The sequence below is a fragment of the Lutra lutra genome, chromosome 4 (assembly GCF_902655055.1).
Source record: "Lutra lutra chromosome 4, mLutLut1.2, whole genome shotgun sequence".
Lineage (NCBI taxonomy): Eukaryota > Metazoa > Chordata > Mammalia > Carnivora > Mustelidae > Lutra > Lutra lutra.
Genome location: NC_062281.1, coordinates 183,489,423 through 183,560,197, shown reverse-complemented (window position 1 = coordinate 183,560,197; position 70,775 = coordinate 183,489,423). Strand labels below are relative to the sequence as shown.

The window sequence follows — 70,775 nt, the reverse complement described above, 5'->3', positions numbered from 1 at the left end:
CTGGAGAGTGACTTCTAATGGGTTTGGAGTTTCTTTTTGGGATGATGAAAATATTCTGGAATTAGATAATGATGATGTTGGCACAACCAGGCGAATATCCTAAAAGACAATAAATTGTGCACCTTAAAAAATTATTTATTCATTTGTCAGAGAGAGAGAGAGAGAGAGAGAACACAAGCAGGAGAAGTGGCAGGCAGAGGGAGAAGTAGGCTCCCCACTGGGCAGAGAGCCCAATGTGGGGCTCGATTCCAGGACCCTGGATTCATGACATGAGCTGAAGGCAGACATTTAACTGACTGAGCCATCCAGGTGTCCCTAAATTGTGCACTTTAAATGAGTGAATGTTACAGGATGTGAGTTACAGCTCAATAACTCGCAGGACCTAAGTTTTCACTGCTGGGGAAGGAAGATACAAATATTGAAAGGGAGAAAACTAGAATAAACTCTGAGGTTTTGAATTAGAATTAGGGGTCGGTGTGAACTCTTGGCTTTCAGTGAAAAAAGAAAAGGTTCAGAAATAAATATAGATGTGTGTGTGTGCACATGTGTATTCTTATCTCTTTGCTGAAGGGGCCTGGGAGCAGTGACACCCCCATAGTGATCCTCAGAGACAGCTAGCCTACTCAGATCTTGTTTCTAAATAACATTCTCTATCAAGGACTCTGCTAAGGAGTCCAGGGAAGCAGAGCACCTTGGAGAAATGGTTGATCCCAAGGCCTGGGGAGGAGCCCCGAACATCATATGGTTGCCAGAAAAAAAAAAAAAAAAGAGTAAATGGTCAAAGGGCAATGTTCCACTGTCCAAATCAAGGACAATTTGGCAATAAAATAATTAATGATAATAATGGATTAAAACTCATGAAATGAAATAAGAAGAGTCCATATAGATACAAATTCATAAAGGAATGAATTGAAAATGTCATGAAGAAAAGGATAGTTACAGAGTTTGAAAGTATTAACCCACACAAAGGGAAAGAGAATAACGTACGGTGCTGGCAGGCACCACCTTAATCAAGAGATAAAAATGAACATCAATAATGGGATAGATCTAAAGAATGTTCCCCTTCATAGGACGAAGTGAGAACTCAGCAGGCTCTTCTAGTGTTCCTGCTGATGATGCGAAACTTCAACAGAATCATGAGGAAGTATCAGTCAAACCCACACCCAGGGACGATCTATGAAATCTTAAAAAATGTTAAGATCATTCAAGTCAAGGAAAAGCCAAGAAACTGTTCCAGATTAAACGAGTCTCAGCATGTGATTTTGAACTCAATCTTTTTGCTATAAAGGACCTTGTTGGGACAATCAGTGAAGCTTGCATGAGGTCTCTGCATCAGATGGTGTTTATTTCCTGATTTTTATAGTTTTAGTGTATGATGGAATGCCTGTATTTGGGGGAGGCATATACTGTTGTATTTGGGGGTGATGTGTCAGGCTGGTAATTTTTTCTCAAATGGTCAAGGAAAAAAAGCTCTTTGTGTCCATGGTATGCTGGAGTCCACTATGGTTGTATTTTCCCACCTATGCATTCAGTAACATCACGTTGGTAGCTTGAAATTGTGGTGGGAGTATTTATACCATGGCAATTAGCAAATGTTACAACTCAGGGCTTGTCTGCATTGGCGAGCCAACAGTTGAACATAAATCAAGATTCTTTGTAGCATCTTTCCAACATTTTGATACATTTTTTTGTTATTTCAAAAACTTATTAAGTTACAAAAAGGAGAAGATTTATTGACAAGTTACTGTTTCAAACCCTCCTTTGAACAAAGCTTGCAATAAATATCTAAACATTTGTATTTTTTTACTCAAATAAAATTAAATACAGTATTATTCTGTTTCAGGTGTACAAAATTCAGCGGTTCTGTACATTTCTCAGGGCTCATGATGATAAGTGTAGTTTTAATCTCCATTAACTGTTTTCCCTGTCCCCTCATTCACCTCCCCTCTGGAAACTGCCAGTTTGTTCTCTATAGTAAAGAGTTTCTTTTTGGTTTGTTTCCTTCTTTCTTTCTTTTTTTTTCCCTTGTTCATTTGTTTTTGTTTCTTAAATTCCACATGTGAGTGAAATTACATGGTATTTGTCTTTCTCTGACTGACTTAATTCACCTGGTGTTCATTTCACTCTAGGTCCATTCATGTTGTTGCAAATGGCAAAATGTCATGCTTTTTTTATGGTTGAGTAATATTCCATCATGCATATGCCCCCTCTCCCCATACATTATACCACATCTTCTTTACCCATTCATTATTGATGGACATTTGGTCTGCTTCCATGTCTTGGTTATTGTAAACAATGTTGTAATAAAAACAGGGATGCATGTATCTTTCAAATTAGTGTTTTTGTTTTCTTTGGTAAGTACTCAGTAGTGGAATTACTGGGTCATATGGTAATTCTAGTTTTAATTTTTTGAGGAACCTCCATACTGTTTGCATAGTGGCTGCAAAAAAGAGAGTGTTTGTACAGTGTTTTATAGTTAACAGAAGTATACTACTGTACCTTCAACTTAAGATTCTTGACAACCCTGGGAAGTAGAAATTATCATGCCCATTATAGAGACAAGTAAATTGAGACTGAGATAAGTTGGGATCTTAAATTTTAGAATAATGGCTCTTTTTATATATCTTTGTGCCCTCAGTGCCTGGCATATTCCTTGACATATACTAGTTGCTCAATAATGGTAATCAAATCTCCAAGCAGAAAAGGCAAGTCTCCAATCTAGAACTTAGAGCTATATAAATTCATCCTAAAATGGAATGGACCCCAGGTTGATTCAAACTTCTCCCTGACCACCTATATCAGCACCCCAGGACCTCAATCATAGTCCTCTCTGTCAGTTTGGTCTTCTTCTCCACACCTGTTCTATGCATCTGAGTTTTCCTCTGGGCCACACTGGGTGGCAAGTTCATGGCCAGCTCTGACAATCCTGGAGCGTTAGTGTTTTTCCTGTGAATGAACTCCACCCACCTTCTTTCTCCCTTCTCTCTGTTGACCTTAATTTTCCTTCTCTCTTTCATAAACAAAGCATAAAGTCATCTCGCTAACAACTGAGCCATCCTCTGCACGGAGACTTCCAGGAGAGTAATTTCATGTCAGAGTGAAGTCCTGGTTTTATAGCTTTGGCCCCACATCACAGGAAAAATCACCAGGGTTGTCTGGCTGTTTCTTGACAGTGAACTTGTGCTCTAAAATAAACAGCGGTGACTCAAAAAGAGGAGGAAGGAGAGACGGAATATTTTCCTCATGTAAGGAAGGGTGTGAGGGTGAGGGCATGGAGGGTGGGTGGAAGGTAGTGCTTGGAATTTCTTTTCCTCCCTTTGGTCACCTTCTGGGGAATTGTCTTCACCCTACAGAGTCAGTATTACCTATTCATCCTCAAGAAATTTGTCTGCCTCCTCTTACAACTGAGTCAGCATCTAGAGGAATCTTCATCCATTTGGTGTCGGGACCACGGTCTGAGCAGGTGGTTGGCATTCTAAGTTTTCTGCCAGCAACACAGTTTGCTCACAAGCAAGTGTATCTTTCATCAGAAATAAAAGGGAACTCATTCCAAACATTTCACTTTATTTTTTTTAAAGATTGTATTTATTTATTTGAGAGAAGAGACAAAAAGAGCATGAGTGGGGAGGGACAGAAGCAGAGGGAGAAGCAGACTCCCCGCTGGGCAGGGAGCCTGATGTGGGCCTTGATCCCAGGACCCAGAGACCATGACCCGAGCCAAAGGCAAATGCTTAACCTACTGAGCCACCCAGGTGCCCCTAAACAGCTCACTTTATTTATTTTTTTAAACTTAAATTCAATTAGCCAACATATAGCACATCATTAGTTTTTTGTTTGTTTGTTTAGTTTTTACTTTCTTTTTTATTTAGGGAGAGTGAAGAACATACTACTTGTGTCTTTGTGATCATTTGCTGAGCTATTATTAATTTGTATTTTTGTTCTCAGAATGATGGATAGCTTCCTGTTTTTCATCCCAAGAAAGTAGCTAGAAGCAGAAATTTCCAGGCCTCCTTAAATCACAGCCCCAGGACTTGAGCTCCTCTGGGTGACCAGAGTGGATTGTCTGCGAGAGGATGGGGCCCCAAGGGTTGGCAGAAACAGCTCCTAGTAGGGAGGAGACAGAGGAGGAATTGGGAGAGCTCTCCCAGAGAATAGGAAGGGTAGGATAGAAAAATTTAACTTGTTCCAGAAAAGAGGAACTGGCAGGACCTCTGATGGGCACGGCTATGGGCTGAGCAGAGGGAGTTCCAATACCAGACACAGAGCCCGCCTTTGTACCTCCCTGCCCCCCAGCTCCCATCCTGGCCAGGGCCAAAGATGTCCTGTACACAAGCTTGGCTCCAAGGCAACAGAAATGCCACCTTCAAAGTAAGCTGGGATGGTGGGCCAGCAAGTCCAGGGTGGGCTGATGGTCAGAGGGTCTCTCCTGGAATGGTCCAGATTGTACAAGCTCCCAAGGACTTTTGCACAGTTCTTGGCGGAGGAGGGTTTTGCAAAATATGACTGAGATGGAATTTTCTGGCAGCTAGTCAGGTGGGGACTCATTAGATGATTTAGAAAATGAGCATTTCTTAGTCCAGATTGTTCGGGAGTTTAATGTACACTCATTACACCCATTATATAAACACTGACTTTGATCCACGTAATGACTTTATACTTCTTTTACTTTCAGATTGAATCTGTATGGGTGTATTTCACTGAATAGTCTATGAGATTCAAGAAAGTTCTGTCACAAACAAAGTCCCACGTTATCCTCACATTACAATTTGAATAAGAGAGGTATTGCCTACTTTGTTAAACAGAGAGAAACCTGATCTATAAATGGGTCCCAAAGTGTGTCCCATGGGACACCTATTGCATGGTATGTTTTGCAAACAAATTTGGGAAATGGGGTGTTAAATAGAGTTAAACAAGATTCACTTTTGCATTCCTTCTTATACAAATATGTGCATTTGAATCACCAAGGGATCTATGGAATGGACATAGACAACATTGTTTCCCAAACTTCTTTAATCATAAAACTTCCTCTCCCCTTTTCACGTAGAACATTTCCTGGGATGGGGATTCAGCAGGACAGTTTCAGAAACTTGGCTGAGGTTCTAGTCAACTGAACCATGTGGCCCATCACAACCACCAAAGTGGTTTTGGTCTCTGAAAACAGCCAAAGGGGAAAAAGAGATGATGTGCCTTCCCTAGCAAGAGAAGTCCCTTGGACTTGGAGTTGGCAGGCCACCACTGGACACACTGCCCCTTCAGGGTCCTAAGCAATGATTACAGCAGCCCCTCAACTTACAGAAGGGGAAACTGAGCCCAAAGAGAGAAATCAACTTGTCCTAGATCACCCAGCCAAGAGCACAGTTCCTGCAATCCCAATGTCCAGCACCAAGAGGTTCAATCTCACTGAGTGGGGGCACTTTTTATACTTTATCTTGTTTAATGTTTAAGAACAATACGTGCACAGAATTTATAACTCTTCATTTCGGGGCACCTGGGTGGCTCAGTGGGTTGAGCCTCTACTTTCGGCTCAGGTCATGATCTCAGGGTCCCAGGATCAAGCCCTGCATCAGGCTCTCTGCTCAGCAGGGAGCCTGCTTCCCCCCCCCCCCCCGGCCTGCCTCTCTGCCTACCTGTGATCTCTCTCTCTCTCTGTCAAATAAATAAATAAAATCTTAAAAAAAAAAACAAAAAAACCTCTTCATTTCATGGCACCAGTAACTATCTATAAAGGTAGGACTGGCAGATAAAATTCAGGACAGTCAGTTGAGTGTGAACTTCAGACAAACAACAAATAATACTTACATCAAAGAACTATTCATCACTTACTTGTATTTTGACTTGCTAAATCTTACAATCTTGCATGAGCCCAAAGCCTTCCAGGAGCTTTTAGCCAAAATGCAGTAGAAAGCATGGAAAGGTTTGACATTAGGTTCACATTCTAATTTGGCCACTTACAGACTTCGTGACCTTGGACCCCTCTGAGCTGCAAACAGCTGGAGTAAGAATTAATCAAAGAAAACATATGGGCAAACTCCCAGCACAGTGCCTAGCATGTAGTTGGCACTCAAATATGACAGTTATTATTTGTCTCTTTTACTTAGAATAACATTTTTTTTCTCGGTCTCTTGTTCTGGTAAAAAAAAAAAAAAAAGTGTGGTTGTGGATCCTGGGGGCATTAGTTGGAAATGTGTACCTACTTGGGCGACCTTAAGCACACCCTTCACGCCATCACCTACTACAACCAGAAAATCACAAAGCAATCAAGAGAGTGTGGGCTTTGGCCCATGTGGCAGGCACAGCTAGAGGCCCACCAGGGGTGGGTCCAGGTTTTGTGGAACCTGAAGTTTATGCAATTTGGGGAGGGGGTGTTAAGAAAAAGAAAACGAAACTAAGTATATAAAATTAAATATGGGGCGGGGGTGCCTGGGTGGCTCAGTTTGTTGGGTGTCTGACTCTTGATTTCAGCTCAGGTCATGATCTTGGCTCAAGTTATGATCTTGGGGTTGTGGGATTGAGCCCTGTGTTGGGCTCTGTGCTCAACGTGGAGTCTGCTTCTCCCTCTCCCTCTGCTAATCCCTCCGTCCCTGTTCCCCCCCAACCCCAAAATAAATTTTAAAAAATTAAATATAGAGCATTGGAGGAGGATGGACAAATGAGTTTCCCTGAAGCTTAAGCTTTATTAGCTTTTCAGTAAACATATTCTGATGCCAGTCCAGTATCTACTCTCTACTTCCTAATTTTATTAATTAAGATATTTATTAAAGATTTTATTTATTTATTTTACAGAGAGAGACACAGCGAGAGAGAGAACCCCTGAGCTGAAGGCAGATGCTTAACAACTGAGCCACCCAGATGCCCCTTCTTAACTTTTTTTTTAAAAAGATTTTATTTATTTATTTGAGACAGAGAGAGAGAGTGGTGGGGAGGGGTGGAGGGAGAGAGAGAAAAGCAGGCTCCATTTAACTGACTGAGCCACCCAGGTGTCTCTCCACTTCTTATTTTTTAACAGAAACTGGATTTTACTTGGGTAGTGCTATGGACTGAATGTTTGTGTCCCTCCAAAATTCGTATGTTTCAAGGTCATCCCCAATGTGATGGTATTTGGGAGGGGGGGCTTTGGGAGGTGATTAGGTCATGAGGTGGCATCTTTGTGAATGAGGTTGGTGCTCTTAAGAAATAGGCCTCAGCTCTTCTGCTGTGTGAGGTTGCTCATGAACTGGGAAATGGGGTCTTACCAGACACCGAATCTGCCATGGCCTTGATCTTGGGCTTTCCAGCTTCCAGAACTGTGAGAAATAAATTTCTGGTGTTTTAAAGTCACCCATCTATGGTATTTTGTTATAATAGTCCAAACAGACTAAAATAAGGGCAATTGTCCCAGCTAAAAAAGTTAACACTCCCCCCCATTTTCTAGATTCCCTTGCAGCTAGGCATGTGCTTGTGGCCTATCTTCCCAAGGAGATGGTAGCAAAGATCTATTGGTCATACCTGCAGAAAAACAATTATTTCCTTGATTAAAAGGCATAGATTCAGAGGGTGCACCTTTGTCTTTGTTCTCTCCCTTCCCGATTCTTCCTTCTGGAAATGAGAACATATTCTAGGAGGTACAGCAGCTGTCTTTCAACCATGAGGACAAAACCCACACACTAGTATGGCTGGTTGGAAAGATAGAGGGCTCCTGGATCCTGGGTGGTATCTTGGAACCACAATCCCTGTACTGGTCTATCTCCAGAATTCTTGGTATGTAAGAAAAAGAAATCCTTTTGTTCCAGCCACTGTGTCTGGTTTCTGTTACATGGAGCCACATACAGTGTTAATGGAACAGTATCAGAAATACCCAGGTTCAAACCATAAGTCTAACACTTACTGTTTGGATGACTTTGGGCCATTTAACCCAATTCTCTGCAACTTTTTTTAAAAAAGATTTTTTATTTATTTAATTGAGAGAGGAGAGAGAGAGGGAGAATGTGCATGAATGGGGGAGGGGCAGAGAGAGGGAGAAGCAGACTCCCCACTGAGCACAGAGCCTGACACAGGGCTCAATCCCAGGACCCTGAGATCATGATCTGAGCCAAAGTCAGATGCTTTGACTAACTGAGCCACCCAGGTGCCCCCCAATTTTAATCACCATATTTAAAACACAAGGGTTATGGTGATGATTACATATCAGAACAGAGAACTCAGAAACAGACTACATATATGGCAGGCTGATGTATGATAGACATGGCTTCATAAATGAGTTGAGAGAGGACAGATTATTTAGCAGATGGTGTTGGGAAAACCACTCGTCCTATAAAAAGAAGTTGAATCTCTTCCCAACAATATAAAAAAAAATCCCCCATGGACTTAAGATCTACTTACAAAAGATAAAAACCATAAAGCTAATAGAAGAAAAGTATAAGATTATATCTTGGACATATCGGCATGAGTATGGCTTTTAAAAACAAGAGGGTGAAACACAATTCTTTGGAAAAAAATGGACTTAGCTACATATACACTTACATTTTTTAAAAACAAAAGACACCATAAACAAAGTGAACAGATGGAGACGGACTAGAAGGAAAAATTTTCAGCTTAAACCAACAGAGAATTATTGCCTCAAGTCTAGGTTCTAGGCCTGCACTGTTGAATATACCACTGACCACATTTGCTTGTTGAATACTTTATATGTGACTAGTACAAATTGAATTGCATTGTAAGTGTAAAACAGATAACAGATTTCAAAGACTTAGCATGAATAAAGCAATGTAATGTGTCTGAATAATTTTAAATTGTTTACATATTGAAATATTTTAGACATATTGAATTAAATAAATATATTGTCAAAATTAACTTCACCTGTTTCTTTTTACTTTTTAAATGTGGCTATTAGAAAAATTTTAATTATATATGTGGCTCACAATATATTTCTATTGGACAATGTTGTTCTTTGGCAATACAAGAAAGTCCTATACATCTGCAGGGAAAAAAGTGTGGATACTCAGTAGAATAATGGGCAAAAAGCATGAATAGGCAATTGATAGATATAAAGTGGAAACCCAAATAAAGGGGGAAAGTAGATGAAGAAAAAGAACGAATAACCAGAGGAAACAAATAAATATAACAATGAAAGTAACTTGACCCATCAATTTAGCAAAAATGAAAAACTAGTAGTTGCAAATGGTGACAGCATTTGGAAAAAAGGGGATCTTCATGCACTCTGGTGGAGTGCCTACTGGCAGAGCCATTCCTGAGTAACTCTAGTTGCACTAATGAAACTGTGTTTGTGCATATGCAAGGCAGATGTCCAGCTTGTGGGTACCAATCTGGTTCATGGCAGTGCTGATTCTGAGTGGGCAGTGCTTACATCTCGATGGCTGTTAAATAGTTTGAATATCACGTATGTGTGTATCCTACTGAACAAGCTATCCCACTCTTAAGAATGCTCCTCTGAAAAACTGTCTGATACACATCTGTAAGATAGAGAAATACAAATAAATACAAGATTAATTTGACACACACCATATGTGCACACAATCTGGCCTAGATTGAAGCCAGGAGGTAGACATTTCCTTGGTGTCTACCACTGGGGAACTGTTAGGTAAAATCTGGTCTATACATTGAATGAAATGTTATGTAGAATCCAGAACTAATGGTCTGGATATATATGTAGCAACATGTGTAGATCTCAAGAAGAAAGTGTTGAGGAAAAAAGAAGGAACAGAATGAGATTTATAGTGCAATTCCATTGTGTGGATTAGAAAAAAATCCATATGATACAATTTCGCATTTATGTATACATCAAAATAAACAAATGAAAGGTCAATTAGATGGACTTATATTAATTAAAATCAATTTGGGTTGTTATGGTGGGAGAGAAGAACAGAAGTGGAAAAGTGGAAATTGAAGATAAATGGGGAGGGGAAAAATAAGACAGAATAAAACCAAAGGGGGCCTCTTTCTAGGGCTGCCATCTTTAACAAATAAAAACATAGGATACCCAGTTAAATTTGAATTTCAGATAAAAAACAGATAATACATTTTTTTAAAGATTTATTTATTTGAGAGAGAGGAAGTAAGAGAAAACACGAGTGGGGGGAGGAGCAGAGGGAGAGAATCTTAAAGCAGACTCCCCTCTGAGTGTGGAGTCTGACACAAGCTCAATCCCACCATCCATGAGATCATGACCTGAGCTGAAACCAAGAGTCAGATACCCAACCGACTAAGTCACCCAGGCTCCCAGAACAGATATTTTAGTTTCTATACTCACACATATAAGTACATCTAGAATGTTGACTGTGGCTGAACAAATGGCAAAATTCAAATTTAACTGGATATTCTGGATTTTGTCTGGCAATCCTAGACTCAGGATATGGGTAAGTTCACTCCTTTATCTGGCTGAACAAGTGATAAAAGTGGTATTTATCAGTTCTTGGGAACTCAGTCCTTGCTTACTACCCTGATTGGTTCTTGGCACTGCCCATATCTTTCTGGGTGGGTCATTGGGTATCAGATGGCTATCCCATTGGATGTATGGGTGGTATGAATTAAGGGTCTTTTTGGCCATTTACAGTAACATCCAAACCTTACATGTGTTTAACCTTTGCGCTATGTCAAAGGCCTGTCACTAGGACCCCCTGGGAACATTCAGCCCATCGCTCCTCTCTCACATCCTACAAGGGAGAACACCTAGGAAGCTGAGCGAGAGAGCAGGTGTTGGACAAAACCATGGGCGTTACTGCCAGTTCAATCCTGGTTCAAATCCCAACCCTGCCATTTATTAGTTCTGTGACCTTAGGTCACTGACCTCCAGAGCATGGGTGATTTCATCTATAAAATAGGAGAAGAAACAGATACCTCCCAAGTCTGTTGTGAGGATTATAAGAAATAATAGTGAGAAGTGTGATAACAAAACATATATAAAGGGCTTAGTACAACTATCAAAAATATTTATCTTGTATTTAAAAAAAAAACCTGGGAGGAAATCTGAAATGTCAGCAGTGGCTAAGTACATGACTAAAGGAGACAGAGCATATAAAGTGCTCAGCACATGATCATCACCCAATAAATATTACTTATCTTTTTCTATTAGTATTTATTGGCAGTGGGCTCATGGATGATGGATATTCTTCTCTTTATACTTTGTGGTTATCCCCCCCATTTTCTAAAATGAAAGCATAATTATGTTTGAGCCAAAAAACTTTTGTGGGGTGCCTACCATGTCCAGGGAACCATATTAGTTCCTTGGCATAGATTTGGAAGAGAAGAGGTTGTAGTGGGAAATCTAGGACGAGATGACCGGATGGTCTCTCTACAGTCGCTGTTCTCCCTCCTGCTCTTTGTGTGGCAGGATCTGTAGACTAGTTACAATAAATGAGATAAACAACATAGCCCTCAGGGGCTCAGCAACTTCCTCTAGCCTTTCAGACCACTCCTTTCCAACATGTACCCTCTTTTTTCTCTACTATTTTCCCATCACAGAGTACAAGAAAGGGGCGCTAAAAATCACCTAGCAGTGCCCACCAATTTTACAGATGGAGCTCCAGCCTGTGGCTTCTCTCCTCTCCCACTTTCTGCTCCATTGGGGTTCTTGCTCCTTAAGAGACAGAATTAGATGGGATTAAGATAATCTAGACCAAATGTTAAAAAGTCTCCAAGTTCGGGGGCGCCTGGGTGGCTCAGTGGTTAAACCTCTGCCTTCAGCTCAGGTCATGATCTCAGGGTCCTGGGATCGAGTCCCACATCGGGCTCTCTGCTCTGCAGGGAGCCTGCTTCCTCCTCTCTCTCTCTCTCTGCTTGCCTCTCTGCCCACTTGTGATCTCTCTCTGTCAAATAAATAAAATCTTAAAAAAAAAAAAAGTCTCCAAGTTCAAGGCCCCAAATACTAAGATTATCAGTTGCAATACATTCTGAGCTTACATTCTGGTGCCAGGGTGTGTACTGAGCCCTTTCTGGTGCAGAAGTACCTTTAGTCATAGTACTTTTTGTGGAACATTATAAAACTCATGTGTATGCCCCCCAAAGAACAAGTTAATGCAACTCTGCTGTATGTTTAACTCTATTAAAAAAAAGAGAGAAAGAGAAAGATTGGATGAAGCGGGGATCTCTTTGAGCTTCCTTTCTAATTTTAGGCTGTTTCTTGTTTATGTGTTTAGTCATTTTTGAGCATTCATCAGATAACAGATACTATATTTATTAGGGACCTTTTATGGGTCAGACTCTCAGCAGACAGATGGTAGCAGGTTCCAAAAATCTGGGAAAAGAAGTATTTATGGGAGAAAAAATTAAGATTGACAGAAATTCAGGACCCTTTCTGGGAATGTTTACATTTTGAAAGAGACTTTACTATTTTTTCAGCAAAGGAGGACAACTCTGATGGTGGAATTCCAGCCAATGTGGTATGTCAAGGTAAGAGAAGTATTTGGGGGCAGGGATTCCCTTCCAAAGCCACTCAGCTCATGAACCTGGGGCAGCGCTTTCTTTGGGATGACAAAGTTCTTCCCAGCGGGTGGGCCTCAGTGCCAAAATATATCTAAAGCTTTATCCTCAGGTAAGATGGGGATAGGTATCCTTGGGAGCTCCTTTGATGGGACTTGGCCTTCATACAGCTCTGAAGAAATGAGAAGAGAGTAACTGGAAGAACATGACCTGGCTGCACTTGCCCCATTAGCGGCCAACTGGGGGGTGGAGCAGCTGTTTCCAGGTGTGTCCAGATTGTCATGTTGACAAACACGTCAGCCTGCACCCACCCTGCTGTTTTCAGGGAAACCCTCTTCTCTTCCTGGTGTCCTTTGCTCTGGCGTTCAGTTCCCTCAGCTGTGTGTGAGCCCAGGCCCCAAGGAAGCTCCCTGTCCCTACTCTGTCTCTCAGTATCTAGAAACATGTCTGGAGGTGGGGAAAGAAAGGCAATGGAAGATCACTGATTTCAGAGGGTTAAACCAAAGGGCTGCTTCTTCCTAACTAGGTGGTCATAGCAAGTTGTCGTAAGGCCCTTCCCAGGTCTCCGTTTCCTAATCTGAAAGCGAGAATAAGAACAGAATCTTCATTAGAGGGTTGTCCAAGGATTTAAAAAAGGCATGCAGGTGCCTTAGCCCAGTGGTGAATGCTCCATTAATAGTAATTTGGATGATTATTAATGTCCTAAAATTTCAAGATATGGCATCCCCTACTCCCTAGGAAGACTCACAGATCTTGTATGCATCTGTCTCCCACTGCCCTGTCCCTGGTGGCCCACAGTCTATTTTGCATATTTCTTGGAAGAGAAGTGGCTTTCTTTATGGGGTAAAGTCCCCCATGGTAGGAGGGAATTCAGAGGGGTGGAACAGACCAGGTGTTGGATTCTGATCTCTGTGGATGACTCATCCACTTTGGCTTGGAATTTGCCTTTGCAAAATGGAGACAATAAAAACATTTTCCCCTTTACTGCCTCACCCTTTTTTCAACTTACGAGGTTGGCAGGAGCACTGATTAGCCTGCGAACTCTTTTGGTCTCCCTTGGAGGGTAGTATCTGATGGAGGTGATGCGGATGGTTGTCATTTATAGAACTGAAGATGTGTTTTCAAAAAAACCCTTCCTGATACCTGGAACTGAAGACTTTGTTAGGCAGGGGTAGGTAGAAATAGAACGAAACTCATCTTGGAGAAATCAATAGTCCTAGAATTGATATTTGTGCCTGAATCTAAACAGTAGGATCTGTGATTCTCAGGTTCTTGAAAATAGGACAGTTTTGTTTAAAACTTTGTAGTTAGGAGCACAGGCTCTGGAGTTGGACTCACGTTCGAATTCCAGCTCAATTATTGCTAGCTGTGTGACTTTGGATGAATTTATTAATCTTTTTGGGCCTCAATTTCCTCATCTGTAAAATGGGAATAATTGTCGCACCCAAGATTGTTTTGAAGATTAAATGAGTTTAAAAATCTAAAGCTCTTTGAACAGAGTGCCTTACAGACTGGGGGTTTAGTAAGTGTTAGTTTTATCTATCTATCATCAGTCTAACCTACCTATCTATTATCTATCTATCTATCATCTGTCTATCAATCACATTATCTTCTGGATTGAGCAGTAGAATGTAGAAGAAAGAATCTAGGATTTGAAACAAATCTTTTTCCAAGCCTGCTTATACTATTCAGAAGATTTGAGATCTCTGGGCACATTACTATTCTTAAGATTTTGTATTCAGTAATGGCTGAAAGCTGAAGATACTTAGATGAGCTGTATAAAATACAAAAACATCTTAATAGTGTCAAAGACCTAGAATGAGAGTGAAGGGTACTGGCTTAGATCTGGGAACAGATAGAATCCCGGAGAGGTGAGCCATACTTTCAGGGCCACTTTCGCTCAGGAAAACTTGCTGGTATCAAATAAACAGCTAAAATATTGAGCTGTCTTTTGGCAGCCTTCCAGAGCTAGGAGGACTAAAATGGGATTTTGTATGCCATCAAGAGTAGTGATCCTGGTAAACCATTTCCATTTGTAGCTGAGACTCAAAAGTGCTGTGTGGTAGGAGAAAATGTGAAGTGGAACTAAACCAGCTCTAGCTCAGACTATAGCTAGCTAGTCTTCGAATCATTAGAATGGCCCAGAAAACCGCAATCTTTTGATTTTGTTTAAATTGTCCCGGATAGTTAGTACCCTCAGGCATATGATAGAAGCTAATGAGCTAATGAAAATCTTTTTTTTTTTTTTTGAAGAAATTAACATCATTCTAGGCCTCAAATTATTTTAACAAATATGGTTAAGAATACAATACATAGCAAGTAATTAAAGATAACTAGGTACACTAAAAGACAAGACACCATGAGTGAGTGTCTACAGAAAAAAACAGACAACAGAGACAGAACCATACAGACTGCTATTGTAAGAATGATCTGAAACCAACAATCAAACAACAACACTTACTGTGTTTAGGGAGATAGAACCTCAGCTGGAAATTTTGGTTAGGAAACAGGAAGTGATAAAAAAGTAATGTAGCAGATTTTAGAAAGAACCAAGTAGAAATTCTAAAACTAAACAATATAAGAACCCAAACTAGGAATACAATGGATACAATGGATAGGTTTAACATCAGATTAGGCACAGCTAAAGAAAGGAATAACAGCATATATTGTAAGACAGGTAAAGAAAATCTCCAAAACAAACAAACAAACAAACAAACAAAACCACAAAAGGATAGGGAATCAAAAGGGTGTGAACTACACAAGAGGTAAGTGACATAGAATGTCCAATTTGGAATTAATAAGAATCTCAGAGGAAAAACAGAATGGAATGGAGGTTGTATTAGAAGAAAATGATTGAAAAATTTCCAGAGATGAGGGCATATGTCTCCACAGACACATGAAGCCCAGAAAATCCCAGACAGAATGAATAGAAAGAAATCAGACTCAAGCACCTAATGGTGAAACTGCCCCAGTGGTTCCCTATTTCTGCAACTTTCTTCCACAGTGTCCATTCTGGCTAAATTATCCACGAGTCACATCTTAATTTACATCTAACCTAAATTAAAATGCTTCATGTCTCACCTCCTCTCCTCAATTCTGACTTAGGTGACCCTTCCTCTGTGCTCTGATAGCATCCCACACTATCAGATTTTTAAGCTTACCGTACTAGAAGTTGCCTCTTTATCTGCTGTATCTCACACCAGACTGTGAACTCTATGAGAGCAAGGAATGTGTCTTAATTGCTTATTGTTGATTTCCAGTACCCCAACACAAGCCTGGCACACACAAAAGTACTAAAAAATGTCAGAGAATGAAAGTTGCCTATACTCTTTGAGCCTCAGTCTTCTCAGCTGGAAAATGGGTACAATAATACCAATCTCATGCATTCTTATATGGTTGTTAGAATTAAATGAGCTAAAACATGTACCAGACATCTATTGGCATAATAAGGCTATATATTTGGGATGCCTGGGTGGCACAGTCGGTTAGGTGCCTGACTCTTGGTTTCGACTCAGGTTATGATCTTAGAGTTGTGAGATTCAGCCCTGATTTGGGCTTCTTTGCTCAACATGAAGTCTGCTTAATTTCTTTCTCCCTTTCCTCTGCCCCTCCTGCTTGTTCTCTTTCTCTTAAATAAATAAATAAGATAAGTCGTTTAAAAAATAATGCCATGTATTTGACCTTCCTGAGCCTCCATTTTCTTATTCACTCAATGGGGATAATAATACCGATTAAGTCATTTGTATTATGGCTGAGATAAGCTTTCAATCATGTCATGGCTAACAGTGAGCCAGCAGGAGTTAAATGAGCTAAAGGGAGACCAGGCTGATTTGTCACAGTTCTACTGTGTGTCATTTCCTGTGCTGGGAGCTCTATATTCATCACTTCATTTTAAAGTGGATGAAAACATGAGGCATATAGTTCTTTTCTTCCCTGTTAGCTGCCCGAGAGCTAAAAGCCTTGAAGGAACCCTATCACAGAACAATTGTCCTGGGGGAAGAGGAAGTAAAAAGAGAAAAGATGTTTTATATTCTGGGTGAAGCTCTTGATTTTCAAGTTCCACAGCAAACTGAGCCCAAGGAGGGGGGAGATCACATTACTGAGCAAGACTCTTTTCTTCTGTATCCCCGGCAATTAAAAAAGTATGTATTTTTTGACAATACAAATGTGTTACATCCTAGGAGCCTAATATCCCTCTTCTTATAGTTACTGATTGTCCCAGAAATAAACATCCAGTACAGAAAAAAAAAAAAAAGAATAAAAGAAAGACAAACACAAAAAAACCCTCCCAACATTTCTAGAAGGGGGAGAAGGAGCAGGGGGTCAAAATCTCATGAGGCTCAGTCCATAGAATTCAAAGCCCTGTCCTCGGTTATGTTCGGCCAGCGATCACTTTGAGTCGCCCGAGTGGGACACACTCATGCGCTTCTCCCAATAGGGCAAGGCTGCGTTAGCAAGCACAGTGGTGTTGGATGGCATCACGAATACACCTTCCAGCTCCAGACTTTGCACACAATCAAAGCTTGTGTTTCCCTGACTTAGTCCCTTGCTCCTGGGCAATGCATGCTTATCCTTCTTGGGGTGACTCAGAGACCGAGACCTGGAAGTGACATGCATCACTTCTGTTCATATCTTAGTGGGAAAAATTTGTTTTTGGTGGCATCTGGTTGCAGGAGGGGCTGGGAAATGCATTCCATGGTAAGGCAGCTGCCTGTTAGCAATAGCTTCTGCTCTGGGAGAGGACACATGGATTTTCGGTGGGTGGCTACTCATCCCTTTTGTAAAAAGTCTTATTATTAATCATCATCATAATCCTCATCATCCTCATTTCTGGATGGGGACACAGAGGCTCCCATGCTTAGGTAACCTCTCCCAGGTCTGTAGCTTGGAAATGGTGGAGGCAGTGTGCTTGAAAAATCCCACGTGTTTGCCACAACATTCTGCCAGCTCCTGGTGATGAAGAAGACCTAGAGCCCACTGATATCAGGGGTGCCTGGGGGGGCTCAGTTGGTTAGGCATCTGCCTTCAGCTCAGGTTGTGATCTCAGGGTTCTGGGATGGAGCACCTTGTCCTCCATCTCCTGCTGCCCCTCCCCACACTTGTGCACGTGCTTGCTCGCTCTCTCTCTCAGAGAAATAAATAAAATCTTCGAAAAAAGGAAAAAGGTGATGTCAGACACGTCCCTGAAATTTTATTTTCAGGAACAAAGCTTTTGAAAAAAGCTAAGTAAGTACTTGAAAATGAATTCTTTCACAGTGACCCAAGGTCTGAGCTCAAATGTCACCTTCTCAGAGGGGACTTCCTTGCTCCCCTTGCCTTCCAGCCACCCTGATCCCCAAGGCTCTCTGTTTTGTATAACTTTATAGCCTCTGCCATTTCACCGTGCTGCTCTCACTATCTGAGATCAGACGTATATTTGTTTCCTGGTGGACTGACAATCTCCCCACCTAGCATATCAGCTCCTAGAAAGTGGTTTACTACTTTTCCCACAATAAATGGGATAATGTTTGCTTTTTTTTTTTTTTTAGGTTAGGTATCAAATCAAATGGTGTGTACACTTTTTTTTTTAAATTTTTTTTAAAGATTTTATTTATTTATTTGTCAGAGAGAGAGAGAGAGAGAGAGCACAGGCAGACAGAGTGGCAGGCAGAGGCAGAGGGAGAAGCAGGCTCCCCACAGAACAAGGAGCCCGATGTGGGACTCGATCCCAGGACGCTGGGATCATGACCTGAGCTGAAGGCAGCGGCCCAACCAACTGAACCACCCAGGCGTCCGGTGTGTACACTTTTAAAGCATAACTTAAAATGGCAGCCAAATGGGGACATGATTAACTAAATACAAAATTCAGAAATTAGATATTCACTTCTTTGAATAGATCTACTCCAAGGGGGTCAATTTGACCTCAATTTCCTTTCCTCTAGCTATCCTTTCAGGATACTTCTGGGTCATGCTTCTGCAGCTGGAGATATTAGAGGGAAGACTTACAGGCTTGGGAACAGTCCATTTTACCCCAGAGATCTTATCGCGAGGTCTGGGTCTCTCCTGAACTTTGCAGATACATACACTTTTATCCCTTCCATCTTCCTGAAGAAGGGAAATGGGCCCAGAACCCCGGACGGCTTCCTGGGATGTCAGAGCAGGACCTTTTCAAAGGACAGACATGCTTCTTGAGGAGGCCTGAGAACCATGCCTCCCAGCTGCTGGCAGGAGTGCCAACTTTTGCAACAGCAGTCATGGTGAGATTCTGGGTTTTTATAACCGTGAGGAGTTTCATTCTTTCTCAACGACCATGGCCGGCTTCTATAGTCAGTGGTAGCTCCCTCCGACCCAGCTTGCTAATAAAACTTTCTCCCGTTTATAGGATGTGCACCAAGCAGTAAAACCTGGTAGTTCATACCCATCAGCTTGCCAGGTGGTGTGTCTGTTTTGCAGATAAAGCGACAGAAATTAGACAAGGCTAGCTCTCTCGCACAGAGTCACACATTCATTCGGGAAGCAGAAGAGTCAGGATTCTAACTCAGCTCTGTCTGATGCCAGAGGCGCTCAGCTCTGGCCACTATGTCTCATTGTCCCTGTGGTTTATGGTTATCTTTCTGTTTTATAGTTCAGTTTACAGCCAAACTTTAAACACATCAGAGTCAGGAAGATTTTAACTATCAAAGGAATTGTGTGTGTGTGTGTGTGTGTGTGTGTGTGCGTGTGTGTGTTTGGTTGCCTGTATTCTAAGACCCTGGCAGTGCCATTTTCTACCACCCATAGATTAGAACTGTCTGAAAAACTTGGAGATGAAGAGAACCAGAAAATCTGGAGACCACGCCATCGTCTTTATCTGGAAATGTGGGCTTTTGGTTGTGATGGCAGAAGGAAACTAGTCCTCTTTCAGGAGTGTGCTCAGGACCTTCTAGAAGCTTTTCCTGATGGCACTGCTCCTCCCCTGAAGTTCTGGACAAAACTAGCTAGCACCCCGTGTCTGGCACCAGGGAGATGACCTCTGAATGAAGTGTTCCATTCAGCCTTGACATCTGCCTGTCCAGATGCGAGAGCTGTCTTGTCATCAGGATGCTCTGTCTTGGGTCCCCAACAAAGGAGGCTGGATCTTCTAGGACAGGGATTCTTAACCTTTTACTTCCTGTATTTATCCATTTATTCAAAGCCCATTTGTGGGGCCTCTCCAGCCACATATAATAGAGACAGTCCCAGCATGGAGAGGCCCCCAGCCTTGTGGAGAGAGGCAGATAGTGAATCTGTATATTTAATAGCAAAAAATTGAAAATGTATGAGCAAAACTGTATGCATCAATAGGGATACATTTCCAAAAACATAATGTTTAATCAGGTATACAAGTCACAGGATGATATATCCACTTTGGTATCATTTATATAAAGTTAAAAATGCGGGTGCCTGGGTGGCTCAGTGGGTTAAGCCTCTGCCTTCGGCTCAGGTCATGATCTCAGGGTCCTGGGATCGAGTCCCACATTGGGCTCTCTGCTCAGCGGGGAGCCTGCTTCCCCCTCTCTCTCTGCCTGCCTCTCTGCCTACTTGTGATCTGTCTCTGTCAAATAAATACATAAAATCTTAAAAAAAAATAAAGTTAAAAATGCTAAGCAATCCTGCATACTGTGTGATATAAACCTAGGTCTGATGAACCCCAGGTTTATGAGAAGGGCTACCTTAAGGAGATAGGGAGGGGCGACTGCTGGGGAGGGACATCTATGGGTCTTCAGTTGTATGTGTGACATTTCATTTCTCACGGCAGCAGTATTAGGCATGCTAGTGTACACATACACATTTGTTATCATTAATATTTCTTATTTTTAAGATTTTATTTATTTATTTGAGAGGGAGAGACACAGAAAGAGAGAGAGCGTGCATACATGAGCAGGGGGAGGGAGAAGCAGGCTCTGCTGAGCAGGGAGCTCAATGTGGGACTCAATCCCAGGACCCTGGGATCATGAGCTGAGCCAAAGGCAGATGCTTAAGTGACTGAGCCACCCAGGCACCCCTATCATTAATACCTCATTTTAAAAGGCAAGTTTTATTTAATTTTTTATTTACATATAATGTATTATTTGCTTCAGGGGTACAGGTCTGTGAGTCATCAGTCTTACAGAATTCACAGCACTCCCCATAGCATGTACCCTCCCCCATGTCCATCACTCAGCCATCCTATCCCTCCCAACCCCCCTCCACTCCAGGAACCCTCAGTTTGTTTCCTAAGATTAAGAGTCTCTTATGGTTTATCTCTCTCCTGATACCATTTTGTTTCATTTTTTCCCTCCCCACCCTCCACGAACCCCCGCCTGGCCTCTCAAATTCCTCATACCAGAGACATTATATGATAATTGTCTTTCCCTCATTGACTCATTTTGCTTAGCATAATACTCTCTAACTCCATCCATGTCATTGCAAATGGCAAGATTTCGTGTTTTCTGATGGCTGCATAGTATTCCATCATATATATATATATATATATATATATATATATATATATATATATACACACCGCATCTTCTTTATCCATTCATCTGTTGATGGACATGTAGGTTCATTCCATAGTTTGGCTATTGCTGCTATAAACATTTGGGTGCATGTGCCCCTTGTATCTTTAGGGTAAATACTCAGTAGTGTGATTGCTGGGTCATAGGGTAGCTCTCTTTTCAACTTTTTAAGGAACCTCCATACTGTTTTCCAGAATGGTTGCACCAGTTTGCATCCCCACCAACAGTGAAGAGGGTTTCCCTTTCTCCGCATCCTTGCCAGCATCTGTCATTTCCTGACTTGTTAATTTTAGCCATTCTGACTGGTGTGAGGTGATATCTCATGGTGGTTTTGATTTGTATTTCCCCGATGCCGAGTGATATGGAGCACTTTTTCATGTGTCTGTTGGCCATCTGGATGTCTTCTTTGCAGAAATGTCTGTTCATGTCCTCTGCCCATTTCTTGATTGGATTATTTGTTCTTTGTTCTTTGGGTGTTGAGTTTGATAAGTTCTTTATAGATTTTGGATACTAGCCCTTTATCTGATATGTCATTTGCAAATATCTTCTCTCATTCTGCCAGTTGTCTTTGGTTTTGTTGACTGTTTCAAAAGGCAGGCTTTAAAGATATACTCACATATGTGTATATAATCTCATCTTGAGTTTTTATTTAAAAGTGCATTATGTTTGTCAGACAGAAAGGGTGGGAGGAAATATTAGGTTAAACCACGTGAAAATTGTCACTTCTGTAGGTCAGAAATGCCCAGCTATCAGCAATCTCATATGTTCAAGCCGTTAAGCACATACACAGCTACAATCACTACCTCTGATAGTGGGATTATGGATGATTTTTTCCCTCTGCTATTCTTTAATGTCAACATATTCTCCCCACGAGCATGCTGTATTTTTCATATCCGAAACATTGCCACGTGTACTGTTTGAGAGACAAGAGAGAAAGCTTTCTGCTGCCCCCTTGTGTGCCCTCTGGCACAGGACTCCTCTTCCCTTCACCGGCCGGGCTGCTGTGGCCACAGGGGACAGTCGTCCTGCAGATGCTGATGGCATAGGTAGGTTATGCAGGGTAACTTTAACAACAGACTCCGTGGGCAGTTAGGATCTATGGCACAGAGACACTGGACAAAGAAATTGTTAAGAGCTATAAATATATATCTGCCCATCAAGGACCAGCGAAGTCATCAAATGAGTTGAGCATCTAAAATCTAGCCCAGGGACAGAAACCTCCCCTCCACCCATTCCCATAACCCATGGCCTTCTCCCCCCATCAAGGGCCATGGATAAAATGGAGAAGTCGAGCAAGGGTCACACAAAACCAAAAACTGATGTTTTTCATTCCCCATGAGAGCTGTGAGTATTCTATTTAGTTGCTAGAAAAAAGAATGCTGGATAATATTAACTACTCCTTTTACATAGATAAATAATTTAGTATATATATTTCAGTATATTGTAGTATATAGCATAGAATCATTTAAGGGAAAGTGCAGAGATTGGGCAGTGAGGAGGTAGGACAAAAGAGAGGTAAGGGAGAGAGAGGGAAGGAAACCAGTATTTACGGACTTAGGTCACTACCCTGTCAGAGTCATGATCTTGATGTCTCAGAACAACTCTGAGAGGAAGCCGTGGCTGCCCTCTCTTTCCAGGTGAGGAAACTGGAGCTTGGAAAGATAACACTGCTGTTCGCATGGGTTTCAGCAGCAGAAATGGAATTTGGGTTTATTTCAATCTGACCACTCCCAAATTCTTTCCCTTTTGGTCTACCATATGCTAAGTGGGTGAGGCAAAGGGGTGCTGGAAGTCCTGAGAAAGAGGATAAGGTCCGGGAGGGGGAGCAGGGCCGACAGAAGGAGGCACCGGAACGACCAACACTGAGAGCAGGAGCTACAAATGGAAAAACAGACAAAGGAGTGACAAATCTCCCCCCCAAGCCCCCCACGCACTGTTTGCGTGCACATACACACACGCTCACACACACACACATACACAACAACATAAAATAAAAGATGCAGAAATGAAGAATGACTGAGAGAAAAGAAGTTTGAAGAATAGATTTTGTTAGTCCAGTAAAAATAATGTAATGTAATTATATGTATCATACACAATTACACTGCCTTTATTTAAAAAAAAAAAAACTTACAAAGATAAGGTCTCTTTCACTCTTCCCTCCGCCCTTACTCTTAACAGGCTGGCATTTATCTTTCCAGACCATTTTTTTCCATATGTTTCTGTCCATATATAGACCTGCAGAAAACATAACTCTTCTGTTTTGTTTTATGATACTTTCGTGTTTTAGGTAAAGTCTACTTGGAATGCGTTGTTCTGCCTTGTGGTTTTTCATTCGACCACAGGTCCAGGAGAGCTGTGCATGTGAATTCTAGACCACCCTCATTTCCCTCCCCCTCATCCTGTTAAAGTGTTGTAAAGCATTTAATAAATGGCTGCTTTGTAATTTAAGAAGCCATTTTCCTATGGATGGATATTCACATTGTTTCTAATTATTGGCTTTTACGTACCATGGTGCCTTAAAGCCATGTGGGTATAACTCCCGGTCCATGGCCCAAGACTTGTTTTAGAATGGGTAATGAGATGTGGCCTCTCTGGGTCATCAGACATTTAAAATGCTACCAGGGACTGCCCCATTGTCCTTCAAAGGGTCCAGACTAGTTTACCTCCAAAATGCAGTGCATGAGAGTTCACATATCCTCTATGGTGGGTTCTGACAAGTCCTAGAGTTGCATTTCTTCACTAAAATTCTGCTAATCACACTTAAAAAAACAACAACTAATTTGCAAGTAGTTCCCGCCCCCCATCAAGACGGTTTGCTTTCCACAATTTCAATTACCTGCGATCAAACCCAGTCTAGAAGCAGATGATCTCCCTGGTAATGTTAACGGATTGTCAGAAGTTCAATAGTAGCCTAAGGCTACATCATACGCCTGGTCATTCACCTTCACCTCACCACGTCTCATCACACAGGCATCTTATCATCTCACATCATCACAAGAAAGGTGAATACAAGATATTTTGAGAAAGAGAGAGAAGCCACATTCACATAACTTTTTAAAAAAAGATTTTATTTATTTGCGAGAGAGAAAGAGCACAAGAGCAGCAAGAGGGAGAGGGAGAAGCAGACTCCCAGCTGAGCAGGGGGCCCAATGCGGGGCTCAATCCCAGGACCCTGAGATCATAACCTCAGCCGAAGGTAGACACTTAACTGACTGAGCCACCCAGGTGCCCCTCTCATAACTTTTATTACAGTATTTTGTTGTAATTGTTCTATGGCATTAAACATTATTATTGCTAATCTCTTTCTGTGCCTAATTTATAAATTAAACTTTACCATACGTTTGTGTGTATAGGGACAAACATAGTATACACAGCGCTCGGTACTTTCTGAGGTTTCAGGCACTTGCTGGGGGGGGTCTTAGAATGTGTCCCCTGCACATAAGGGGAGACTCCTGTACTACATGCCACCCAGTGAGGTTTATGAGTCTTTGAATTAACTCCGATGAAGCTTGTAGAGCATTCATTCAGCATACAAGTCCTCCTTCCCTTCGGCCTTTTGATAGAACATATAAGCATTATTCCTTCCCACTCAAAAGGAGATGTCGTCTAACACAGCTCTTTGCTGAGGGACAAGCAACTAGCTCCTTCAAAAGCCTAGACATTGGGTGCCTGGGTAGCTTAGTGGGTTAAGCCTCTGCCTTCTGCTAAGGCTATGATGCCAGGGTCCTGGGGTCGAACCCCAAGTTGGGCTCTCTGTTCAACAGGGAGCCTGCTTCCTCCTCTTTCTCTCTGCCTACTTGTGATCTCTCTCTGTCAAATAAATAAATAAAATCTTTAAAAAAAGAGGTAAAAAGATATTCTAGGCATGGGCCAAAAGGCCGTGGGCCTCTGGAAGAAAAGAATTTTATGAGAAGGACAAGTGTTTGCATTTCTGTCACTATTTGCACATATTCTGGCTTTCCATATGTTTTGTGAAGACAGGCCTTCCTCTTCTGGTTTCTGAAGTTTGCAATGCCAGACTTTGCCTTGCCCGCATGAGCTTTCCACCACAGAGAAAAGTTTCAAGCAACTCTGTTAAGCTAGTGAGCCTGGGGCTTTATGTTTCTATTAATGTCTACAACTCTCCCTCCCGTTTCTACAACAGCATGGCCATTTGACAGAATAGTAAACTGAGGTTCAGAAGTTAAATCACTCACCTAAGGTGAACCCAGGATGGAGATCTAGGTCTATCAGGCTCTAAACCGTTATGATCTGCTTTAACACAGAAAAACTTTAAAATTATTTATTTATTTATTTGACAGACAGAGATCACAAGCAAGCAAAGAGGCAGGCTGGGTTGGGGAGGGGGAGCAGGCTCCCTGCAGAGCAGAGAGCCTGATGCAGGGCTCCATCCCAGGACCCTGGGATCATGACCTGAGCCGAAGGCAGAGCTTTTAACCCACTGAGCCACCAGGCGCCCCAACAGAAAAACTTAAATAGAAAATCAGACAACAGTGATATGTGATAACAGAGGTGGTAGAAAGACTGTATTAACAATGAATGTGGGGGAAAGAGAGCTAATAATGAAATAATTTATGTGTTATATAGAGTTTTGTGCAGTTTGTGAAAAGTTATGTGTGTCGTATAATACAGTGGTTAAGAGTATAATATAGTCCTGGGATACCTGGCTGGCCCAGTCAGTAGAGTGTGGGACTCTTGATGTTGGGGTCGTGAGTTCAAGCCCCATGGTAGGTGTGAGGCCTACTTAAAAAAAAAAAAAAAAAAAGGTATATCGTCTGGAGTGAAATGGTCTGGCTTTGTGACTTTGGGCAAGTTACTTAACCCCTCTGTGCCTCAGACAGTACCTATTTCATTGAGTTGTTGAAATGACTAAAGAAGACAGTATTTGTAAAGCAATGAGAGCAGTGCCAGGCACACGGTAACCCCACAGAAGTCTGTCATTACTGTCCTTACTGTTGTATTTGGTCCTTGCGGTTATTGCTGCTATTTTACAGAGGAGCAAAAGGAACTTGGGAGGTGGAGTAACCAACCCAAGCTTGTGGCATCTGTTGGTGATAGACCCAGCCCTGAACCTGGGTCTCTGCCTTCCTGTCCAGGGGTTTGCACTCCCAGCACTTCCTGTCCCCTCCCCCCACCTTACTAAACACAGCAGAGGGGTCATCTAAGACCTTGGAATGTCTGTGCAAGAAAAGGTGGGTCCAGGCACAATTCACACTCTTTCTTCCTGAGAACAAAAGAAGGATCTGTAGTGGAAGAATTTCAGGAACTTCAGTGAAGCCTGTGAAACATTCCAAGACAAGTCAGTCCAGTTCCCTTCTAGGTGCTTTTACTAGCATGTGAATCTATCTTTCCAATCGCCCTCACTTCGCCTCTGTCCTAGACCCAGCGTCATGTCCTTGACCCAGAATCCCATCACTGTCATCCATCTTTGGAGCCTCCCATGTGACATCCCCCCCTACTCATTCGCCTCATCAAAGCCGAAGACGTATTTCTAGACATACACCTGATCATGTCTGTCCCCAAGATGGCCCTGCCAGGGCTCTAAGGACTTGGGCTGAGTCCCTTCGTATGCTCTATGGAGATTGCGCTGGAGTTGGGCTTTCCTTCCGCTTCCTGCTCAAGCCCTCGTAATTCTGTCAGATGGTACTTCCTTCAGTTCTCAAAACTGAGCACACTGTCCCCTCCCTCTGAACTCTTTCATTCTGCCCATGTCCTTCTCACCCTTTCAGCTTCAGCCTGGCACTCAGTTCTTCCGGGAACCCTTTTTGTATCTTTCACTCCACTTTTTCCCCCCAAGGCATCTATACCTCTGCCTTGATAGCATTTCTTATGCAGTATTATAATTTGCTGTCTCCTTGTCTATATGTCCCACTGGAACCTGGGCTTCCTGAGGGCAATCCCCCTATCTCTTTGGTTCGGAGTTACGCTGGGCATCCAGCACAGGGCCTGAGATGAGAGTTACTGGTGGGAGATAAATACGGATGCTGGTTGAAACTGAGTGTGCAGATGCTGCTTTTGGCCATGACCCAAGAGGACCTTGTAAGTAGAGTGAGAAGATAATTACTATGGGCGGAAACATTAGGAACATTCCTAGGGATGGTGAGATTAGTTTAGAGGGCCATAAAGAGAAGGCAGTAGCATGACTATGGGAAGGGAAGGAATTAAGAAAAGGGGCTGAGACGAGGGAGGAGAGGGTGTTAAGGTAACCAAACGGGGAGGCTATTAGACCAAGGTGGCTGTAATGCCTTGTAACTACAGAAGCAAACAAAAACTTAAGCCAGACTCAATGCACTCAAATCCCAGAAAATGAAACTTAAGAACCAAGCACAGTCAAGTAGGTTTTCCCAAATAAGTCAACGGCTCATGCTACAACCATCAAATAATTTCCTGGCTTAGCTTCCTGTCTTCTCTATAAAATCTCTATAAAATCCTCTCCCCTAGCTGCTGTTGGAGGACCGTCCCCAGCCACCTTTGGTTTGGCACAGCTCCGTTCCCATGATGTATGCCCAAGATAAACCCTCGAAAATGTTGGTGTGCCTCGGTCTGCCTTTTAACAACGGGATTATTGCAGGAGACAGGGGGTTACTTGTCAGTGGGGTTAGGTTCCAGAGTAGGTGGGTGTGAGTTAGAGTAATCAACGATCCTGGTTTATCGAGGACTGTCTCGGTTTTAAAACCACAAGCCCTGCGTCCCAGGAAACCCAGAATTAGAGGCAAACCTAGGTGTGTCACCCTAGATTGGAATCCAGATTCCCGGAGTTTTCAGAAGTTTTGGACAAGGGCAACCTCTCCCTTTATGAGGATGGTGGAGAGGGAAGGATTAAAGAAACAAAGCCTATGGGCTTTGGAACCAGGGCAAAGCTCTGCTTCTTTGCTGTGGTATCTTCTGGAAATTCCTTAACCTCTCAGATCCCATTTCCCGTAATATGGGGATAATTAAACACGACTGAACCATGTGAACGGGCCTATCCCAAATGTAGGCTCAGAAGTAGAGTTAAAAGTTTTTAGTTTCCAGGACGCCTGGGTGGCTCAGTTGGTTGGGCAGCTGCCTTCGGCTCAGGTCATGATCCCAGTGTCCTCGGATCGAGTCCCACGTCGGGCTTCTTGCTCCGCAGGGAGCCTGCTTCTCCCTCTGATTCTGCCTGCCACTCTGTCTGCCTGTGCTCGCTCTCTCTCTCTCTCTGACAAATAAATAAATAAAATCTTAAAAAAAAAAGTTTTTAGTTTCCTTTCTTTCCTTACTTTGGTCGCTGATCTGGTCTCCGACCTTTCAATCCTTCTCCTTCTCCCCTTGACCTTCCCCTGCCTCGTTCTCAGCAGCCACCTGCTCCTCACTCGGAGCACCACCCACCGCGGGGGGGAAGAGCCGAGCCAACAAAGCTCTGTGCCCCTCTGCCTCTCTCAGGCGAGCTCTCTATGGTGCCTGCCCACAGAGCCGCGCGGAGGGGGCGGGGTACGTCACGTGACCCGGGAAAGCCCGGCTCCCGCGCAGGCGCGGTGGCCGCGTCGCCGTCGCCGGGCTCCGTCGCCCGCGCCGCTTCGCTTTCTTGGCACCTGAGACAGCCGCTGGGCGGTCCTGCGGCTTTTCGTCTTGCAGCTGCGGGCCGCGCGTCGCGGCCATGTCCCGAAAGCAAGCGGCCAAGGGCCGGCCGGGAAGCGGCAGCCGGAAAGCCGAGGCCGAGCGCAAGCGCGACGAGCGGGCGGCGCGCCGGGCTCTGGCCAAAGAGCGGCGGAACCGGCCGGAGTCCGGCGGCGGCGGCGGCTGCGAGGAGGAGTTCGTCAGCTTCGCCAACCAGCTGCAGGCCCTGGGGCTGAAGCTGCGGGAGGTGCCGGGGGACGGGTGAGGCGGACCCGGGAGCGCGGGAGGCGGTGCCGGGGGACGCGCGGGGCATGGCGACCGTCGCCCGCTCTCGTCCGCTCATTCATTCAGGAGGCGCCGAGCGCCACCCTTTCCCAGTGAGGGAGGGGGGTGGGGGTGGATCCCTCCCCTCGGGACGCTCGAGTAGTCTCAAATTGACCTCATGGTGGCAGAGGCCTCGAGGAAACTGTGAAGTGGTCCCAAGAGACAGCAGTGGAGCAAGTCTCCTTTAGATAGGTGCCCAGGAAGGCCTCTCTGAAAGGTGATATTTAAGCTGAGACCTGGAGGAATGAGTTGGAGCTGGTCCCTCGGAGAGCAGGACAGAACGTAGGGCAGTCAGAACGATGCTGAGACCGGGAGAAAGGGGCGACGCTCCACTTGGTGTAACACTCTGTCCTTCTCGAGTTCTTACTGTTGGCTGCTGCCCTCCTTTTACACTTAGGAAGTTAGGTCTTTGAGGGCCTGTTGTTCACTGAACTGAAGGTAACTTCTCTAGTTCTGACTTCTGTGCGCCCGAGTTTCTCCTCTGATGCTTAACTCCAGCTTGCTTGGGGCTTAGACTGGAATCTAGGGCAAGCTTTTTTAGGGAACACGAGCTAAATAAGTGGGATGGGAGGGAGAAAATGGGGAAAGGGAAGGGGATATGGATCCAGAAGCATGGATGACAGCAGGAAAAAGAAGAGGGGGGGGGAGAACAGTTAGCACCCTCATTGCAGGGGTAGGTCAGAGGGAGTCTGGTTGCCAGGGTGTGTCACTCTGGAAGAGACAATATTAATAATAGCCTGGCTGCTGCTGTTCTTCCCTTCATTTAAAGGATCAGAAAGGGCAGAGGGAGGAATAAGATGAGGTTCAAGACCATATAGAATTGCCTTACTTACTAAGCATGGAAAAGAGGGAAGAAAGTGTCTTTTTTTTTTTTTATTTCACATCACACTGTACTTTATTGATCAAGACAGTGTATGAACTGGCACTAATTGATATTTCCCATCTTTTCCTGCATATGTTCGGTGCTTAGACACTTGGCTTTAGAGTTTGGTTGCGTTTTACTCACCATCATCTAGCATAGTGCCTAGTCCATAGAGGGCATGCAGTGCATTTTTGTTGTATGAATGAATGATAAAAATGTCACAGAGGCCAACTACACCCTCAGGAGGGGCTCACAAAGGGACGTTTTCTTAGTGGAGTCACTGCCATTAAAGACTTGCTTTGCTGTGTCTTGCTTTTAGCCTAGTACTTTGATTTCATCAAATATAGTTTATGAACTATTCTGGGCCTTACTTCCCCTAATCAAACTTACAAGCACGAGACACTGCTGTATAAACTAAAATACTTTACAGTTGAATATTTTACACTGGGATTGAGGGAGGCTCTTCCTTGCAAATGATTGGAGTGCTTGTGTCTTTTATACTGGACATGGTATTCTCAATGTCAGGATGCCGGGGAAACTGAAGTACTCAACAGAAGGTTGCTTCTGAGCAGGAATTGCAGCACAGGGAACTGTAAAATCCTGAGGGAGCTCTCACAATGCGATGGAAAACTTTGGGGGTACTACCTCTCCTCTGCTCTGCCCCCAAGAGAACATAATTTAGTTAATTCAGCAAACGTTGGTTGAGCCAAGATTTGGGAACCCATTGATGACTAAGATACTTAAGGAGTTCACAGCCTAGTAAGAGATAAATGAGAAAGGGAGCTCAAACATTTTGACCTAGGGACTCCTTTACACTCCTGAAAATTACTGAGAACTCCAAAGAGCTTTTGTTTATGTGGGTTAAAGCTATCAATATTTACTGTATTTGAAAGGAAAGCAAAAATTAGAAATACAAGACTACACAAACACCCATTCCATTAACTGTCAGAATGATAACCTATGTATCACGTAAGCTCTGGAAATCTCCACTGTATACTTGTGGGAGAGTAAGAGTGCAAAAGATAAGTAACATCTTAGTTTTGAACTCAGGAATACCCCGAAAGGGTCTCAGAGCTACCTTCCCCTCTCCCAAACTGGGCCCCACTTTGAGAATGGATGATATAAATAATTACAGTTTGGTATATTTTTAACAGTGGCCGATTATAGTACTATTGAGAAGTGGCCAGCACTTCCTGAAGCGATCAGGGAGGCCTTCTCATTGATTCGTCCAATATTCAGTGAGCTTACACCATACCAGCTGCCTCTCAGAGGAGGTCATACTCAGACTGGGTCATCCCCATACCAATGGGAATATGCCAAGAGAACATTCCAGGCTGAGGAGTAATATAATACATGTAAAGGCACAGGAGCGCATTATTTTTTAGAGAGACAGGAGTTGCTTCGGATGCAGGAGTATCAGGGTAGAAGGGTAGAACACTGGCAGGGAGGCTGCGGAGGCCAGAGGAATGTTCATGACTCTCCCTTCCGGGGTCTCTGTTCTTGAGACAATGTTAGCTAAAATGATAATTCCTTCTGTGTGTTCCATGAGGCTCACCCCTCTCTGTTCACACATTCTTCCCATGGGGACCATGAGATGGGCTGTGGTTCAGCCTTCTAGTGTTGTGGTGCTTTTGGATATAACGACAACAGGCTTTATCACTGTGCAGTGAATGGGGTTCCCTGTGTATGTGATGGCTTAGTAGGTATCGTCAGATTCTTTATTAATATTTATTGAGTACTCTTGGTGAAATATAATGAAGTTATGATAACAGAAGTTGACAGCCTCCACTCTTTGGTCTTTCCATTCTGGTCTGATTACCATATTGAGTAGCCTGACCTAGCATCTCACTGTGGAGGCATATTCACCGTAGGCGGTATGGTACTTAGAGCATCCTGGCACCTCTGGGCACCTGCTGTCCTCTAATGTAGCCTTTACGTGAGATGAGTCAGTTTAGCCTACATTAATCTCGGAGCTACTTACGGGGTTTTGTCATGCATCATGGGCCGCCTTTGTATTTGTCCTGTTGTCTGGAGGGAGGGCCAACATAAATTAGATTCAGTTTCAAAACAAAGAAATATTTTAACCTTGGTGTTGTCCTTAAAAACATGATTGGCATAGTGTGAAAAGAATGTCTGATTGGATTAGGCAGTACAATATTAGCATCTCTGAACAGTGTCTAGTTGCATCTTACTAAATGTTGGCCTCAACTACATACTGATTAGTAGTGTTCTACAATGAAAACGTTAAAGAATCACTAATTTTAACCATTTATCTCTCCTAAGCAAGTTATTTTTTAATTTTTGTTTTGCTTTTGGAATCTTAGGATTCTAATGATGGAAGGGTACTGCCACATCACCTTGTCACCGGCATCCCGTGGACAGCTGCTCTGCTTCTAGCTCACTGGTTTTCAACCTTGCTGGCACACTTAGGGAACTTTGGAAAAAATACAGTGTTTGGGCCTCTTCTAGATCAACTATACCAGAATCTCAGGCAGTGGAACCTGGTTATTGATAACCTTTAAAATGTCCACAGGTGATTCTAATATGCAGCCGTAATTGCAAACCATGGAGCTGGAGTCTAGATTTTAGGCTAGTGTTTCTCAAACTTTTGAATGCAACACAACCATTTCGAGGAGCTAGGTTCTTGGATTTAAACCCAGAATGTTTGAGTCAGTAGGCCTGGGGTGAAGCCTGAGAATTTTCATTTCAAATAAGTTTTCAAGTAGTTAGGGATCATACTTGGAGAATCAGTGATCTAGACCAGTGCTGGTCCAATAGAAATAAAACAGGATCCAATATGTAATCTAAAATTTTTCCATTAGCTACATTAAAAAAAATAAAAAGAAACAGGTGAAACTAATTTTAATATATGTCACAATATTGGTATGTTAAAATATTATTGTTTTGACAGAGTCAATATAAACATTTTTAATGAGATATTTTATGTCTTAAAATACTATTCAAAATCCAGTATCTTATCCTTACAACACGCCTCAGTTTCGATTAACTACGTTTCACGTGCTCAGTAATCACACGTAGCTGTTGGCTGCCCTTGTGTAGAGCACATATGTAGACACCGAGGATTGCCAGTAGACGGAAATTTACGAGATCCTTAGTTTATGACTTGTTTCCATAGAGTTAAAATTTCCTTTCATTTGCCCGAATCTGTGTCTCTGGAGTTCCCGTGTTTTAGTTTTAATGTACAAATAACAGCGCGCCTCTCACCATGACACATAGTTGGAGGTAGATCTTGTGTCCTGCCGAGCCCGCTTTAGGCTAAGCTGTAGTTCATGTTCTTCATCTCCTGTGGTTTAAAGCCACTTCCCATCGGAACATATCTCTCTGAAACTGTGGTAACTAGAATCGCATCTAGTACTCTAGCGGTGGTCTGAGCTCCAAGAGGACAAGCCCTGTCCCTCCCCTGCCCCCACCCTGCCCTTCCTGCACATTTACTGCTATGGTGGCAGCCTCGAAGGCCATTAGTCCTTTCGGCGGCTGTTACAGTATTGTCTCCTGCTGAACTCTCACCGGGCACCCAGAACTCTTACACTCCACTTACGTAATTGCTCTTTTTTGTGAACTCAAGTGCAAGACCTTACATAGAACCTGATAGTGCAGTGGTTCTCACTGGGAGATGAGTGATGCTCCCCCAGGGAACGTTTGGTGATGTCTGGAGACAGTTTGGGTTGCCCCAGCTGACGGGGAGGCAGTGGAGGTGCCGCTGGCATCTAGGGGGTTGAGGCCCAGGGTGCTTGTCAACATGCTGAGGTGCAGTGCGCAGCCGCCACAACAGAGCTGTCCCCAGAGGGCCGTAGTGCAGTGCGCAGCCCCCACAACAGAGCTGTCCCCAGAGGGCCATAGTGTGGAGAAGCCCCTGCCCTAGTGTATGGGGCTCAGGTGTGGGCTCAGGTGTGGGCTCGGCAAACGGGATCTCCTAGGGGGCCTTTGGGCACTGGTCGAATTGTGCTCTTGCTGGACTCCCCGAGGCCGCCCACTATGCTAAGCATGTGGTGTTTGTTCAGTTTTCCTGTATCACTCTCTTGTAACGCTGTCAGAAAAGAAAGTGATTTGTCGATCTTAATTTCTCATTTTCATTACTTATTTTTAGTGAGCTCAAGGAGAGTTTGGTAAATAGAGACACATATCTTAAAATACTTTTAGCAGTTACTTCTAATTCCACTGTGTAGGGATAACTACAGGTAACCTTTTGGTGCCTGGGTTTGAATCCTGGGGCCACCATCTACTGGTTGTGTGACCGTGGCTAAGTTACCCGAGGGAGATAGTACCTGTCCCAGAGGGTTGTGAGGACTAAACACATCTAGTACACATTAAGTGTTCAGAACAGTCTGTGGCAAATCGTAAGAGCCACGTAAGCGATGGTTTCAGCGTTTGCATACATTTGTGTGTGTTTTCTGTGTGTATATATAGTGTGCAGATGGACATGGTCAAGCTCACGCAGCGTATGTAGTTTTATCCCTGTTTTTTGGCTTGTATGGAGAACATTTGCCCATGTTACTGAAAGTTCTTAGAAAGCATGTTACTTTCTGCTGAATACCATGAATTTAATGTAAAATAACTAAATACATAATTTTGTGCTAAATCACACCTCTTTTTTTTTTTTTAAGATTTTATTTATTTATTAGGGTGCCTGGGTGGCTCAGTGGGTTAAGCCTCTGCCTTTGGCTTGGGTCATGATCTCAGGGTCCTGGGATCGAGCCCCACATTGGGCTCTGCTCAGCAGGGAGCCTGCTTCCCCGCCCCCCACCACCCCCCACCTCTCTCTGCCTGCCTCTGCCTGCTTATGATCTCTGTCTGTCAAATAAATAAAATCTTTAAAAAAATTTATTCATTCATTCATTTATTTATTTAATTTAGAGGGAGAGTGAGAGAGCACATGTGCCGACAAGCAGACTCTGTGCTGAGCACAGAGCCCAACGCGGGGCTTGATCCTATGACCCTGAGATCATGACCTCAGCCAACATCAAGAGTATGAGCCATCCAGGCACCCCCCAAAAGTAGACTGACTCGTGGTGGCAGGTACTAAGGGTTTAAAGAAGTTTGAGAGAAAAGCTTAAAGTTGAGAACATCTTATCCATTAGGTTATTTTTTTTTCCCGTCGGTGAAAAAAGATGGCTGTTGTATTTTAGTAAAAGACACCTCCGTGTAGTATACACAAATGCTATATTCCAGTTGGTCCTAGAATCTTATCCCAAATTGATGCATAATTTTTTGGTTTCTAGTTTATAGTTTATAGAACCTGCATTCTTTAAATTTTCTCCTCTGCCTTCACAAATAAATAAATAAAGTATATGTCTTTATATGCTTGAAGAGATTCCTGCCTTCTCCATAACTTTCTGTTGAAAACTCACTTTTCTGAGAATCAAAAAACCTCTTTCTCTTGCACATTTAGGTCTGAAGTTATGGAAGTAATGATTTATATTTTGCGATGAGTTTACTCTTCACTTGGAAGAGCGGACAGTTTGGTGTGAAACTGGGCAACTGTTGGGCTTCCCAATGGCTTATTGCCTTAGTTTTAAGGATACTAGTTGGTGTTTGTCTTGTTTTGGTTTCCGTGTGTCTGGGCTCTGTATTTGTGATACAATTTGAAATTTTATTTTTATTTTTTTTTTTATTTTTATTTTTTTTTTTAAAGATTTTATTTATTTATTTGACAGAAAGAGATCACAAGTAGGCAGAGAGGCAGGCAGAGAGAGGGGAGGAAGCAGGCTCCCTGCTGAGCAGAGAGCCCGATGCGGGGCTCGATCCCAGGACCCTGAGATCATGACCTGAGCCGAAGGCAGCGGCTTAACCCACTGAGCCACCCAGGTGCCCCACAATTTGAAATTTTAGAAGCCTTTGAGGAGTTTCCAAGTAAAGATAGCTCTTAAAGTTTATTATCAGCATTTTAATTTGAGAAACAAAAAATGGCGTTTAAAGTTTCCATCTGGCAGGAGTAATAGTGGCTTTGTGGCTCCCTAGGTGGGAGGAGAGGAGTCAAGGAGGGAGAGTGTCATTGCATAGTACAGCTTTGTGTTGTCCACGGGCTTTCCTTCTCCTGGTCTTCTCCACTATGTTTATAGGACCCAAACAGAATGTAGAGTTCAATTGCTTGTATTAAGAGCTTGACAAATTGCTGTCTTTTGGCTACTCTTTGTTAGATGAATGATGGTAGCTGGGCAGCTGCAGCGGAGCTCGTTTCAGAAAAGAGGCGGTAGATAGGATTTATTACTTGGGAAGGGCCTCTGGGAATCATAGTCCTTAGATGTGAAATGGCCTGTAATGTCTGGACCCTGTCTTCAGGCGGTTACTGTATCACCACCTTCATGTATTGAAGCAGCTGAGACTGGGGAAGTTCATCGTCTTTCCTGAGTCAGCTAGCTGCTAAGTGGGGAATGAGGTCCAGTTTGTAGCCTCTCAAGAAGGTATGTGGTTGAATGCCTGCCCTAGTGCTCTCCCCACAGTATTTGGGAAGAATCCTGGACTGTCAGAATTGAGGCTTTATCTCTAGGGGAATGATTCCCATCAGTGGCCTAGTGCAAAGCGTCGTCGTTTCAGATGAATTAAGTTCATTTTTAAAAGGTCTTGACCAACATTTTTGTTTTGATAGCAATTGCCTGTTCAGAGCACTTGGTGATCAGTTGGAGGGACACTCACGAAATCATCTCAAGCACCGACAAGAGACAGTGGATTACATGATAAAGCAGCGGGAAGATTTTGAACCCTTTGTAGAAGATGACATTCCTTTTGAGAAACATGGTAGGTTCACCGTGGGACACTGGATCCTCCAGGAGTAATGCATTGGGTAATTAAATCCATCAGCATTCCCCACCCTCTCAGTCAGGGGTTTCAGTTCATAAATGATGGCATTCATTTATTCAACAAATATTTGTCTGCTCTGTAATAGGCAGCATGCTGGGCAGTTGGGAATCAATAGGTTAAGGTATCTGTACCCTTAATAAAAGTGATGCTGTTAATTAACCTGAAAAGCTATTTAGAACTTCTTATTCAGTGGGGGGGGGGTCAAAGAAGCCTATAAAATGTATACAGACTGATCTTCATTTTGAAAGGTACATAAACACACGCACACACACACACACACACACGCCAGGCAAAGTGGCTAAGTCCTAACATTTTATGGTTGGTAATTCTTGGCTCTGCTTATTTTTCAGAAACCACTTACTTTCAACAACTTCAAGATATAATAACACCAATTTATAGGGTTTTTGATAAGGATTAAATTAGATAATATAATTAGAATAAGTTCTTAATAAATGCCAGCTGTCTAGGGGTGGCGGGACTATGACAACTTTAAATGTTCTTCTGCATATTTTTCTGATTTTCAAAATGACCATGTATTGCTTTTTTTTTTTTTAAGATTTTATTTATTTATTTAACAGAGAGATCACAAGTAGGCAGAGAGGCAGGCAGAGAGAGAGAGAGAGAGGAAAGCAGGCTCCCTGCTGAGCAGAGAGCTGGATGCGGGGCTTGATCCCAGGACCGTGGGATCATGACCTGAGCTGAAGGCAGTGGCTCAACCCACTGAGCCACCCAGGCGCCTGCGTATTGTTTTTGTAATCAGAAAAAGCAGTAGTCATTTTAATTTCTCACCAGAAACCCAAACACAACCACTTTTCTTTGAGTCAAGTCAATGATTTAAATTAGCTCAGATCTAGTAAGAAAGTACATATGAGCTTCCCCCGCCTTTTATTTAAAAGATTTTTACTTATTTATTTTAGGGAGAGAGAGAGAGAAAAAAAAAGTGTGCACAGGGGAGGAGCAGAGGGAGAGGGAGAAGCAGAGTCCCTGGGGAGCGCAGAACCTGACATGGGGCTTGATCCCAGGACCCCAAGATCATGACCTGAGCTGAAATCAGGAGTCTGATGCTTACCTGACTGAGCCACCCAGGAGCCCTAGTACATTTGAGCTTTTAAACTTTAAGGTTCGGGGTACCTGGATGGCTCTGTCGTTTAAGCATCTTCCTTCAGCTCAGGTTATGGTCTCAGGGTCATGAGATAGTGCCCTGCCCCGCATTAGGCTCCCCGCTCAGTGGGGTGTCTGCTTCTCCCTCTGTCTCTCCCCCATTTGTGCTCGCTCTCTCCCTCTCAAGTAAATAAATAAAATCTCAAAAAAACAAAAAAACAACTTTAAGGATCTACTAAACAAGGTGTTGATATATTTGTATTTTACAACTAACATTATCATCACAGGGCGCACATAATACCCTTACTAAGAAAGAGACAGGATCGTTCTGTGTTTTAGAGAACTAATTGTGGATGCCATGTCAGGAATGGATGGAGAAAGAGGATGAGTTAGAAGCCTGTCCACATTGGCCAGATGAAACGTTAAGAGAGTCTCCACCAGCTACGTGGGGTAATCAGTAGAGTTCAAGCTAGGACACAGTTTGGTATCGTAATTGACAGGCCTCATTGGAGGAGGGGAGGAGGAGGAGACAAAGGTGATTTGGAACGTTCTGGAGAATGGCTGGGTAGTTGTATCCTTATATCCTCCATCGAGAGAGAGGGCAGCAGGAGGAAGACCTTTGGCAGGGAAACTATCCATGACCCCAAAGCCTTTTTCATTCCTACCTAGGAAAGGACTCATTCATTAGGCACCAGCAGCAAAGGGGCCCAGCAGCAAACCACCCCTCTCCATGAGTAGTTTTTGTCATTCACTGAGTTCTGATGGTTCCTCTCTCTGGCTCAATTTCTGTCTGGCAGATGCCAGGTTACCAGATGGTCAGCTGTTGACAAGTGTGGGTCTACAGGGCAAGTTTTGCAGTTTAGTGCTATATAAAATGAATGGTGTCATTCGTCCAAGTAAAATATCATTTTGGATGGAGAAAGTTTTCACTTTGACTGGAGAATCCCCTGTGGATATCTGCAGTGGAGTCACGTGGTAGATTTGGGGTGCGGCAGGACAGGGGACTCCAGCCTGCAGCCACCAGCATGATGTGATGGTCCCTGTCGATGTGCAGTGGGAGGCTGTGTTGTTGAAATGTCACTGGGTTTGCCTGATGGCTGGTTGGTGCTCTGTAAGAATTTGAGCATCAGAGGTGTGAGAGGTGGCTCTGGCTGCCATAGCGGAATGAAAGGACCCGAGAAGTCTACACATTCCATTTGCGGGTCACCAGAAGCCTGGACTTACTCTGTGTATCACTCTTCTGGTTAATGTGGTTTTAACGCCTGCCTGCCTTTTTACACCGTGAGATTCTTGGGACAAGGACTGTGGTTGTTCCGCAAAGTGGCACTGCCTGGCACGTGGTAGGCACTCGGAAGACGTTTGTTAAGTGAATAAATAAACGGCTCACTTAATTCTTTAGGGCCTGGTTACCCTGGTGGATGGCTGTGTTGTTTAGGATTGTTCTTTCCTTTAGACTCTGGCTCTCCAACTGTACAGAGACCTGAGTATGCTCAGTGCCTTCTCCCCCTCTCTTATGCCCAGTCATTTATGAAGGCTTGTCACTTCTACCTCCACGTCTTTTTCTTTCACCGCTTCTCCCTCATAAAATCAAGTCTCGGGGGACGTTTGCTTAGACTTCTTCAGTACTTTTTGGACTGATTCCATTGCCTCTTGACCCCTTGAGTTTGTCTTCCACATTGTGGCCAGAGTAGTGAGCTAAATGCACATATATCTAAGACCTCTTTTCCCATCAAAAACCTGTTGGCCACTCCCCACGGACCTGAGGATAAAGTCTGAACTCTTCAGCTCTTGTTAGTTCTCTATCCTCGTCTCTTGCTGTTTCCCACTCTGTCTTCTGCTCCCCGACCCCCGGCTCTCGGCAGTCCCAAGTTCGCGCCATACTGTATAGCGCACAAGCTCATCCTCTCTCTCTCGCCTCTGCTTGGAACGTCATCCATTCCTCTTCTGTCTCCTGCTCGCCCTTTAGGAGTCAGTGTAGTTGTCTGCTGAGAAGCTTGTCTGATACGCCTTACCTCCCACTCCCACTGCCAGACTGGGTTGTGGTCCTGACCTGGAGTCAGCCAGACGGCAGGGTTTGGGGGCACAGTCTCTCATAAGACTTTGCTCTCTTCTTTCTTTCTTTTTTTTTTTTTTATTTTTAAAAATGTATTAGAGAGAGAGAGAGAGAGACAGTGAGAGCAGGAACACAAGCAGGGGGAGTGGGAGGAGCAGGAAGCCCAATGTGGGGCTCAATCCCAGGACCCTGGGATCATGACCTGAACCGAAGGCAGACGCTTAACGACTGAGCCACCCAAGAACCCGACTTCCCTCTTCTGATACCAATTGCAAATTGGGGGTTTCCCAGAAGCAGGCTCAGGTTCAATAATTTGTTAGAAGGACTCAGAACTCACTGACGGTGGTTATACTCACAGTTACAATTTTTTGCAAGGAAAGGATATGGATCAAAATTAGCCAAGGGCTAGAGTCAGGGAAGGTTACACAATCACAGAATACTGTCAGCCAGGGAGCCCCCTGACTTCCACGTTTGGATTACTGGGGCCTCATTACATAGCTATTATTGATTGACTGCCTAGGTGGTTGCTCTCAGTATCCAGCTCCCAGTCCCCCAGGTCTTCCTACCATCATGTGGCCAGAGAGGCCCACTATGAGTCACCTCATCAGTATAAACACAAATGGGGCCAAGGGGCCCATCATCCTTTCACGTGGGAAATTTCAAGGGTTTAGAGGTTATTACCTATGAGTCAGGGACAAAGGCCAGACCTCTCTGGGTGAGGCCAAGTTCCTTTTTTTTTTTTTTTTTTTTTTTAAGATTTTATTTATTTATTTATTTGACAGAGAGATCACAAGCAGGCAGAGAGGCAGGCAGAGAGAGAGGAGGAAGCAGGCTCCCTGCTGAGCAGAGAGCCCGATTCGGGGCTCGATCCCAGGACTCTGAGATCACGACCTGAGCCGAAGGCAGCAGCTTAACCCACTGAGCCACCCAGGCGCCCCGAGGCCAAGTTCCTTACTGTACATCCCTTCCCTGCGACACTTATGCATCAGCCTGTTTTCTTGTTGTTTGTCCCCCACTGGTTGTAGACTCCTTGAGCTCAGATTGTGACCAGCTGTGTAACGGAGTGGCCAAGTGCCAGGGCTTGGAATCAGGCTGCCTGGGATGCAGTCTCTGCTCTGCCATGTACTGGCTCTGTGACCTTGGGCTCAGTTACAAACTGCTCTACCTGGAGGATGGTGTGCATGATGCTGTCTCTTTCAGAGAGTTTTGAGGATTAAAAATAATAATCCGGAAGTGAGTAGAGCCATGCTTAACACCTAATCACACTCATTAATGCAAACTGAAGGTTACTCTGGTTGTTGTTCCGTTTCCAGTCTTACAGTTAGGCATATAGGAAACAGTCAGTAAGTAGTTAATGAGGGAAGAAATGACTCCTTTCTTTATGAATGATTGGTACTCTTCCGAGTAGCAGACGACATACTGTGCAACCAACTGAATTCCTGGTTGTGACAGAGCTTACGAATTTCTCAGATGGATCCTTCTGTTTCATACTATTTGGAACTAAGCAAATACCAATGCATGCTTGCACTTGGATTTTTCCATTCCAAAGAGTTCATTTTCCTCTCTCTCCTGTTTTGTGCAGTGGCCAGTTTGGCAAAGCCTGGAACCTTTGCTGGCAATGATGCAATCGTAGCCTTTGCAAGAAATCATCAGTTGAATGTGGTGATTCATCAACTTAATGCCCCTTTGTGGCAGGTAGGTCACCTACTGGGGGACTTGTCTTAAGCTCTTACTTATAAATTAGCATTGGGGGTGTCCAGAGATGGTGATACTGAACTGTACAGGGTCACTTGGACTGCTGGCCTAACCACAGACGGGAAGCTGCCAGTGGCTTTGAATTAAACCCCGTGCTATGTACATAGGGAGTCTGAAGTATAAGGCACAGACCTTTAGAAGGTTAACAGTATTATTCAGCAGGATGCTGGGGTTGCAGGAGGGCACTCGTGATGAGTACTGGGTGTCCTATGGAAGTGTTGAGTCACTGAATTGTACATCTGAATCTAATACACTGTTAACTAACTTGACTTTAAATAACAACTTAAAAAATATATATTATTTAGCAGTCAGTTAACGGGGTAATTTGAGGGCCGACAGCCTAATATGGAAATACTTTAGATCACGTTGTAGAAAATAGTAAAGTGGGAATCCAGAGGATTCGGGCCTACAAATTCCGGTTGGAGGTATGCCTAACCCACGTGTATGTTTTGTTTTTTTATGTGGAGGGAGACAAAAACCAAATGCACTCAGTAAGTGTTGCTAAAAAGTGTGTTCTGAACAGCAAAATATATTTCATGCCTAGGATGTCAAGCTCTGTTCTGTGCTCTGCCCAGCCACACAGAATGGTTTTAGTGGTTTTTCTACAGCAAATAAGATTTTAACAACACGTACTCGGTGTGGTCCCCCGGCCCGTGTCATGAAGTACTTGTCCATTCACCTGTTTTCACCTTTCATTACCTTTGGTATCCTAAATTAACCTCTTCTCCTCCAAACAGTCCATCAAACCAAACGTTCTGGAGTATGGAAAGCCACAGGTCAGGGGGAAAGTGTCTCTAGGCTACCATCCCCTTACTCTTCATCCTTGCATTCAGAGCACTGCTTTTCCCGTTGTGGCTCCACTCCTAAAAACTGTGCATAGGATTTGTTAGTCCTCTCTTCTTCCCTTCACTTCCCCATTTCTAAGTTGTTTTTTTTAAATTAGCTAAAACATGTTAATCATAGAAAATTTTGAAACTTCAGAAAAGCCCATAAAAGGAAGTAAAAATCACCCAGAGTGTCATATTATGCAGAGATTATTACTGTTAACATGTTAGTGTGTATCCGTGGCATTCATGTGCACTGTTTGCCGAACCTGGAAAAGAGACACATCACAGTGGTCTCATACCTGTTTGAAGCCCATCTGCGCACACGGAGATGCGTCTGTGTGCACATGTACACGCTTCTTACACATCTCTCTCATTATTTTCATAAAGGCAGTGATGACCTTTTTTCCCCTCGTTTTTTAAATATACCACCTGCACATACGTATTTCTTTGTAAATTGCTTGTGTCTAGCCTTTCCTCATTAAAAATAAAGTTTATAGAGACAGTTTACATATAGCAAAATTCATCCTTCTCTGACGTATACGTCTGTGTGTTTTGACAAACACAGTCATGTCACTACCACAACTGTCAACATACAGATTATTTCCATGACTCCGAAAAGTCACCTCATGGCCATTTGCAGTCATAGTTCCCTCTCCCCCCACCCCTTGCCTCTTGTAACACTAATGTCATTTACCTCTTACAATTTTGCCTTTTCAGAATGTTCTATTAATGGAAGTATGTAGTCTTCTGCATCTGTCATAACATCCTTTAATGAAATTCTCTTAGAGCGGAATAAACGGGATGCTCATGGGTCGGTGCGAGATGTAGGGACGGGGGGGACAGTGACTGTACACATTTTGTTTTGGGGCAGTTTTGTCAGGTGGACCAACACCAGGGAACATGGTCATATTTTCCGAGATTCTCTCTTTCTAAGGTTGGTCTTACAACCAAGAATACTGGTTACTGGTTCCATGGTCTCAGTTTTTGGTCATTAAAGTTTTACTGTTTAGCAGAAGTCATCAAGATCATTTGAATTTATAGCATAATGACCCTATTCTTGATGAAAAATAATCTGGGCCAACTTAGTAACCACAGTCTCCCTTTCCCTCCATTGAGAACTGTTTTTACAGATTTTATTTATTTATTTGAGAGCGGGAGAGAGTGTGAGTGTGTGTGCGTGGGGAGGGAAGGAGCAGAGGGAGAGGGACAAGCAGACTCCGCACTGAGTGCAGAGGTTTGATTCCATGACCCTGATATCATGCCCTGAGCTGAAGTTAAGATCGGATGCTTAACCGACTGTGCCACCCAGGAACTCCAATAACTTTTTTTGTTTGTCTTATTTTTATTTTTTAAAAAGATTGTATTTTTTTATTTGACAGAGAGATAGAGAGCACAAGTAGGCAGAGCGAGAGGGAGAAGCGGACTCCCCACCAAGCAGGGAGACCGATGCGGGATCATGACCTGAGCCAAAGGCAGCTGCTTAACTGACTGAGCCACCCAGGCTCCCCTAACTGTTTTTTTTTAAGTTTTTTTTTTATTACCTAGGTAGTTGTGGAAGATAATTCTGCATAGTTAGAATTTGTTTTCCACATATATTTCTGTAGTATTCTTTTTCATGGATTGCTAAACACTGAAAGTATATGTTTTGGTTTTTTGTTTTGTTTTTTTGAAAGTATATGTTTTTAAAATAAATATAATTGCTGTATAATGGAACTGTGCACTGGATCTCCTCCATCTTCCCACTCCCCTTTGAAGCATCTTATAAAACTTCTTAAAAATTTATTTATTTATTTGACAGAGAGAGATCACAAGTAGGCAGAGAGGCAGGTGGGGGTGGGGATGAGGAAGCAGACTCCCTGCTGACAGAGAGCCCGATGTGGGGCTCGATCCCAGGACCCTGAGATCATGACCTGAGCCAAAGGCAGAGGCTTCCTACTGAGCCACTCAGGTGCCCTGGATCTTAGAAAATTTAAGAATTGAAACTGCATTGGTTGCTACTATCTGGGATAAGAGCTCTTGCATGAATAATGAGTAGACTTGTATTCACAACATCGAGACCCTGAAACCTGCATTTTTTCCCTCGTTACAAATGGAGTATGTGCTTCTGTGAAGAGTGTAGACATGTGTAGCATAGAAAGTGAAAGTCCTCTGTAATCTCTTTCCCCCTGAACATCACAGTTAACAATTTGGTGACTATTCCAGTTATTTTCTCCTATCCATACTGTGTGTATATTACTATTATTTAAATATGTACGTATTTTAGGGACAATGTCATTCAAAGATTCTAATCAACTAGTTTCCTTTTCCATTACTCTTCCTGGAGATTTAATTTATAATTGCTTTAACCCCTCCCAAGAGAGATAATTGGTAATCGCTCTATTATATGTCAAAACCAGACTGTCTGTATTTTGAGACCTAAGTATTCCACCTGGAGGAAATTTCCATGGTTCTGATCTCTAGACTTGTGTGGTTCCGGCTTTTGTTGTGTTTTAGACCATAGATACTGTTTGAATTAATGGCAGAACCTTACTACCTATGACTTTCAGTAGAAACAAGAGGTGCTGATGTTTTGGTGTTTAACAAAGAAACAGTTACTGGGCTTTCTAAGGGACAGATTCCGACTCACTTCAGAGTTTCTGTGGAGGCGGTGGTTTCTTGGGGGCGTACCCAGCCTGACCGTCAGGGCTTCCGTACAGCACAATTTCAGGGAAGACCGTTCTTGTCGGGCTGCGCTCCGTGGGCACCGTTCGCGTGGCGTACTTTGGAACAGCGCCTTCATCATTGGGCCACGCAGTAGTACTGCTTGACTGTATCACGTTTTGTTTTGAATTTGGTTTAAGTGAGATTTTTGAATTTGTTCTTGTTAATTTTTGAATTTGTTCTTGTTAATTTCTTAGTATGCAGTTGATGGAAAATGCTATTTTTGTTTTAACAATGGGTGGATTTACTCTGAGTGTCGAGTCCCTCTTTTTCGTAGTCCCCTTTCAAGGTCTTGGGAGGGGTTATAGCAATTTAATATTTGTAATTTTGTATTCTTTTTCTCAAAGAGGGCCCCAGGTTGTTTGAGCTTCAAACTGAACAAATCTGTCTCAGCCCCTGGGCCTTCCACCCTGGAAAGGGCCTGTGCATGGAGGGGCTGAGGGGTGCAGAAGCCTCTAAAACATAAGCTGCTCTAACTTCTTCGTAAATCTGCTCTGGCTTTTGACTATATTTTTTTCATGTGGATGAATTTCCATATAGTTACACATTAAGCAGTTTGAAGCCTATGTAACATGGGTGGGAGAAAGAGAATTCAGAAGTTACTTAAGCATTTTTTTTTTTTTAAGAGTCTTTCCTTTATTTTTTTCCCCACAAATTAAATCAGAGGCTGAAAACACAGGGCCCAGAGTCCAGGTGTGCAGCACCAAATCTCTTGTCGCAGCAGATGGTTGTCCTGTATCTGTTCTTCCGGCCCTGCCCTCTGGCATATCCCAGCCTATCCTGAATTCATGTGTGCATAGAGCCTGCTGACTGGGCTTCCTGGACAACCCAGGGGGCCTTTCCCTCCCAGACTTGACACCATCCAGATCCTCGCTGGCATCTGTCTCCCCTTTTGCCTGCAGATTCGTGGCACAGAGAAGAGCAGCGTGAGGGAGTTACATATCGCATATCGGTGCGGAGAGCACTATGACAGTGTTCGGAGGCTGAATGACAACTCGGAAGCCCCTGCACACCTCCAGACAGATGTGAGTGAGGCCCCTGTTTTCTTCTGTGTTCTCAGCCCTGGTGGAACCGGGTCAAGAGCTGTGTGCCCTGGGAGCTAAAAACCAGTGATTTTTTTTTTTTTTAGATTTTATTTATTTATTTGAGAGAGAGAGTGAGAGCATGAGTGGTGGGGAGGGGCCGGGGAGAGGGAGAGAGAGAATCTAAAGCAGATTCCGCGCTGAGTGTGGAGTCCGACCTGGAGCTCAGTCCCGTGACCTGGAGATCCTAACCTGAGCTGAAACCAAGAGTCTAATATTTCAACTGACTGAGCCATCTAGGTACCCCCCAAACCAGTGATGTTTTTCTGTTTAATTGACTTTTTGGGTGATCCTCAGGAGCATTTCCTACATATGGATCTTGCTAATTTTTTGCAGAGTTTATTCTTAAGTATTTTGTGTTTTTGTTTCTATTATAAGGAAAGGATCTTCTTCTTTTTCTGTTTCCTAGCTAGTTATCATTTGTATATACGAGAGTAGTTAACAAAATGTTAATTATGTGCGCACCAGCTATCATGCAGAATTCTGTCTTTTTTAAAAATTCGGGTAAAATTCACGTAACATAAAATTAACCATTTTATTTTTTAATTTTTTTAAAAGACTTTATTTATTTGACAGACAGAAATCACAAGTAGGCGGAGAGGCAGGCAGAAAGAGGGGTAAGCAGGCTCCCTGCTGAGCAGAGAACCTGATGCAGGGCTTGATCCCAGGACCCTGAGACCATGACCTGAGCTGAAGGCAGAGGCTTAACCCAGTGAGCCACTCAGGTGCCCCCAAAATTAACCATTTTAGAGATTTTTAAAGTATGCACCATGCCCAGCATGCAGCACAATGCAGGGCTCAAACTCAGGATCTTGAGATCAAGACCTGAGCTGAGATCAAGTGTTGGACACTTAACTGACAAGACCACCCAGGTGCCCCCAAATTAACCATTTTGCAATGTACAGTTTAGTGCCACTGATACACCGATAAAGCTGTGCATCTCCTTCCTCCATCCAGCTCCAAAACATTTTCCTCACCCCAGAAGGAGACCGCGTGCCCATGAAGCAGGTCACTCCCCATTCCTTTCCTCCCTCAGCCACCACCAATCTGCTTTATGTCTCTATGGGCTTATCAGTTCTGGACGTTTTATATAAATGGTATCATACAATATGTGGGCTTTTGTGACTGACGTATGTCACAGCAGCACGTTTTCAGGATTCGTTCATTTTGTGGCAGGTGTCCATACTTCCTAAGACTGAATAATATCCCACCGTGTGGATAGAGCCCATTCATTTAGCTCTTCATCTGTCGATAGGCATCTGCGTTATTTCCACTTTAGGCTCTTGTGAATAGTGCTGCAATGAATATTTGCGTATAGCATTTCAGTCCCTGTCTTCAGTCTTTTAGATACATATCCGGGAGTAGAATTGCTAGGTCATATGTTTAACTTCTTGAGGAACTGCCGCACTGTTTCCACACTGGCTGCGTGTCTGACGTACTGTCAGCAGTGTGTTCCGGGTTCCACTTTCTCCACACTCTTAACCAACACCTGCTGTTTTTCCTTCTTTCTCTTTTAAATTATGGCCATCCTACCAGGTAGGAAATGCTGTCTTCTGGTTTTGATCTGCATTTCTGTAATGGTTAATGCTGTAGAGCATCTTTTCATGTGTTCACTGGCTATTGTGTGTCTTTGGAGAAATGTCTGCTCACGTCCTTTGCCCATGTTTTAACTGTGGTATTTGTGCTTTTGTTGTTGAATTGTAAGAGTTCTTTATATATTTTGGATACTAGATTCTTGTAAGTATATGATTTGCCAGAATTCTTTCTGTTTGTGCTAGTTTTTTGGTTGATTCTCTTGGTTTTTTTTTTTTGTTTTTTTTTTTTTAGGTATAGAATTATATCATCTGCAAATAGTGGTAATCTTTCTTCTTTTCAATTTTATACTTTTGGTGTTTTTTTTTTGTTTTTTTTTTTTTGTTTTTTTTTGCGGGGGAAGGGCTAATTGCTTTTTGCTATTGCCAAAACATTGTTAAATAATCATGCGAGTGAAATGTCTATTCAGCTCCTTACTTTAACAGAACTGAAGTATCAGTGTACGGATTTACCATGGTTATTTAACTACCCATACACTGAAACCCTCAGGTTTCCAGTCACTCACCACCATTAGTAGTGCTGTGGTGAGCACTTTCACATAAACCCTTTCTAAAGTTGCCATTATTTAACATTATGTCCTCTGGATATATTTTAAAGACTGGCCAAGTTGTTTGGGTGTAATTTTACAATAGATCGCTTCGTGCTGGAAGGAATGGACTGCACACTGCTGGATTCCGCTTATGCTTTTATAGGCAAACAAGAATTTGTCCTTGCCTGTTTCCCATCTCCCTGTGTTAGCAGAAGTGAAGAGAGAAGGTGATTGAGCAACCGCAGAGCGATGATTTTTAGCTATTGTGCAGTAAGCTTAGGTTGGAAAGGCCTCGCAGATACCAAACGAACTGCTCTTTCTGTTTTTAGGATTTGGATTGCCAGGTTCCCTTGCACGTGGTGGTATGCCTGTGGTTAGGTGAGGTCAGATGAGGTTAGAGGAGTCCCGCCCACCTGTGACTATCCAGCTGGGACAGGAACTTCAGCACACCAAGACTTGATGATGATCAGATAGGGCCTTGGGACCCAGGTGAGGGATGTATGAATGTTTCTTCAGGACAACTTGTCCTGCTGCAGAAGCTTATCAGTTGAGCTTCTGTGACTAAACTCCTAGCTCTGGCGATCAGCTGAGACAATGTGTGCTGTTCAAGTCAGAGGTCATTGCCAGATTGTTGGTGTCTAGAAACGATGTAGGAGCTCTAATGCCATTCTTCCTGAGCAGTTTATCCTATATTGGGCCTTTCTTTTTAACACTTCTTTTATGGTCTGGAGTATCCGTGTCTGGATGAAAATTAGCCTAGTCATTGCTATTCCCTGAAGATTGCTCCTGGAATCTTCTCCCCGTCAATAAATACTAGAATGATTTTGAGATTAAAGTGTCTTCCTATGTGGAAGATTCTGAACCTAATTTGCATGTTCCATGATTATTACTCTTTATATTTCCTTTAGTTTCAGATGCTTCATCAAGATGAGTCAAATAAAAGGGAAAAGGTCAAGACGAAGGGTGTTGACTTTGAGGATGACCTGAGAGGTGAAGTAGAAGATGCTGTCCAGAAGGTCTGCAATGCGACTGGATGTTCAGTGAGTATTTCTGTCCTGTAGTAATAATGGTGCATGAACAAGCATTGCTGGGCCGAGTTTTCCTGCCAGTTTCGTAGCCCCAGTGTGGGATGCCCACACCTGATGGGCTGAGCAAGATTCATGATGTTTGTGGCTCATGATGTTTGTGGCTCATCAGATCAAGTGAGATGACCTAAGGAGAGCTGCTTATTCACTTGTCTCTTGTTTGCTAGATTTTACCCAGTATTGCTCAAAACCCTAAGGAGGTGTGTGGGTTTTTTTTCTTTTTCTGACTGGCGTTTACACTAGTAAAAGTGCAGTTTTATATAAAGGAACTTATTTATATTAAATAGTTATTTCAAGTGACCAGCCTTATTGAAAATTAAGGCATCTCCTAAATGGAAAAGGTCTTGAAGCCACGCCCTGATTCTCACCGTTAGCTCTTCTCACGTATCAGGTTGTTGACGTGGAGGTAGGTAGAAGAGTCTACCCAGTCTTGACGTGTTCCTTTGTTTCTTGGATAGGATTTTAATTTGATAGTCCAGAACCTGGAAGCCGAAAATTATAACATTGAATCTGCAATAATTGCCATGCTTCAGATGAACCAGGGGAAAAGAAATAGTGAGTCCATGATTGATATTTCTATGCTTTCAAAATGGTTGTGTTGGTGACTTTTCAAATGTTTAATTTTTATCAAGGCACAGGTAGTGATTATACTGCCATTTATCACTTTCTGCATGTGGGCATGTTTTACAAGGCCCTGGCCCTGCCTCAGGGAGGAGATAATCTGGAGTTGGGGAGAGAGGGGCAGAGGGGAGACAGGGAAACCAGCATAATAATTCGTACTAGTGGGGGTACAGAGAACCAGGGGGTGCATGGAAAGGCCACTTAAGCTGGTCTTGGAGGGATGGAGAGTTCAGGGAGGACTTTATTCTTTTTGAAAGAGGAATCCCTTATAATAAAAAAATGATAACTGAAATAGACTAGAGAGAGAAATAACTGAGTTTTCTAATGGAAATATATAGATAACTAGTATCCATCAGCTGGTGATAAATTAGAATTTTGTTTTACTTGAACTGGGTTTAATTCTGTGACTCAGAAGATGGAAAACAACAACAAAAAGACACAGTCTTAGTGTCCTCACAAGTTATTCAGAATGATTTTGGTACATATTGCCAGATAGGTGCCAGGTTCTGCTCCCAGCATGACAGTTTTCTATGTGTTTGGGTATTTTCTTCTTTATATATTTGCTGTGCTTTCTCAGAAAGCTGCGAGTAACTTGGTCTTTGTGACGTTAAAACAGCACCATCCAGTATAGTGTGTAGTTGACATGTATGGCTGAGTGAGAGTAAGGAACTGAAGTTTCAATTTCATTGAACTTTAATCATTTTTAATTTAAATGGCTACCTATGGCTGGTGGCTGCTGTATTAGGCAGTACGGGTTTGGAGTCTGTTTCCTTTCTGGGTTTTGGGTGCAAATGAAAGACTTCCTCCTAAAAATAACGTGTTAAAAAGTGGTTTAATAAGACACTCTGCAGGTGGGAAGCTGATGATTAGGCTGGTCAGCAGGTTCTTTTAAAATTTATCTTCCAATAGTACCAGTCATTCCCCACTGTGTTCCCCACTGTATTGACTTGATGTTAGAATTTTGCTTCAAGGAAACTTGCTCTCTTTGGAGTTATGCATTGTTAGGTTGTGTAACTGTCTTAGGTTCTCAATTTTAATAAAATACCTTTCTTTGGAAGATGCAGAGGAGAACCTTGAGTCCAGCGGCCAAAGTCTGAAGCCGTGTGGCCCTTTATGGGAGGAAGGCAGCAGTGGCACCAGGCTCTTTGGAAATCAGGGCTTAAATGAAGACAGAACTGACAACAATAAAGAGCGGGCCAGCCCTAGTGAAGAAAACAAAGCAAATAAAAACCAGCTCCCAAAGGTATGAAAGATGGGCTAGCAAGGGCCAGTGGTGGGCGGTGGTGATTCAGTGGCAGTGGTGGGAACTGGGAGCTCATCTTAGTGCGTCATTGTTTTCTGGTGGTTTGAAAGTAGTTATTGCAGAAAAAATGGGAAGTGCATAAGGGGGCATCGAGAAGCAGAATGAGAACCTTGCTTGTCCAGTTTGCTGCGTGCAGTGACGAATAGAGGTGGGCCCGGCCGTGCTGCTCTATGTACACACATACAGTCTCCCTCCCCGCCCAGTGTTCCTGTGCGTCCAGGTGCTGCCCGGTTAACCCGTATTATACAATAAATGCCGTCATCTTCACTGAAAAACTTTGTGTGTAAATCTTTGTATTTTACATTAGTTTTTTGTGTGGCTAGAGTCCCAGAAGAGGAATGGATAGGTTAAAGGGCATAGACATTTGAATCTTTTTAAGGCGTTTTGATAAATTGTCAGATGTTTCCTGGAAGGGTTGTCTGTCTCTCTCCCCGCCCCTGACTCCTGCAAGTAGTATATGGTACGATTGCTTTTACGGAATTGGGAATTCCTTTTAAAGATTTTTCACCAAGCAGTTCTGAGCCCCAAATGCAGCATAATGTCAAAAGCCACAGGCAGTGGTAAAAATGCAGTAAAAGCTGCTGCGGGTTTTATTATGGTTACTGGGGCGTTAAATTATGTAGAGACAGGGGGCCTCTGGCATGTTTGAGCATTATGTCGTGCAGGACTGGGGTTCATGTTTCTTAGGTCATTGTGTATTGGATTTGGAGAAGAATGGAATTTCTTTTGCTAGCTCAGCAAGGAGATAGAAATTTAAATGTAAATTGGAGCTGTGATGGGAAAGACATCACTTCTGGTCTGTTAGGTGGGTTTTCTCTGTTCTCGCTGAGAAGCAGCCCATGACCCTTGGATCTGTCCGTGCCCCATGTGTCCCCTCGGCAGGTGCCACCTGAGTCCGCCGTGCGGGCAGCTCATGCGGCCTTCTCTTTCAGGTCACCAGCAGACAGAGGCGGGAGCAGCAGCGACTGGAGAAGAAGAAGCGACAAGAGGAGAGGCACCGTCACAAGGCCCTGGAGAGCAGAAGCGGCCACAGGGACAGCAGCCGAAGTGAAGCGGATGCGAACACGCAGGTCACCTTGGTGAAGACCTTTGCCGCTCTCAACATCTGACTCTCTGGCCTTCTGGGAGCTGCGAGGAGCGGATGGAAAAGGAGCGCCGCATAGCAGGCTCCCCAGGGAGGCCGACCTCTCACAAAGTGACGTGCAAGCCCCCAGACTCACACACAAGCTCGTACACTGAGTTAGTCTCCTTTCAGGCTGCCTCTGTTTTGCTCAGACTTTTGTTAGTGGTGTGTTCTGTCTGATGAACGTTCAGTGAAGCCATTCATGTTCTGCAATTAAAACATCGAGTCCTAGGGTTGGATAGTTAGTTCGGGCAAAAACCTTTTAGGTGTGGTTTTATTTGCCTTGAAAAATCAGAGTTCAGTGACTCTGGGACTTTTCCTGAGCACTTGGGGTGAGTTTTGCCGTAATTGTTCATGAAGTAGTTTAGATTAGTTGCTAGAAATTCAGAACGACAAGTTTCCTTTGTTTTCCTTTCATTTTCAAGCAGATATTCACATATGGGATAGTTTGTAAATGGTCTTCAACTCAGGAACATGTTTAGATTTAATTTTCTACTAGTCCAAGTTAATCAGAAATTAATTCAGGAAGTATTTTTCCCAAAGTAATAGGATATGAGGGTTGCGGCCTGTAGTCAGGGTGGAAATTCAACAGCTACGTTTCTCTCCTTCCTGACTCTGAGGCTGTTTCAGGTGGGATGCAGGTGCTGAGTTTGCTTGTGCGCACGCCTTCTCAGAAACGCGCCCGATGCTGATTAGGCCTGGACTTTGCTGGAAAAGTGGTAGTGTTGTTGAGGTTTTGGTACTTGTTTCTTGACAAAGAGAAGGTGGCATGTTACTGCTTATGAGGTAATCCTGAGCTTCTGATCGTATGGAGAGCAGAACCCAGGGTTATAAAGGGAGAAATGAAGAGAGTCCAGTCTTTGTCTGCAGAGACTCTAAGGAGTTACTTGATTTTGTGCGGGCAGAGGTCTGGAAGAATAACTAAAGCTTTTCAGGTTCACCTTTTAAATAATTAACTGTTTTCTTCTTCACTGTTCTAGACTTAGATACCTTCAGAGAAGTAGTTTGACCTAATGCTCAGTTTTCTTAATGTTGTGAAAATGGAATCCCATAAAATGCTGCATTTCTTTCTTTCTGTTCCAGCCCTATCTGGGATTTTGATGTCGGAAAAGTTCTTCCGCACTCTAGCACTTGTCAGGGACTCAGGTTAGCCCAACAGGGCAGAGGCCATGGAATGACTCCACAGTTCTGACATGGATTTGGGAGGTGGAGAGGGGTCATTCCTAAGACTGTAGGAGGGTGTGAACTTTTAACCTAGAATGTTTGGACTGGACAGTCGCAGACAGTCTTGGCCTTTTGGGGACCCCGTATTTGGACAGATAAATTCTGCTGAATGAAGGTAAATTAGTTACTTCTCCACCTCAGATTTCAAAATTATAACTGTTCCAAGGACAAGGGAAAACAATAAAAACCTTTTGACTGAATGGATGTACCATTATCTGGGCTGGGCCTGGATTCACTGAATTGCTTTTATCAGCATATGATTTGCTTTCTTCAGTTTTAATGATGTGTTTCAATTTTTTGTTTGTTAACTTTGGTGACTTTTTGTAGTTGGAGCACCTGTAGTCTCTTGGAACTGCTCTTAGGCCATTTGGGCTTCTTCCTGGAACAGGGCTTTGTAATAGTCGGCAGATTTGGAAAGTGCCGAGCATGATTTCTTTGCACATCGTGGAGTCCTGAGTCTGAGGCTCTTGTGCTCAGTCCCCGCGGGTGCAGGGGCTCTGATGCCTTCTGTTTCCAAGGGAGTGAGATCCAGTGCTTACGGATCGATCGTTCTCTTGGCTTTTGACTCTGGACACTTTCCTGACTGTGGTTGATCTTTCCTGAGCGAGCACTCTTTCTTGTCCGTCCGGTAGGCCTAGAGGGCAAGAGACAGATCCTCTCAGGAAGGTCAAGATGTGGTTTTGGAAACTCAGCAGGATTAGGAATCTGAAATAACCATAAGGGATACCCCCGTCAGGAGCAATAGAATTGCTCTATTTACCTGGTTAGTGAAGGTGGCCTTGGGCCCTGTTGGGTTTTAGAAGATTAACTAGAAGCTGCTAAAAAGTTATTAAAGAATATTGGGCACACTTCTTAACAAATTACCAAATTCTGATAATAGACTTCAGCATTTCTGGGGTAAGATAACAGTGGTTTCAAAAACTAATCTGGCTTCGGGAATTTTCTCTTACTACCATTTCATAGTTTTGCAGTTAAAATTGGTCTGCGTTTAAAACGTTAGTTATTAGGAATGGGGTACACGTATTCGACTTTAGTGATCTCTCTCGCTAAGCGTGTGAGTTTAGACTTTACTGCCTCAGTGTCACTGAAGGATGAGGTAGATGGGATCCATATACTTAGTTGCCTTGTAGGCATTTGAAAATTACTTTATTGGCAGCCAGCGTGGAGGCCCAGTGTGTTTGGCTCTGGGCTGACTGTTGTTGGAACTCTCATCCCCAGCCCAGTGACTCACGTGCACCCCACGTTAGGAGGCGCGTGTTGCTTACTTAGCCTCTGGGCTGCATCTTGGCTGTTAGAAGTTAACGTTACCTGGGGTTGTCTCGGTAGCCTTTAGTGAGGTCAGGAGAAGGGGATGGGGCAGTGGTCTCTAGCTGCTTATTCGTCTTAGAAACTGTATATAAAGGTTTTATGGATTTTAAAATAAGATTTTCTGAAGGTCAAAATACGTAAAATTTTAGTGGCAACAGCTTTGTACTAGAGAGGTAGATGTATTAAAGCAACCTAGAACCACACCTTCTAAATAACATAGTTGCCATCAGGAGGTGTTCGAGAGAACGCGTATGCACATGTAATTTTCCAGAACGCGCACATAGGCTTTCTGGAGCATAGCCTGCTTGAGGGATGGTGGCAGAAAGCAAGATCTTCGATATCAGTGGAGGTGGTTGTCTGTATTTTCTTTATAAGCTCTGAAAACACTTCCAAACCTGTTTTTGATCCCGAGGGCTTGTGAAGTGGGGTCTCCCTTGCGGGGTGGCTCTAGTGGGCATCACGGGAACCTTCGAGTTGGTCATCGGTAGCGCCCTGCCTCCTCTCCCTGGCATTTACAATGTGAAATGACATGGTCCTGGGTGAGGGGGGCCATGCGACATCGGGGAGAGCCGCTCACTCATTAAGTAGGTCGGCATCGAGGGACTTCGGCGCTGAACTGTCCTCGTGGTGAGTCCCTGTCGTCAATGTGCAGTTTCTCTCATTCTGAGAAACTTCAGACTCTGCCCGGGTTTTACTGGGTCTACGTAGAGTGCTGTCAGTTTACCTCTGGGAAATGGTCTGCTCGAACGTGCAGTCGGTTACCGGAAACTGGGATTTCTAGTCCACGCTAACGCTCTCCCTGAGTCAAAGGAAGAAAATGGAGCGCTTGGTCTCCGTGGGTCACATCTGGGGCCATCGCTGACTCCCATTTTGGGCAGACACGTGGCTCTTCATCTTTTTACCTTTTTACCTCAAGGCTCTGTCTGTCTGTAGCAAACGTCTAGATTCAGAGTCTGCTGCTGTTCTCCCGTTTTCAGTCTTCACTGTCCACCTCCGCGTTCAGAGCAGGCGTGGCTGAGACTTTGGGGCCTTCCGACAGTTGTTCGGAGGTCATTGAATAATGGCACTTTTTTACGACCTGTGTTTTCCTGACTCTAAAGCAGATTGTGTTTTTCTGCTGACACTGAAGCGAAGGTCTTCTAGATGATGTGTTTAGGGAAATCTGCTGCCATATACTAGAGGGAGAATGAGTAACTGGAATGAGGCGGAGGTGGTGACCCCCCCCCCCCGCCCGTCACAGGGCCCGGCCCCCGGGGAATTGATGGGCCTGCGGGCTGCCTCGCTCTGCTCAGGCCCCAGGTGAAGCTCCTGGTGACCTCAGGCTCTTAGCCATGTCTTCTAAGCTTACTAGTCTCTCTCTGCTAGTTAGGGGTGCTTTGTAGCTTGGTTAAAATGGTTAGCGTCCTTGCAGAGTTACCGGAGAAGGGGCTGTGGTCGTGAAGAACCTTTCTGTAAAGCACGAACTTCTGCGCGGTGGCTCGGTTTCCAGCAGGGCAGCCCTGTGTTCCAGAACAGCTGCTACTCCCTGTGCCTGTCGTCAGGTGGGCGACCATCCCTGGATAAAGCATGTGAGGGCTGCCCCTACCCCTGCGCACGTCAGCAGCCAGCAGGCCCCCGTGGCCAGCCGTCTGGGACAGTCACTGGGGCTCAGTCAGAAACCTCAGCCTGTGGTTTGAGCCCCTGGCACGTCCCTTGACCAAAACTTGAAGAACACTATTGTGGGGCTGTCTGCCATGTTCCCACCCTCATTGTTCATTTTCCATGGCAGGAGGGCCCTCGGCCTCCCCAGCCACCCTTCCAGCAAGCTCCAGGACCACCGAGCTCAGTGAGAAGATGGAAGGAGCCGGGAGTTAGACTCAAGCCCTGCATGTTCCTCTTGCTGGCGCAGAGGTGCCAGAGGGCGTGAACCCCCAGGAAAGAGCACAGGTGTGTCTGTGGGGAACATGGGCCTTCGCAGGCTCGGGAACCATCTCTTTTTTCTAATTGCACTATACTTGTCCTAGCTTCAGTCTGGAGATACTTAAGACCTCCATGGGGTCACAATCCTTCGACTTAGCAAGTCTTGCCTTATCTCTGGAGCTTGACGGGGAGAAATGTGACCATTGTCTGATGTCCATAGTTCATTTCCTCTCGGTGGTTTCTTTTCACAGATTGTGTTCATCTGAACCATTTTATTTTTATTTACCAAAGTACTGTACTTGGCTATTTGCAGTGTTTTCAAAACCAAATGTTTCTTTTTTGTGTGTTTTAATCTTCCATACTTGGTGCAATAGAAGCTGCAAAGATGTGCCACTTTATCTATGAAATGGAGTTTTGTATACCAATAAATTCTAGTTTAAAGACAAAGCTTCGTGTTGTTTTCGCCAGCGGGACCACCGTTTGAGTGCGTGAGACTGGGAGAGCATGCCAGCAAGTGGCCTTTTTAGAGGCCTTGGCATGGAAGAGGGAGGGCACGGTCATTTGGGTTCTCACCAGGCTTGGAGGAGCTGATGAGCTTCGGTACAGGTGGGTGCCACCACCGCGCTCGATGGCAGAGCTGCCCTGAAGGATGGGGCACTGACGGTGGGTGGATACCTAGGAATATCTCTGAGAATTTGGAGTTGTCTAAATACGGAGCAGCTTCTGTTGGCTGCCACTCTAGAGCTCTAAGGGTTGGTTTGACCCATGCTAGGAGGAGGCCAAGCCCACCAGACACGTGGGCAGCTGTGACTGGAGCACAGACACCTGGAGAGGTCCTCAGCAGGGGACAGGGCAGGGAGAAAGGCAGCTGCAGAAAACCAGTAGGTAGGGAAGTCTCCAGGGGTCACAGGGGCCAACCCACATGAAGGCTCTGGCCAATCACGTGGTCAAGGCCAGTGCAATCTCATTGGGCCTTGCCACATCCTGGGAATTTTGGCCTCGAGACTCCCACTCTTTCTTTCTAATTTTGTACTCAAATTGGCTCCACAGTACCTTGATGCCAGAAAGTATCCAGTAGCACCCTGCATGAAAGGAAATGCGGCTACTGGCACAGACATTTCCCCATGGTCACGATCCTTGAGTGATTTTCGCCTCCGTCCATGACTGAGAGACCTCTGGGTGCACATTCCTGAGTCCATGAGGCCTGGGGTCCGGATCCTGTCAACCCAACTGAGGATCTTTCTGAAAGCTCCTACTAGAATCAAAGCGAAGTCCCGATTCAGGTGCTGGATCGGCTGGATACCGTCCCTGGCCTCCATTCCAGCCGGCAGTGATTCACTGGAGACCAAGGCGCCACCTGCTAGCTCAGGCGGGGGTCCAGGGGCTTCCTGCCAGGGCCCAGGTGACCCGTGAGGTCCTGTCTACGAGGCGGGCTGAGCCTGTGAGGTTAAAATGTTCTCGGGCCAAGTAGGGAATGATCAGAGTATAGGAAGTTTGCTGTTTACATTTTCCTCCAGGCTATACAGCAGTGCTCACTCAGGGTGAATGACCGTAGGATGCCAAAGACTGAAATACCACAAGGGGGACAGTGGCTGATATGTGTCCCTTTTCAGTAACTTCATGGTTGCCTAGGAGAAAACTGGTTTGGAAACCCAGGTTTAAAGTTTGTTATTTACCAGTCGCCCCGCGAACCTTTACACGTGCCCCAATGCATGGAAGGCGGAGATGTGCCTTGAGATACAATAAAAATTGGTCATAGGATGCTCTGCTCCAGTGTGGGTTTTGGCTAGGCTGCTGGACAACGTGGGCACTTGGATCACAGTGACTCAGAGATTGAGAACTTGTTTGTTCGTAAGGGGCCGGGACCAATCTCGCCGCTTCATAGGTACCGGCTTGGCAGAAGGAAAACTTCCCTCCCTGGAGAAACTTGTCTGAACCTCCCGATGGCAGAGTGACTTCGGTACCTCAAGGTCCTCCCACTTTTATTCAATTTTTTCACCCATCCAAGCATCCAAGAGTCCATCCTGCGTTTACTGGACCTGTATGGTCCAGCGGTTCTTATTTCTGGGCATAGAATCAGGCATGGACCCTGTCCTCCAAGTTTCCAGGAGTGAAAGGGGACATACACACGATGTGAAAGGAGATCCTATACTAGGAGGACCGTGAACTCAGAGGGAAATCGAGGCTTGGTGGAGGGAGCGACATTTGGCCTGGGCCGAAAGGGGAGAGAGGGAGACCCTACAGGGGGTTATCGCATGTTCTGAGGACAGAGTTTATTAAGGATATACAGTTTGTTTGGGGAAAGACGGGGCACTTTTTGTTGTTGTTAAGATTTTATTTATTTATTAGAGAGAGAATGAGCAGGAGAAGGAGCAGAGGCAGAGGGAGAAGCAGAGCCCCTGCTGAGCGGGGAGCCCAATGTGAGACTCGATCCTGGCACTCCAGGATCACGACCTGAGCCAAAGGCAGACACTGGGTGACTGAGCCACCCAGGCACCCAGACTGGGCACGTCTTCAAGCATGTGTCCTGTGGCTTTTGCTACCGAAAGACCAAGGCCGTGCTTGCCGCGCGACTCCCCGAGATGAGGTGGACTTCGCCCATCCTAACTGTTCAGTGGTGTTGGGAGTTGACCCCTGGGTGCATTTTGACTTTGGAGCTCTGCACAGGTCGCCGCCCTCTGGGAATGGAGCTGCGCACGCTCTCTGGCCAGGTGTTTCCTCTTTTGGACCTCTGCTCGGGGCACTGACAGTGAATGATTTTCAGATGTCTCTGCTTAAGATCAATGAGCACTCAGAGTAGTGAGCTCCAGGGCTCTTCGAATAAATGAGCATAGAATTTATCCTGTGCCTGCTGCCACTTCCCTAAAATAATTCCGATTATCATGTGTCCGTGAATTCAACCGAACAGATACTTACCTAGCGTGTACTGTGAAGGGTGCGGTAGGGGAGGCAAAAATGCCTAGAGCGGCTCGGCCGGGATGGAGCTTCTGGAATGCTCCACGCACTCTGAACACATTGTCTCACTTAAACCTTTCAATCCCTCTATGAGCCTGGTGATTCCATCCCCATTTTACACACGAGGAAGACGTAACAGGCCCACAATCACAGACGGGCAGCAGGATTTGAATCTAGAGCAGTCTACCTCCACCAGTCTACCTCCCCAGACAAGGACCCCGATGATGAGGCGTAAGTGGACCAGGAAAGGTGCCAACACGTTGCCTGGCATTTCAGAGGAGAGTGAATCCCCAGCTGGAAAAGCATCACAGAGAAGGTGGTGTCTGAGATATGCCTCAAGTGTGCAGATTTTCACATGTGAACAGGGAAGCTTCCAGGCTGAAGACAGCTCTGTACGGAGGTGGGAAGGCTGAAAGGCGGTGGGTGGGGTCAGGTTCTGGGACTGTTCATGATGATGGTGCGCTATAAAGAACTGGATATACGGCTGGATCACTGGGCTGGAAAATTAGATGATGCCACATCTGAACACCACGGGTTGGTGGACAGTGGGAGCTACTGATGGTTCCGGGGCAGAGGAGGGAGCGACATGATGGGAATCAAACTGGGGGAAGAGGAAGCCAGCCTCGGATGGTGACCGGCTGGAAGAAGGAGGTCCTGCTGGTCTAGTCTTGCTCTAGGAAAACACTAGTATAGAATAAGGTGTCTATCTGCAGGTTGGCCACATCTGATATGTCTCTATCTCTGGCATTCAGCGAAGGACCAGCCGTGTCGCCGGTGCACACATGTACACACTTACCGGAGGTTCAAATCTCCAGCAGTGACACCACGAAGAATCCCAAAGAAGCAGATGGAGGTCTGGTGAAATCCTAATCGGAAACTCCAATCTGCTTTGATTTCTCATCACTTACTCAGCAAGTTACTTGATCAAGCATTTCGTGAATAGCTTGTGTTAGGGGTTAAGTGGAACAAAGCAAATCAATCCAAATCGTGTCATCAAAATTGGAGAGGCCATTTATGAAGAACATTCAGGTAACAGGGTCCTGCCCCCAGCCTTGAGGTAGCCCCCAGGCCTCATGCGTTCCTTCGTTCATTCAGTGAATTACTAAACACAAAGCACTTAGAACAGTGCTTTAATAAACAACATTTAGAAGTGCCAAGACTTGTTAAAGTGTCAGCTATCATTATGGCTGTCATTCATTCACAGAACACGAACGCTTATTATGTGCTAGGCATTGTTCTGAACTTTCACAAACGCTAACTCATTCAAACCTTGCCACAACCAGCCCGCCTTGTTCCAGTGGGCCCCGTGTCCGGGTGTTTTGGGTTTTAATGGCCACACAAGTCACTCCGGGTAAGGGGGTGTCTTGTTAACCTACAGATTTTGCCTCCGTGGGCCTGGGGTCGGGTCTGAGATCCTGCATTTCTGACAAGCTCCCGGAGGATGCTGTTGCTGGTGTCCACGGGCTGCACAGAGCCGCAGGTCTGGAACAGAGGCATCATGGCTAACTGGCTGAGCAGAGAGGTCTTGACCCGGAAACTGTGTGACCTCAAGTTCAGGGATTTTTTGTTATTGCTGCAAGTGTGCACCTGGCGATGAATGTGCGTACCACAGACACGTACACGGAGTCCAGACCCATTGATTCATTCCGCGAACGGTTACGGATCACTGGGAAAATGGACTGCACGGGTCTAGTTCACAAGTTCCAGTTTTCACTCTGCCGGATGGCTGCACACCTGTCGGATGAGCCGGGGGCCTTCCCGTTGCTGCCTCACACCCATCGCGCCCAGAGCGTAACCTCTCTCCATCTCCCCACGCCAGCTCCCTCTGCCCGTGTGCCTCGCTTATGCAGTGACATCTAGCATTCTAAGATGTCTGTAAGGGCTTTGTGGTTTTTCTCAGCATATTATTGATGATGCCGAGGGACCCATTTCACCCGCCCAGAAGCTACTTTGTCCCCTGATGAAGGGAAATCCCGTAGGAGCTGAATTTAGGTTTCCTCCTTGTAGCGTAAACCAAGTGGACACCAGAGGGCGCCTCAGGACCACTCTTCCCAACACACGCGCTTGCTCGCTCGCCTCCCCAGTCCCAGTGTTGCTCTTAAGACCTGATCGTCCTGTGGCTCCTTGCAGGGGACCAGCAAAGCGCGCTCACCACCTCCCCCCACTTTGTTTTTGCTAACACAGAATATCTTCACCTTTCAAAGTTTATGACGATCATCCCTCTGACGTTTTCTCGCTCTTTCTTGCCCTCAAAGTCCAGAAAGTAGCACACGCGCCATGAAAATGACAAACGGCATGAACATTTATTGCGTGTCTGCTGTGAGCTCGGTCCCTTCTGTGTAATACCTTGTCCCATGCTTGTTCATTGAATGGGCTCATCCCAGTCCTGGCAGGCTTTATCACCATACTGTAGAGAGTAGAGATAATTCTGTCCATAGTGAGGAGTAGACTTTGCTGACGTACCTTGCTTCCAGGGTTGGCCGCATCCCACCTGGGGGGAACCTTCAGTGCCTTAAAATCTTCGTGGCTCCAGAGTTAGATGCTGGAGGCTGACATCTTTCCTCCCCCCGCCTCCCCCATATCAGAAGCCTGACCCGGCCTGGGCATGCTCTCAGTGGATCTTCTCTGGGCACTCTGGGCTCTCCAAGATGACAACCAGAGGGTTACGTTGACATGGCCATACGTGGCCATGCAGGGTGTCACTGGATGATACCAACGTGTGAAGAAACAGAGGCATGCTGGCTGGGAGTGAAGACACCCCTGCAGGTAGAACATTCCCTCTCTGTCCCCTGGCCGCCTTTCGGTCAAAGGAGGGGTTTGGATGATTCTGGAGCTTTTTTTTTTCACACTTAGCCATTCTGCTAATCGGAGGGATTTGAGGCCTGCTGACATGGTGGGGACAATATTTTTAGGTTGGTATTTTTCATGCTTCTCACATGACACCATATGGCCAGATCTATTCCTTCTGGATATCGCCATTACTGTCTTGCATAAGGTTGTAGAATGTTAGAAAAAGAGAATCACAAAAACTTACTATAAGGGGAAATGGAAAGGACAGAATGTTAGAATTACCCGGGGAGGTCACCGTGTCCCATTGGTTCCTGCCGCATTCCCAGTGCTTAGCACATTGCTGGCACGGGGTAGAGACTCGGAAGAAAAAAAAAAGTGAATGAAAGAAACTGTAGACTAATGAAATCCTATAATGATAGAATCTGGGGATCAGAGAATATTAGAATCATAGGACATTATTCACTTACTTAGGAGAGGGAACGGGGATCTCAGGGCTGAGTTATAGAATCTTTTGGGTGCTAGAGGGTCCCTTGACTCTTCCTAGGAGGACCAGAAATGGTCCAGGCCACAGTCTGGGAGCTCTCGGGGGCGGGGGTGGGGGGGGTGGGTGTGAGAAAGGACTTTCTGGAGGGAGGGCCTTTGGTGTCAGTGCTGCCCAGGCCGGGGCCGCTGGAGACGAGGCCCAGTGCAGAGGTGGGCCTGACCCTAGCAGGGCGGTGTGGGGCCGCTGCACAGTGTGTTGGGATAGCGCACGAAGTTGCGGTTGTAGGTGCCCAGGTTCTGGCGGAAGCAGAGGGCGGCAGTCCGGTCACACTCGCAGGTCTGACGCTGGCAGACGGTTCGGCCGGCTGATGGGACAAGGTGAGTCAGGGACCCTAGGGCTTGAGCCTCCTGCTCTCTGAGGTCTGCGTTCTCTGTCCCATTCTGCTGGGAGCCCACAGCCGCGGGGGTGTTTTGGGTGTGGGGGGGGGGCAGGGCCCCGGGGGGTGTCTGGGGGTCTCCCAGGACACTGGGAAGTTGGGGGACATCTATCCTAGCTGTTCTGCCTTCCTCTCCCATGCCCATGCACCACCCACCCCACCCCGGCCCTCTGGTCAACTGTCTGGGTCTCCACCTGTTCCACCTGTTCCACCCCCAGGACAGATTTCTAGACAACCCCTTCCCTGTGGGAGCCATGGCTGGTGCTGGAGGGCAGCCAGCGAGCTGACAGGGGAGCAAGAAATGACAACAACTCAGTCCCAGGTGGCCTTTGCGTCCCGGAGCAGCCTGGGCCCAGACTGGAGCCTATCGGCACCGAAGCTCGGGGCTTGCTCGGGCCCTGGGGCTGTCTCCATTCGAGGGGACAGAGCCTGATTTTCTGGCATTTGTCTTCAGGCCCCCTCTCTATGTGTGTGCTCACACCTGGCCTGGGGTAGAGCCGGCTTCGGTTCTCTAAACAGCGGGGTCCCAGGGCCTCCCCTTCTCTCCACGGCCTCTGTTGGCCCTCGGCAGCTCTGGCTCCTCCCTGTTCCCATGAATACATCTCACAGAAATGTCCAGGGCTCCTCTTTTTCCCCTCAAAGGTCAGCCTCCACTTCCCACCAGGGTTCTGCCCACATCTGCTATTCCAGCAAAATTCAGGGGTTTATCGGCTGCATGGGTTCTTTTAGGTGGTTCTTGCTAGGAGCTAGATTAAGCTGGGAAAGGGAGTGTGACTGGCTCCATTTTATAGATGAGGAAACAGAGGCTTTTGAGAGGTCACATCTCTTGCCCAAAGTCACCCAGTGGGGGAGAAAGTGAAGCCCTGATCCTCTGACCCTGTCCTCCTGACACTTCTCCTCAATCATGCCCTCAGTGCCATTCCAGACAGGTGACTCGTTCCTACCTTGCATAACCCTGCTGTGACGGAGAGCTCACTACCTGTCAAAGCTGCCTTGTTGTGTAGATAGATGGCTGTGGGAGCAAGAGACTGAGCTAAATCTGCCTCCAGTGGTTCTGGTCCTGGCTCTGCCCACCCTGCCCCCAGGACAGACCTTAGAGATCTGAGCTGTCTTCTTTGACAATCCTGGGTTCTTCGGCCACCCCCTCACTCAGCCCCGCCCTCCCTCTAGGCGGCTCTGGCTTTGCAGCGGGGAGGCTTGATGCTTGGATCTGGGCTCCCTCCACACTGCCACCTGGTCTGGGAGGCTTCCATGGGGCTGGGGACCAGAGGAAAACTAATCCTCAAGTGGGCATTGGATCTGGCAAAGCTGAGCAAATAGGTCCAGTCTGAGAGCCCCACCAGGGGGAGTCAGCCTTCGACAATGGGGTCTGCTGTCCCAAATCGTAGCTCTAGCTCGGTCTGGGACTGTGCCCTCGAGGCTCTGTCCTGGGGACATTGCTCTGAACCTTGCTGCCCAGGCCCTGGAGAGGGTGTTTGGGTATAGCTCCTCTGGGCATGGCTCAGCTCAGCCTCCTTTGTGCCTCCTTCCCAGGCTGGAGCTGGGGGTTTTCTGGTGGGGAGAAGGCCTGGAGCCAGGGCAGGAGCCCACAGGTCCTGGGATCTTTAGACTGGATACCAGTCAGGAGGGGGGTAGCCCAGTCTTTCTCTACAATGCCCTGATGATGGAAGACCCACCCCACCCATCCCTCTAGCCCAGGGTCCGGCCCTGACGAGGAAGCAGGGGCCGCCATCAGGAGGGGGCTCCTGTCTGAAGCTGCCCTCCCCCATCCAACCTGGGGTCTGGGGCATTCCGGAGCTGTTCGCTTACCGCAGAAGATGTTGTTCCTGCTGGCAGAGAAGAGATACCTTTCCAGCTTGGGTTCACAGCCCATCTTCTCCAGGCGCCCGTAGCAGCAGTCATGGGCATGGCAGCACCTAGAAGGGTCACGGTCAGTCTAGAGGGGCCCAGGAGCCAAGCTGGGGTGGACCAGGGGCTGCCGGGGGGCCCAGGGCTCCAAGGAAAGGTCAGCCTCCACTTGCAGGGTGTCCCAGCTCCTCCCCACCCCCGGGAGTTCCCCCGGTAGGGCCATCTGCTCACCAGTCCGTCTGGTCCACGGGCCAGTGGGAACCCCCAACGCCGCAGTAGCAGCCGTAGTCATTGTACTGCAGCGCTGGCTTCCCGGTCATCCTCTCGATCATCACCCCAAACTGGACCAGGTTCCCGCTGGCCAGGGCCACTGTGGGGATGGAGGGCAGAGGCAGGCAGACCCATCAGGGCCCGGCCCTCTGCAGCCAGCTTCCCTCACATCCCCTTAAATCTGAGTCAGACACCTCCAGATCGTCCAGCCCACCTCACCACACACCTTGCTCCCAACAATGACGCCATCCGGTAATGATATTCCCACACCGTCCATCCCACCTCGATCCCTAGTGCTCACCCCACTGTGACAACGCACCCAGGGCTCCTCACTCCCTCCTCCCTCATCTCCAGACTACCACCCACTCATCCTCCTGCTTGTCCCCCACTGTGCCCCCAAATGTCTCCCAGTGGGTCCTAATCATTTCCCTAGGTTTCAGAGCATTTTGTCCCCACCAAGTCCCATCAGATGCCACTGGATTGGCTTCATGACCACCTGGGCTTTCCTGAATGCCTCCAGATCCTGCTGATACAGCAGCGGGGGTTTGTCCATCCAGGCAGGCTGGAGCCCAAAATGGAAGCTCATGGGGAAGACGTGGAGCGCAGGGGGCAGGAACCTTGTCTGTGTTACCGTGGGTCCCCACCAGCCCCTTTCCTGTGCCCTCCTAGGCCGCCCAGGCTGCATTCCCTCCCCCTACCCGTCCCTTCTTCCCTGGCCTGTGCTGCTTCAAGGCACAACTGGCCTAGAGTTGACCCCCCACAACTTCCCTAGAGCCTGGTTCCAGGACCTCCGGGGAGTTCTCGTTCTCGGTTCCCAGCTGGGGAGGAGGAAGAGAGAAGGTCACATAGGTCACTTACCCAGGAGGCAGAGGAAGGTCAGAAGAGGGGGAGGCTTCATCCCGAGGGGAGGGGAGGTGAGCAGGGGGCAGAGGAGCTGGGCTGCGGGAGAAGGAAGTGAGCGGGGTGCTTCTGATCTCAGGGCACCTCCCCAATTAGTTAAATACTGGGTCCTGTCCACTCCCCATCATTAACCCCCGAATGTGCAGTGATGCAACTATACTTCCAGGTCTTTGGTCAATTCCCCAGGGGAGGGGCCAGCCGGGGGCCTATGGACTTGGTTCCCAAGGGGTTTTGGGGAGCAGTCTGTGGCTCTCTCTTTTCCCTGCCTCTCCCTTCACCTACCCCTTTCCAAAAACCATGGTGCTAGCTCTCACCGGCTGGGCTGTGAGCTAGGGGCTGTACCAAAGGCTTCTCATTCGTGGCATCTTTTTCTCACCCCCATTTTACTGATGCAGCAAGTGAGGCCCCGAGAAGCTGAGAAAATGATGTCCACATGGCCAAGTCTGTCCTGTTTCCATGCCGTTAGCTACTGCAGCAAGCCCTCTGCTCCCTGTCCCCTGCTCCGTGTCCCCTGCTCTGTGTTACCCAGTAGGAGAGCGCTGAGTGTAGCTTGACCAGGAGGCAGGACCCTGGGGACCTGGAGGGCCATTTGTCCAAAATCGAATAGGCCAGAGGCTGGGAGCTCAGCCAGCTGAGCTTAGGGATTTTTCTTCATTGTTCTTTCCTGGACAGGCTCCTGCTCGTTTGACAAGCAGTGAAAATGCTCCCAGGTGTGACTTCTGTCTCCCTAGATCCCCAGGCAGTGGTGTAGTGTGTAGCCATAGAAATAGACTCTGTCTGAGTCAGCTGGAAAACCCACATTCCAGCATGGACTGGAAACTTCCATCCTTTTGATGTTATCTTAGGGAATGGGTTGGGGAGACAGTACCCCCTGGCCCAGCTTGTCTCCCAGCATGAGCTGCCGTCCCCATGGTTAGGTCAGAACACAGAGGCCAGGCTTCAGAGCTTGGCTAGAGGTCGGGAGGGACCGGGGGATGGGAAGGAGGGTCCAGCTCTGTTGTGCTAGGAGATTGCAAAGTCCCACCAGTCACGGGTGCACCATGGCCTCGTGGGCTGGTTGCTGCCCACACCCCTGAGTCCACGGCGGCAGAAGGGGAAGCAAGATGCCCCCTGTCCTGGCCTGGGATTCCTCGTGCCCTGCCCTCCCTGTTCCTGATCTGGAGTGGGGGTAACTTGACCAGCGATTTCCGTCAGCGCAGCACCTGGGAGCTGCCTGATCTGCAGCCTCGTGGTCCTGCTTCCACCACTTAGGCAGGTCCTTTGCCTTGCTCGTCTCCTTAGTTTTCCTGTCTGTATTATGGGGACGGAAGGCATCCCAGCTTGCCTCCTTCCTGGCAGGATGGGAAGCTCAAATGCCACCAGGCAGCTTGCCCCCTCTGAAGCCCCTTTTATGGCCAGGATGGTGCCAAAAACACTTCTTAGGCAAGATCTCAAGGAGGCTTCAAAGAGCCCCATGATGCTGCTGCTCCCATCATCCCCACTTTACAGAGAGGTAAACTGAGTCCACGGTGAGCCAGAATATGGGCCCAGACAGTTTAAAGGGCCTACCTCGTGCTTCTAGTAAGGCTGGTGCCTAGCATGCATGGTAGTTTTAAGGGCTCCCAAAATGCATGAATTTCTTTAAAATCAGAATGACTATAACACAGCCTAGATTATATTTGCCTTCCTACCAATGCGGTCATACATATGCTTTTCACTTTTTTTTTTAATGGAGGAAGATGCCTTTAGAGGAAAGTTGCCATGTGAGACTGACCCCAGGCAGAAGGCCAGCTGCTCAGTAGCTGGTTGGGTGCAGAGTCTGAGTCTCACGCCTGCAGACAGGAAGGACTTCCCGACAAGATCTGTGACGCTGTGGTTGGGGGGTGCAGGTCAGGGGTCCAGGCCCGGGGCGGGTGCCACCTGCGGAGGGGAAGAGACATCTGGGTGACGGGATCTTGGCCAACGATATGGGATTAAAAGTTTTTAATGCAAGGTAAGGCCGGGTGAACACTGGCCGAGCTGGGGTTCAGGCTTGCCTCGCACCCCTCCCATTTCCTGCTCCCGATCCTCTGGGAACTCACACCCCCTCCCCCACCTCATGAGACTAGGGGGTGGGGAAGGGTCAGGGAGGTGCGTGTACCTGGCCAGGATCACCCAGCAGCTGTGAGTCATGGGCTCCAAAGAGGGGGCTCCCCGTGGCTCACCACTGCCTTTTGATTTTAACAAGGGCCCCTCCTGGCAGCCCCTGGCTCCTGGCCTGGGTCATCAGAGCCCAAACAGTGAGTCATTGAGGAGCTAAGTCTAAACAACTGAAAAGGAGCTTTGATTCCTGGGAGGTTTGGCCCCTAGCCCTTCCTGCAGCAGCATAAGGGTGTTTCCCAGGAAGGGCCGAGTTTCTGAGGCAGTTCCTTGGGTGAGCCATTTTGACTCCTGGCCTGGCCAGGATGGGGCCCCTGCCAGCTCTTCCCATGTGTGCCTGGAGCAGAAAATCAAGGACTGGGGTACGGGGTGGGTTGCAGAGCCAGGCGGAGAAATCTAGGTGGGCTTGCAGGCAGAGGTGTCTGCGGCTGAGGTTCTGGGGAGGACTCGGATGTGGAGGAGAGTTTCAGGATTCGGGACATGTGGTTGGTTTTATAGTTTTCACACAGTGACACCATGTGGTTGAAAGGGCCAGGGTCTCTGCACCCACAGGATTAGGACTGGAGTGTTTGCTCTGCCCCGTAGGGGCTGTGTGACCTTGGCCGGGCCTGTCACCTCTCTGAGCCTAGCTTCGTCATCCATAATAGGGGGATCATTGGCCCTACCTTGCAGAGTTTGGGACTGGATGGAAAGGAAATGAAGGGTGTAGAGTTCTCTGCGGGATGCCGCGCCCACAGGAGGCACCCACAGATGTTGGGTTCCTCCTTCCTTTCCTCCTTACCTGGCCACAGGGGAGACGGTCGCTGTCCCAGGAGCTCCGAGCACCTACCCCCGCTGGGGTGGAGCACAGGTGGCTAGGCCAGGGCTCCCAGCCCTCGGATAGGATGATGGTCCCCACTTGATAGATTTTAACTTCCTCGATGGAGGGTGGTCGGGGGGAGGTGAGTAGAAGGAACAGAGCCCAGTCTCAAAGCAAAGTCTTCTTTCTTGTGGTGTAAGTGAGTTCCTTGTAGCTTAGAAGCTGTCACCACCACCACCATCACTGTCATCATCTCACCATCTCCTAAGCTCCAGACGTGCTGCAGGCACCAGACTGAAGGCTTGATCTCATCACTTCTGTGGCTTCCCTCAGAGTCTGGTGACTCCCGCAGACGTCTCCCAGTGGAGTGGGGGGAACCGGATTCCTGAAAGGACTTGTAGCCTCTTTAGTCAGTCACCTCCATGGGGGACTTCCTATGTGCTGGGCAGACACCAAAGAGCCACACGCTGAGATTCTGGCCCTCGTGGAGCTCACAGTCCAGCAGGGAGACAGACATTAGTAATTACACACTGAAGGGAAACTTACAAGTGGGCATAAGTGGTTTGACAGGATGTTCCATGGGCCTATGGGAGCGTTTATGGGGGTGTCTGATCCAGGCAGGGGGCCAGGGAGGGCTCCTCTGAGGAAAAAATTGTTTAGCAGGAGTCTCAAGAATTTAATCGGGTGAAGAGGAAGGCAGAGAGAGTTTAGATAGGGAGACAGCCTGTGCAAAGGTCCCGTGGTCTGAGGGAAATGCATCCAGGAAGGGCTGAGAGGCGGCAGAGGTTGCTGTGCTACTTACTGGTGGGCGTGCCTCAAAGGGCATGATTCACTGGGAAGCTGACCCCAGGAACTTGACCTCCTGTTCACCCCACGGTATGCCTTTTGCTTGAGCCTGAGGGGCAGGTGGTCTAGAGCTTGAAGAATGCTGGAGAGGACCCTGGAGTCCCCTATGAAGATGAGGCCCCTCTCAGAAGGAGATCTCTGGTCTTTTCATCCCAATGGGGAGACACTGTGGGCACCCGAAGTCCAGGGAGACTAGTCCCCTCCGCTGGGAACAGGTTTTGTACAGTTGTCATTACACAGCTGGGTTCTCCCATTTGTGATGGAGAGGAAAGAACAAGACTCTTCGGCGTGGGCCTGCTGTCATCTTTTATAAGGTCGCCAACGTCCTTGTAAAATGGTACAGCTGTGCCTTGTTGGTCTTCGTCCAGGGAACAATGCAACACCAATGAAGGGTTTTATACCAGGAGGCGTCCTGCTCATAGCCGCGTTTGGACAGGATGGCGCTGGCCACGGAGGGATCCAACAGGAGGGACCCCAGCCGGGAAGAGAAACCCAGTTCGCAGGTATGGCCAGCTCCAGGATGGTGTGGGCTGCTGGTATCGGTTGACAGAGGGGCTGTGCTGGGACAGACCAGGTGGGTAGTGGCATCTGAGAGATGGTGGGAGTGTAGGGGGCTACCACCCTGTTCATT

The 70,775-nt window shown here is 45.8% G+C and overlaps 2 protein-coding genes across 4 annotated transcripts; one reads left to right on the top strand and one right to left on the bottom strand.

Annotated features, from left to right (window-relative positions):
* Window positions 1-28,398: 28,398 nt before the first annotated feature.
* Window positions 28,399-57,145, top strand: OTUD3 (OTU deubiquitinase 3). Of its 3 annotated transcripts, none has more exons than XM_047726759.1 (8): window positions 28,399-28,751; window positions 36,284-36,432; window positions 41,232-41,344; window positions 45,834-45,956; window positions 49,044-49,175; window positions 49,679-49,775; window positions 50,906-51,084; window positions 52,077-57,145. In XM_047726759.1, the coding sequence occupies exons 1-8, from the start codon at window positions 28,531-28,533 to the stop codon at window positions 52,251-52,253; spliced, it is 1,191 nt and encodes a 396-aa protein (XP_047582715.1). In that variant the 5' UTR covers window positions 28,399-28,530; the 3' UTR covers window positions 52,254-57,145. The 3 variants fall into 3 exon arrangements, with proteins under 3 accessions (XP_047582715.1, XP_047582714.1, XP_047582716.1); XM_047726758.1 differs by having other exon boundaries at window positions 50,900-51,084; XM_047726760.1 differs by lacking the exon at window positions 45,834-45,956 and having other exon boundaries at window positions 50,900-51,084.
* Window positions 57,146-61,961: 4,816 nt separating this feature from the next.
* On the bottom strand, window positions 61,962-66,848 carry LOC125098516 (group IIE secretory phospholipase A2-like). The gene is made up of 5 exons (XM_047727381.1): window positions 66,696-66,848; window positions 66,340-66,420; window positions 65,443-65,581; window positions 65,173-65,279; window positions 61,962-63,291 (listed from the first exon to the last, which is right to left on the bottom strand). The coding sequence occupies exons 2-5, from the start codon at window positions 66,377-66,379 to the stop codon at window positions 63,149-63,151; spliced, it is 429 nt and encodes a 142-aa protein (XP_047583337.1). The 5' UTR covers window positions 66,380-66,420; window positions 66,696-66,848; the 3' UTR covers window positions 61,962-63,148.
* Window positions 66,849-70,775: the final 3,927 nt, after the last annotated feature.

Coding starts and splice junctions, on each gene's coding strand:
- OTUD3 (XM_047726758.1), top strand. CDS start 28,531: ATGTCCCGAAAGCAAGCGGCCAAGGGCCGGCCGGGAAGCGGCAGCCGG. Junction 41,345..45,833: donor TTAATGCCCCTTTGTGGCAG/GTAGGTCACCTA, acceptor TTTTGCCTGCAG/ATTCGTGGCACAGAGAAGAG. Junction 49,776..50,899: donor GAACCAGGGGAAAAGAAATA/GTGAGTCCATGA, acceptor TTTCTTTGGAAG/ATGCAGAGGAGAACCTTGAG.
- LOC125098516 (XM_047727381.1), bottom strand. CDS start 66,379: ATGAAGCCTCCCCCTCTTCTGACCTTCCTCTGCCTCCTGG. Junction 65,582..66,339: donor GACCTTCCTCTGCCTCCTGG/GTAAGTGACCTA, acceptor CCATCCCCACAG/TGGCCCTGGCCAGCGGGAAC. Junction 65,280..65,442: donor CCCGTGGACCAGACGGACTG/GTGAGCAGATGG, acceptor TGACCCTTCTAG/GTGCTGCCATGCCCATGACT.